This window comes from Nicotiana attenuata, unplaced genomic scaffold, assembly GCF_001879085.1.
Source record: "Nicotiana attenuata strain UT unplaced genomic scaffold, NIATTr2, whole genome shotgun sequence".
NCBI classification, from domain to species: Eukaryota; Viridiplantae; Streptophyta; class Magnoliopsida; order Solanales; family Solanaceae; genus Nicotiana; species Nicotiana attenuata.
This window is the reverse complement of record NW_017672700.1, coordinates 91,941-164,029: the sequence shown is the minus strand read 5'-3', so window position 1 is coordinate 164,029 and position 72,089 is coordinate 91,941. Positions and strand designations below refer to the sequence as shown.

Below are 72,089 nucleotides of genomic sequence, written 5' to 3'. Positions count from 1 at the left end.
AGCAGTTAAGTCTGATTGATGAGAAAAGACTGGCAGCAGTGTGTCATGGCCAGTTGTATCAAAAGAGAAAGGCAAGAGCATACAACAAGAAGGTGCATCCCCGAAAATTTGAAGTGGGCCAGCAAGTATTGAAACGCATCCTTCCACATCAGGCTGAAGCAAAGGGCAAGTTCGCCCCAAATTGGCAGGGGTCGTTCATTGTAACAAGAGTGTTGTCCAATGGTGCATTGTATTTAACAGATATAGAAGGCAAATGTGTAGACATGGCTATCAATTCTGATTCAGTCAAAAGATATTATGTATGATTTCTTTGGTTTAAATTGTGTTTGTTTGTACTTGGCGTGTTTTGAAGATTGGAATGACGAAGGAATTTTGTTCTGCTATCTAAACACTTTATCCTTTGTTACCCGTTTGAGCCTTATTTATTTCCTTTCATACCCTTTTTTTGGAATCAGTAGCGAAATTTAGCAAAGTAGTAAAGAAGAAAAGAGAAGAGAAAAGAAAAGGAAAGAATGGAAAAGAATGAAAAGAAAGAAAGAGAGAGAAAGAGAGACAAAAGAAGGAAAAGAAAGAAAAAAAAGAAGAAAAGAAAGAAAAAGGAAAAAGGGAAAGAAAAGAAAAAAAAAGAGAAGTAACAACCACAAAGCAATTCCTATGACATGAACTACGTTCGACCTGATTCCTTTTAAGGATACGTAGGCAGCCTCACGGTTCGGTCCCATTAAAATAAAAATCCAAAAGCCCCAAGCAAAGAAACTGGGGCAGAAGTTGTGGTTGTTGTAAGAGAACTGATTCCAAAGTTGTAATTTTGAACCCATTTGAGTTGTTTTGAGACTTTTGATATCCTTTCTTTTTAACCCTATCCAAAAGCCCACATTACGGTCCAAAGAAAGACCTTCCGATCAGTCTTCAAGAGATGCCAAGTCAAGCAAGTGAGGTGATTCATATCAGGGATAACACTCCGGTTTAAGCAGGAAAAATGAAAAATGAGAGAGTCTTATTGGTGAAAACCCTCACGGGCACCTAAGGCGACGGTGAGTTGAGAGATGAACAAATGAGAGAGGTCTGTTGGTGAAAACCCTTCAGGGCACCTCAGGCCGAACAAGGTCAGTGATTGGGCAAAGAAAAATTGGGTTATGGAGATCCTGGGGCACAAAGTATGACAACCGAAAGGTGATTGGTTGAATAGATTGGGCTGATTAATCCGAAATTCATGTCATGATCATCGGTACCAGCTGCTCCACTCAGATAAGTCTCTTTTCTTTTCTCCCTCAAACAGTCATCCAGTTTTGGGATTTTCTTCTTTATTCCTAACTCTCAAAGTCATTGCATTTCATTTCTTTTGGGTTTATTTCTCTAAGGCTTGTCCAATGTCAGCCTTGTCTAAGCAAGTAAGAAGGGATTTCAAAGCTTACTACCAACTTCCCAATTGCACGAAGCAAAGTGCGGCTAGAATGTACCAGAGATAGCATGATGTAAAGTGGGAAATAAGGTGTCAGTGAAAGTTCTATTGGTTGAATGGTTTGGTTTAGATAAAAGGGTTAGGAATGTAAAAACAACGGATTGGGCGTAGAACACTTGGGTCATTCAGGGTCCTGCGGTTGGGAGTCGGTTAGAAAGTCAAACAATTCTTGGCCAGTTCAAGGCAACTAGTCAAAGCAAAGCACAACAGCGGAAGGGCCGTCCCCAGCAAAGAATGCTGCAAGCTAACCATCACATTTTTAAACTGACAAGATTTTTCTTTGATTGAAACAGGGGCAGAAAATCTCGTTTGTTTCGGAGAAACCCTCCGTAAGGAAATCAAGTGCCAGACAGACGCGGTAGTAAGCTCCAGTACCCCCTTGGATAACAGGATTCAGTAAGTTTTGAGGCCCTCGCAAACGACAAGGTCTGACGAGAGGTCTACTTTTGGGAAATGTAATTTGGCATTTAAATTTTCACTTTCGAAATGGGGCTTGGTTTGAAATTTTCAGGATAAAGGAATTTAATTTAGAATTTGTTTTGATAACAAGAATTGATTAACACTCACAGATGTTCCCAATATCACACTGGGGCAGAAAATTTCTTTGTTTGTCTGTTCTGATGAAATCAGGCACCCACCTGAAGAACAAAGGGAGACAGTGCAAGGAAAAGCAGTTTCAAGTGGAAGAACAAAGGGAGAGCAGTTCAAGTTTTGGAAATCAGGCGTCCATCTGGAGAACAAAGGGAGAGCAGTTCAAGTTTTGGAAATCAGGCACCCACCTGGAGAACAGAGGGAGAGCAGTTCAAGTTTTGGAAATCAGGCGCCCACCTGGAGAACAAAGGGAAAGCAGTTCAAGTTTTGGAAATCAGGCGCCCACCTGGAGAATAAAGGGAAAGCAGTTCACGTCTTGGAAATCAGGCGCCCACCTGGAGAACAAAGGGAAAGCAACAATGTTCAAAAGAGTTCAGCAATCAGGAGCCCACCTGGAGAACAAAGGGAAGCAGTTCAAGTTTCAAGGAAAAGCAGTGCAAGTGTTGGAAATCAGGCGCCCACTTGGAAAACAAAAGGAAGGCAACAATGTTCAAAGGAAGACGATTCAAGTTTAGCGGTCAGGTGCCCGCCTGGAGAACAAAGGGAAAGCACCTCAGAATACAATTCTGTCAGCAACAAAGGAAGCTCACCTAGAGAGTACAAGTCAACAGAGCCACAAAAAACTGCAAGATCAAGTTTGAGGAAGTATAGATAGGATTCTTGTAATTCATAGATCATAGTTTAGTCTAGCTTCTTTTATTTTTGTCTTGGTGTAATAAGGAGTTCAGTAAGCAGTAGAAATAGCAGCAACAGTGAAATCGCAGCTTCCTGGTAGTCCCAGCTACCAAAACTCCCCGAACTACACTGACCTGATTCCTTTATAGCCAAGGATATGTAGGCAACCTCAGAAGCAGGGTGCGGTCAAATCTTTCAAAATGCTTCCCACGGAGTGTTCAAACGGGCAAAAATCGCTCGTATCCGCTCACTTTATCTTTGCACGAAAACTCTTCGTGTTTCCGAGCAAAGAGGGGCAGCTGTGAGCACGTGATTTTTGCCCTATATGAAATACTCCTACAGAATCCCAAGGAAATAGATTTTTTTAATTATTTGCCATTTTAGGAATTTTGTAAAATTTTCTTAATTATTTGCATTTTTTCTGTGCATGTTTAATTTTTATTTAAATATGAAAATACAAAAATACTCTGCATTTGCATTTAGGATTTATTAAAAAAATCACAAAATATGACTCACTTTGCATTTTTAACCTTTTAATTTTAAATTTTGTAATTCTTCTTTTAATTTAGGAGTTAATTAATTTTTGTAAATACTATGATAAGTAATTAGCTTAATTTGGTAAATTATTTTAATTTAAGAGTTAATTTGGTTTGGTAATTAATTTGAAAAGGAAAAAGATAAAAAAAGAAGAAAACAATTGAAATTGAAAAGAAAAAGAAAGAGGATCAAAAGGCTGTTGATTTTGGGCCATTTTTGTCGCAGCCCAAATAATTTCCCCCCAAACCCGTCCCAGATCCGGCCCAAACTCCACCCCATACCCGGTCCAGCCCCGGCTGAAGCCAAACGACCCCGTTTCTTTGGGTTTAATCACAACCGTTGGATTTCAATCATCCAACGGCTCGGAACTAGCCGGTCACTTACTATAAGACTATCCAAACGCCCCCATACCCCTGTCAACCCCCTCAGTCTTCTCCTCACACCCCTCGTCTCACAAAACCCTAGAGACCGCCGCCCTAACATTCCATCGTCGCCCCGCCACAAACTGCCCGCCGGAAATCGCCTCCGCCGGCGGCGATGCTCCAATCACCCCCATCTTCACACCACAGAATCCTCATGACCTCCCCTTTCCTAATCTCCGACTAGCTCCCCTCGAATCCCTTTAGATTTGCTCGAATCTTAGATCGAAAAATCCGGTCAAAACCCTAACTCCCCTAAATTACTCCAAAATCAAACCCCATCATCCTTGACCTTCCCTCATCATGATTTCATCGTCGATTTCCCAAATACCCCTGCCAAAAACCCTAAATTCTAAATCTACAAAAAGTCAGAAATCCCTAGCTTGTTTGGTTTCAAGTTTCGAACTAGCCGAAAATACAGGCTGATTAGTTGTTCTTGGCAAGAACGATTAATTAGCCTCAATTTCGGGTCATTTCGGGATAGTTTCGGCCCTTTTGCATCGATCCAATGGGATTCGAACCCTTTGATTTCTCTCAGGTAAATCTTTGCTCCTTTTACTGTTCTGAGAATCTTATTCCTCTCCCCTTCTTTAGGTTTTTCCCACATGTTTAGGGTTATTTTCATTTTTCAGAATCATGCTTTGTATAGTTCTAGGTCATTTCTGTTCTTCTCTTCTTTCCCTTAGTTAGTTGTTTTTATTTTTAGGTTTCAGTTTTGTTGGTTTTAATTACTGGTTTGTTGAGATTTCAATCAGTCGTCTCAATTAAATTAATCCGAGGTGTTTAGAACAGTTAAATCATGTTAGTTTAAGTTAAAGTTGGTTTTTCAATTGATTCTACTGTTAATTTGCTTATGCGTTGGTTTAATAAATTGTATTTTTGATTTCTTGCTAAGATTCTGTTCATGCGAATTTAGTTCATTTCTTGATCAAAGTTTATTTGCTCAATGACCTCTTCTTTAATCTTTCTGTGTATGCTGATTTTGACCTTAGGATGTTAGTCTTGATTTGTCCACAATTAGGAACCCTAGGGACCTAAGTGCACAAGGAAAAGTTTAGGCAAGGGCTGTAATAAACAGACTTTGGAAGGGTAATTTAGGGTTTGTCTATTTAGAAAAATATCATATTATTCTAGAACAAAGGCAGCTGGCCTCATTTGGTTAGCTGAAGTGCTGAAACCAATGAGAAATGGACAACTGTCCATTTTCTGTTAAGAAAAGATGCCCTGTGAGGGGTATTTTGGGGAAATCCCATTGCCTTGCCTTGGAAGGCACACAACAGATTTTTGCTGTATAAATAAGGTCTTCCCCTCACTCTTTACACACACTCACACCCTAAAAAGACTGAAAAATTCTCTGCATCAGTCTTGGTTAAAAACTGCTTGGAATTACACTTTGGGGTACACTATTAGAGTCATTTTAACACCTCAAAGACCTCTTGGTTGATCTGGGTTCGAAAAATGGTTTAAGGAAGTCGAATTTGCTGTTGTTGATTTGCTGATTTGCACTATTCTATTGCTGCTGACTTCTTCATCTTCTCTTGCTCTAACTTCTGCACCCAGGTACTTCTTGGACCCCATGAATGTGTGAAATGCAAGTTTGGAGCTATGTAATCGATTGGAGATTTCAAGATGAATATTAGTTTCCTTTCATTGAATGTTAGCTGTGTCTTTTAGAAGTTTCTATATTAGCTTAGTGCATTTATGGTTTATTATGTTCATTCATGTCATTAGAGTTATATCTCATCTTAGGGTTGGATTTTGGGTTCTAGTTTATCATTCTGGACTTGTTTGTGTCGAAAAACTTTTCTTGTTGAATGCATAGTTCCTACGCTGTCATGGACTAATTTTCTTACGTGTAAAGCTGCTGGGTATAATGGATGTCCCATATTTAGGATAGTATGAACTGAGAAAGTGCACTTGGTTGGATCACCTGGAATTTTGGTGGCTTTTGAAAAGGTTTCCTATGATTATGGCTAAGTAATTACCAGGATGATTTAATCATATTTCAACAAGTAAATACAGCTGAAGCTTTATTCCCTCCCCCTCAATTAGTTTGCTTTTGTGTTAGTTTGCCTTCTTGTGGCCTGTAAATGGCTCAGCTATTTCAGCTCGACATTCAGCACTGCCTTGCTCATGTCCAAGCAGCTCGAGCTTGTAAATGTTTTTGATTTGGTTTTTAGCTTAATTTTAGGCCTAAGAATTATCAGATTCAGTTTACTTTTTACATCTTGTTTCTTTGGAAATAATTAGAAACATGATTTTGTTCAAATGTGTTAGCCGAGTCAGATTTGGCATGGGCTGTGATGCTTGCTTTCTACTTCTGGGCTTATTCTTGAGCCCAGATTTCCTCATCAATGTTGTTGTTATTGGGCACGTTGCATGCTGCAGTCTACTGGCTTAATTGGGCCTGGACCTACAGTCCACTTGGAAGTGAGTGCTCTTTAGTTTATTTCTGGGCTCGAGTTAAGCCCAATTTTCCCCTTCGAATAATTTGTCGAAGGCTAGAACTAGTTATTTAATTAAACTTTCAGCATCTCCAATTTTATTATTAATTGTTAAGTCATTTGCAAATAAGGATAACCTTTAGGCCTAATTAAGTAGAGTGAGGTGAGCCATCCCAAATAAATCACTCGTGGCCCTCACCAATGCCATCATTAGTTGTTTAACAATGAATATTCGTAGAAAAGCCTTTAGGCGCGTTTAAAAGACAATTGTGATTGTGTACACGTTCGCGTGACACGATTACGATTCAAAAAAACCCAATTCGCAGTATGCGTTCGCGCAACTTCGATCAAACTTTCTTAATAATAAAATTGTTCTAATAGGCCACTATTTAAATCTAGTTCATATAGTCCGAGGTGTGACATCAACCCTTTAATCATACATGGCCCTCGTATTAATTTCATCACTTAGATATAAAAATGACAAATGTTCGTAGTTTGCTTTAGGCACGTCCAATGTAGTATCGTGGTCGTGGACACGTTCGCGTGACATGACTACGATTTCTAAAAATAAAAACGGAGTATGCATTCGCGCAACTTCGGCTAAACATTCTTAATAACAACAAAGCGTTATTAATTGTGGACACGTTCCCGTGACATAATTTTTGACGCGCCAAACAAATGGGTACATGTACGCGTGACCCGTTTCAAGATGATTTTCCTAATTAAAAGCGGTGAAAGGTAAATGCACACAGGTTCTAAAATCAATAATTATACAATTTAATAAGCCAAGTATGATCAGAGCGGCCGTGCTAGAACCACGAAACTCGGGAATGCCTACACCTTCTCCCGAGTTAACAGAATTCCTTACCCGAATTTCTGTGTTCGCAGACCGTAAATAGAGTCATCTTCCTCGATTCGGGATTTAAACTGGTAACTTGGGACACCATAAATTATCCCAAGTGGTGACTCTGATTTTTAAATAAAATAATCCCGTTTCGATTGTCACTTAAATTGGAAAAAACTCCCTTACACCCTTCCGGGAGGGGGGGGGGGTAGTAAAAAGGAGGTTTGACAATTTCTATGGCCCATTTGGCCAATCGTCCCGAGAGTTCGGGCTTATACATTATATTTCATAGTGGGTAAGTTGTTACAGCACATATAGGATGGCACTGAAAATATGGTTTCAGTTTCCTAGAAGCACTAGCAAAGAGAGAGCCAATTTTTCTAGGTGAAGGTATCTAGTTTCAGCCTCACCTATGATCCTGCTAACATAATAAATTGGAAATCGCGTACCTCATTCTTCTCGAACTAGGACTCTACTTACCGCTATCTCTGATACTGCCAGATACAAATACAGTGGTTCGTCCGCCTTCGGAGTGTGAAGCAGAGGCGTGCTCGATAGATAACGCTTAAGTCCTCCCAAGGCATGTTGGCATTCTGAGGTCCATGTGAAGCTGTTTTTCTTCTTCAGCAATGAGAAAAATTGATGGCTCTTATTGGAGGACCTCGAAATGAAACGTCCCAGGTCGGCAATGTTCCCGGTTAGCCTTTTTACGGCCTTCACGTTATCGACTATAGTGATGTCCTCGATAGCTTTGATCTTATCGGGGTTAATCTCGATTCCTCGCTTGGATACCATGAACTCGAGGAATTTACCTGACCCGACCCCGAAAGCACATTTTTTGGGGTTCAGCTTCATGTTATACTTCTTCAATATGCTAAAGGTTTCCTGCAAATGCTTTAAATGGTCCTCTTCTCCCAAGGACTTTACTAGCATATCATCAATGTAAACTTCCATAGTTTTTTCCTATTTTTCCTTCGAACATCCGATTTACTAAAAGTTGATAAGTAGCACCGGTGTTTTTTAATCTGAATGCCATTACATTATAGCAGTGCGTGTCATATTTAGTGATGAAAGAAGTTTTTCCCTGGTCCTCCGGGTTCATCTGTATTTGGTATACCCGGAATAGGCGTCGAGAAAACTAAGGATCTCGTGGCCGACCGTGGCATCGATCATGCGACCAATGTTGGGTAAAGGGAAAGAGTCTTTGGGACATGACTTATTTAAATCTTTATAATCTACACACATTTGCATTTTATTCCCATTTTTAGGGACTACCACTACGTTTGCTAACCATTCCGGGTATTTAACCTCCCGAATGGACCCTATTTTAAGGAGTTTAGATACGTCGTCCTTGATGAAAGCATGCTTTACTTCGGATTGGGGTCTCCTCTTCTGTTTGACCGGAGTGATTTTTGGATCCAGGCTTAGCTTGTGAGTGGTTATCTCCTATGGCATCCCTGCCATATCAAGATGGGACCAAGCAAAACAATCGATGTTTCCGTGCCCAGGTATACCTTTCGATCGGGCATATGTTCAATCAGTATAGCCTCTCCAGCTCTTCGACCATTGATTTGGTAGCATCAGAGTCATCTGGCGCTATAAAAGATCGAGGGACCCCATAATCCTCGCCCACGTAAGTCTTTTGCTTATCCGATTGGGTCGAGGCCGGTATCGGTGATTTCTATTTGGCCTCTGGGTCCGAGCTTGAACTTGGTTCCTTCGATGTTGTGAGTGTTGATATCGGAATCACTTCTTCGACGGCAAACATTTCTTTTGCTGCCGGTTGTTCTCCATAGATTGTCTTAATCCCTTCCGGGATCGGGAATTTTAGAACTTGGTGAAGAGTTGAGGGTACCGCCCTCATGTGGTGGATCCATGGCCTTCCGAGAAGGGCGTTGTACCTCATGTCTCCTTCGATCACATAAAACTTAGTCCTTCGTATGACTCATGCGGTATTAACTGGTAATGTGATCTCCCCTTTAGCGGTTTCACATGCCATGTTAAACCCATTTAGGACTCAGACTGCAGGCACGATCTTGTCTAGTAAATCGAGTTGTTCTACGACCCTCGACCGAATAATATTGGCCAAGCTACCTAGATCAATTAACACACGTTTAATTCTAGTTTTATTCACCACTACAGATATTACTAGTGCATCATTGTGAGGTTGTATGATCCCCTTTGCATCCTCGTTGCCGAAAGATAAGATTCCTTCGCGGTCTGTAATCTCGAGTTCGCTTCTCCCTAGTGATGGACATTTTGGTGCGTTTCAACATCGGTTCCTGTGAGATACCGACTCCACCAATGATCATATTAATGACATGTTGAGGTTCGGTATCTTCTTGTTCCATTTGCCTATTAGAATCCCTATTTCTAAAATGATTCTTGGCTCGGTCGCTCAAGAATTCTCGAAGATCCCATTATTGAATAGTCGGATTATTTCTTCTCTCAGTTGTCGACAATCTTCCGTTCTATGACTGTGAGTTCCATGATATTTGCACACCAGGCAGGGATCCCTTTGAGCTGGATAGGATTGTAGAGGTCGAGGCTATTTGGAATCCTTGATTTGCCCGATGGCCGATGCGATAGCGGCTGCATCGATACTAAAGTTGTACTCCGATAGCCTCGGAGCTTCTTTAGGCCCGATAGACCCGTCGATGCCGTTTTTGGTTATAAGCCCTCGACATTTTAGACCTCGATCATTTCTCCTTTCGTTTCTTACATGGTTTCGACTGGATCCGCTGCTCCTCCGATCTTCATTATATGGCCGATATCGGTCCCTATTTGATTCTAGCTCGCGATCAGAGTCTCTCTTGATTCTTTCAAGGGCCCTGGCAGGATAAATAGACTCCGAAGAGGTTCCGAGTTGACCATCTTCAACTTTGATTTTCGGTTGATACCGATTGTGTACATCGGCCCAGGTAGTGGCGGGGTATTCTATTAAATTTTGCTTCAACTGTCGTGAAGCAATAGAGCTTCAAATGTTGAGTCCCTGAGTGAAAGCCTGAACAGCCCAATAATCAGCGACTGGTGGCAGATCCATTCGTTTCATTTGAAAACGAGACACGAATTCCCTGAGCGTCTCGTTATCCTTCTGTTTAACTTTGAAAAGGTCCGATTTTCTGGTTTCGACCTTGATGGCACCTGCATGTGCTTTTACGAAAGAATCTGCAAGCACAACAAATGAGTCAACAGAATTAGGAGGTAAGTTGTGATACCATATCATGGCTCCCTTTGACAGGGTCTCCCCAAATTTTTTCAGTAGAACAGACTCGATCTCATCGTCTTCCAAGTCGTTTCCTTTGATGGAACATGTATAAGAGATTACATGCTCGTTTGGATCGGTCGTTCCGTTATACTTAGGTATTTTGGGCATATGAAACTTTTTGGGGATCGGTTTTTGGGGCCTCGCTTGGAGGAAAAGGTTTTTGCATGAACTTTTTGGCATCTAGTCCCTTCAATATCGGGGGTGCTCCCGGGATTTTATCTACCCTGTAGTTGTAGGTTTCGACCTACTTGTCGTTCGCTTCGATCTTCTTTTCCCCTGATTCTACCCGCTTTCTCAGCTCCTCGAGCATCTTTATTATTTCGGGGTTAGTGCTTGACTCTTGTTCATTCGACCTTACTACGGCCGGTTTCGTTCTGTGGGTGACTTCTCGAGGTGGATCGGGTTTGATCCTGCTTGGAGTCTGGCTTTGGCTTTGCAACTGAGCTATTGCCACCTGTTGAGCTTGCAGCATTTTGAAAATCATGCGTAGGTTGATCCCGTCTTCTTCAACATTTTATGTATTTTGAGCTGCCGATCGGGCTCCACCACGGACGCTGTTTTCAGGGTCGGTATGCAAGTTTGCGTCGATGGTCAATCTGATCTACGACCCGAATTCCAACGGCATCAGTGGGTGGCCCTACATTATCGGGCACCATGTTGTTATTCTCATCTTGATGACCGGACTCATTGTCGATACGTGGGGGGTGCTAATTGAGAGTTTGCCATTTTTAGCCTGAAATCAAAGATACTTCACAGAGCAAGCGTAAAGCAGTGTGTATTATGTATGCTTGTATCAAATAACCACTATTATCCTTAGCCCCACGGTGGGCGCCAAACTGTATAACCTTAAAATTGGATAACAATTGAGCGGTTCTAAGGATACATGATATGAATTGGTACAAGGACGAGAGATTTGATTAACGTAGAGATAAACAATAGAAAGATAGATACAACCTTTACAAATTAAGCAAACTTGAGCCTTATGAGATTGATTTCCCTTAGCCAATAATTATGAGAGACTGAGCAGAAATGAGCTATGATCAAGCCTGAAAAAAATAGTGTATTGCTTTTGATCTGTGTTACAATGTGTCCCCCTGAACAAATAAGTCCCCTCTATTTATTGAGGAGATCTACCTTTTTAGACATTAGTCTATAATAAACATAGGTCCTTGATTTTGAAGACCGTTGGCTCTCTTTTAGACTAATTCCGTGATTTACGCCATAATGATTAGCTAGTGGCGAGAATCATGGGGCCCTGTCTAAAGAGTTGGCAAGGCTTTTCCTCGAGGTCGTTAGGAGCGAGGTCGGTCATGTCTTCAATAAATACGAGGGCAAGTCTCATGATATCAGTGATGCATTCAAGTCCGATATCGCCATATACTGACTATGTTGGATATTAGATCAATCTCCGAACTTCGATATCGAACTCGGTTTTTTCTGTAACTTCGAATTCTATCCAATTACCGTTTCATATGCTCGGCCGAGCATCGAGCTCGGTTTTACCCGTATACACATAGCTAACACAACTTGTAAATCGTAGTGCTCCTTCATTTCAACCATTCAATTTAATTCTATTTTTTTCACGTTTTACTTCTTCTCAAACATTGAAGAAAAAGTTAAAAAGTGGATAACTAAATATTGCAAAATAAACATAGTTTCTGTCTTTTCTCATTAATCTTGGTGCTATGTTAAAACAAAGAATTATAGTTTTGTGCATCGTTAGCATAAATTTCTTTTATACCATCATGTAAGATTGAATTATTTTAATTTTTTTCTTGTTTACAAAATTCAAACGCTATTTTTCCCCCTCCCTCTCTCTCGTCTTCCTATTGGGTTCACAGTTTATTATATAAATCTTTTGGTGGATTTCTCATAGATATATAGAATCGAGCCAGAGCTACTGGTTCTAATGAACGCATAACGTATATTGTGCCTTTGTCACTGATTCAATGGTTGATTTACATAAAAGAAACAAATTTCCTATTAGCTTTTTAATTAGTTAAAGATAATTAAAGTCTTGCTCTCTCTTCCTTCCCCATTAAAGTACATATATGATAAGATTAAAAAGCTACCTCAAAAAAATGCTAAACCAAATGTTAATCAATTCATATATGCGGACTGTTTAGGTTGCATAACATTGTTCCTGTGTTCAAGCTATGTGTGTGGAAAAGAAATGGTGGTGGTCTCAAATGAAAAAAAAAGAAGATAGAGGCAAAAATTACCCATTTTATCCGTGTGTGTTTTATTATATATGCTTATTTTTGAAGAGGAGTCTTGTAGCAACGATCAAATAGTTTTTTGTGACCTATAGGTCATGGGTTCAAGCCGTGGAATCAGCCAGTGATGCTTGCATCAGGGTAGGCTGCATGCAGCCAGAGGTGGAGCCATGATTTGAAGGTTATGGGTTCGGAGTTTTAATCCTTTTAAATTACTGGGTTCTAAGTTAATAATTTTTTTTGGTAATTAAAGTATTTTATTTACCAAGTAACAATATTTACAGTTCGTACTTCCTATCACAAGAGCAAAACTCTAGCATACCTCCTACTGGACATAAAGCCCCATCTAGGAGATACCTATCTTTAGAACTTCTACTGCTTCTACAGCTTAAAAGCTACTTCATATTCTAATTTATTACAGGGTACCAATTCAAATTATTCATTGCTCTATCTAGATAAGGAAATTTGGCAGCCCTTATATGAACTTCCTGTATGATCAATCGTAATATGGCATTACTTCTTCTCCTCTTCTTCTGAAAAATCACACTATTTCTTTCTTGCCAAATATGGTAGACTGCAGCTGCTAGGATCATCCTACATACTGCTGCTCCTGCACTCTTTCCTTTGCTTACCTGTGTCATCCATGTCACTTCCTCCTGCCAAGCTTTCTTTGGTCTTTTTATACCTTGCCATTCCAGTAGTCGAAGTCATATCTTCCCTGTTATCTCACAGTCAAAAAATAGATGTTGCACTGTCTCATTTTCCTTGGTACACAATGAGCATGTTTGATCTTCAATTACACCCCATCTTGCTAGCCTTTCTTTAGTAGCAGTCTTTGCTGAATTGCCAGCCTTAGAATGAATGTCCACTTGGGCTGTCCCTGATTATTGCATACTAGTTTCCTCCATGTCACCTTAGGAAAATCTCCTTGCATGGTTTTGTATAGTTGCTTGACAGAACATTTCTCCATCTTCTAAACATCTTCTTCTGATAGCCCTGCAGTTGTAAAGTAGTTCCTTGCTTTGAAAATCTTTTGTATGGCCCATGATGCATTTTTGGTTCTGTATTCCAGACTGTGTTCCCCTTTATGTAGTAAGTATGCACCCATTGAATCCACTTCTTCTATTTCCTTATACAAATACTCCATAGTAACTTGCAAATGGCTGCCTTGTTCCATAGCTCCACATTGATGAAGTTCAATCCCCCAGCTACTTTTGGTGCATACAGTTTGTCCCAGGCTATCAAAGCCTTCTTTGTTGGTTCAGCATTTCCTGTCCATAGGAACCTTCTACAAATTGCTTCTATGAAATGGACAATTTTCTTGGGCAAGATGAAGATCTGAGCCCAGAAAGTTTGTATAGCAAATAGCACACTCTTGACTTGGACTGCTCTTCCAGCATATGACAGAAATTTTGTGGTCCAACTTTGAATTCTGCTTAGCATCCTCTTTATTAAGGGTTCACATTGAATGGCAAACAGTCTCTCTGTGCTCACAGGAACACCTAGATATCTGAATGGTAGCTCACCTTTAGTATAGCCTAGTATGTCCATAATTTGCTGTTGGATCATATTGTTCACACCACCAAAATAAATGCTGCTTTTGTTTGGATTAGCAATTAGACCTGAGGCTGCTAAGAACATTTGGAAGTGCTTGTGCAGCATCTGGACTGATTGAATATCACCTCTACAAAATAGGAGTAAGTCATCTGCAAATTCCAGTTGAACTAGGTTGAATTTGGCACACCTTGGATGGAACTTAAACTGCTTATTGCCCTTCAGTGTTTTCAAAGACCTGCTTAGATAATTGTGAAGCTGCCTTAAACCTTTTCTTGCTTCAAATGGTACAGATGGCTTACCATTGATAAACACAGAATAGGACACATTTGTGATGCAGGCCATTATCCACTTCACAAATATTTCAGGGAAGTTCAGTAACCTCATCACTTGTTCAATATACTCCCATTCCACAGAGTCGTATGCCTTTTGCATATCTATTTTGAGCATGCATCTAGGAATATTCTTCCTCCCATATCCCCTGACCAGTTCATGGCTCATAAGAATGTTGTCTGTAATCAATCTCCCAGGTACAAAGACACCTTGACAATTATCTATCAGTTCTTCTATCATATCCTGCATTCTTGTTGTGAGTACTTTTGAAATTATCTTGTAGAGAACAGTACAACATGAAATTGGTCCGAAATCCCTTATGTTTGTTGGATTCTGAATCTTTGGTATCAAGGTGATTGTTGTGCAGTTAATGGCTTTGCACATATATGCACTTTCAAAGAACTCTTTAACTGCTGCAGCCACTTCCTCCCCCAATATGTGCCATATTTTCTTAAAAAAGAAAGCATTGTACCCATCGTACCTTGGTGCCTTGTTGTCATCAATGTCCATTATAGCTTGTTTCACTTCTTCTCTGGTAATTGGTCTTATTAGCTGCAATTGTTGCCTCCTATTTAGTATATGGCCCTTCTGCATGATCTCAGGATTAACAACTGGCAGTTGTGCTGCTGCAGTACCAAGTAAACCTCTATAAAAGCTTAGGATTTCTTCCTCCACTTCAGCTAGACTTTGTAGGAGTTGCCCAGTTCTAGTGACTAATTTGTTAATGCTATTCCTTGCTTGCTTGTTCTTCATGCAAGCATGATAGTATGTTGTGTTAGAATCACCAAGATTAAGCCACTGTATCCTGGACTTTTGTTTTATAACACTTTCCTTAACCATCAGTCACTTCTCCAAATCTAACTTTGTAGCTTTTTCAAGGGCTACTGCCTCATCATCTTGACCTGGGGTGTTCAGTGGCTGTTGTATACTTTCTAATCTCCCCCTTGCTGCTTGTATTTTGCTTTCTATTCCACTGAACTCTTGCTTATTCAGTTGCTTTAGGGCCCCTTTTAGTGTTTTGAGTTTATTCCACACAGAAATCATGGCAGGTCCTTTTTTGATGTTCCTCCAGACTTGCCTTACTGTTCCATCAAACTCAGTTAAGCTTGCTAAACAGTTGAGAAATTTGAAGGGTCTCATGCCTGCTTGGTTGTTGATTTCAAATCCCACACTTAAAGGACAGTGATCTAAAAAACCTGGATTCATAATGATTCCCTCCATGTAAGGCCATTGTTGTATCCATTTTGCATTAACCAGGATTCTATCAATCCTACTATGGACATGGTTATTAGTCCATGTGTATTGCCTCCCCACAGTCTTTAATTCATCTAATCCTGCATCTACTAGGAACTCTTTGAAATCCCTTATATCACTCTCCTGCACAGGGTTTCCACTGATTTTATCCTCACTAGTTAGGGCAGTATTGAATCCACCTTTATGAGGCAAGGATTGTTCATACCCTGCATTGACACCTTCAATTCCTCCCATAAACTTTTCCTACCTTGAACTGTGTGTTTACCATAAACTGCACAGTAATTGAAACTGGTTCTGTGCTGCATCATAGTTACCTTGCCTATTAGAAATTACTCATGAGTTCCGATCATCAACCAATCCACCTGAGTTGGATCCCATGCTACCCATATTCTACCACCTGGAACTTCAGTATAATTGTCAGTCCACCTCCAGTTGTTAAAAGTCTTCTTTATTATTGAGTTTGCATTGCTTCTCTTCACTCTATGTTCTATAATAGCTACCAATACCACTTTATTTGTCCTACAAATTTTTTTTTAGTTCTTTTTGCTTATATATTTTATTCGAACCTCTCACATTCCATGCTATAATGTTCAACATGATATGGGTGTTTGTTGTGGATCACCTTCCCTAGCCTTCTTAGTCTGCTTCTCCCTCACACCTTGGGCTTCAAATAATTGAACTATCTTCTGAGCAGTATCAACTAATGCTTTGAAGGCATTACCAATGTCCACATCATTTTCCCTTACCACTTCTGCATTCTTCTTTGTAGCAGATTTCCCTCGAGCAACTTGCCACTGTGGATCAGCTTCCTGCTTACTTGATTGCACATTTTCTGCTTCCTCCAATTGATCAAGGAATCTTCCTTGAGCATCAATTTTATCTACAGAGGCTCAAGATTTCTGACTTTCTTCCACTCCTGCTTTTGCTTTATTTTCATACTCTTCTGTATCATTCCTTCCTGTTTCTGCTGCTTTTGATCTCAACAGGAATGACCTAGTTGGCAGCATGTTTGGCAGTAATGTTGTTTCCAATTATATTGAATCATCTGCTCCATCACCTTCCCTCTAGGATCATACAGTTTAATCCTCTCTGACAAAGGTCTTGTAACATCCATTTCAATTAGAACCCTGGCATATGAGACTCTTTCAGCTATTGTAGTATAAGCATCAGCATACACTGGCTTCCCCAATCCACTTCTAATTTTACTTAAGGCCTGCTTACTCCAGTAGTTGAGTGGCAATTTTGGGAGTTTCACCCATAAGAGAATGGTTTTCAGCACTTCTTCATTGAAATCAAAGTTCTCCGACCATGGCCTAATTATAATTGGCCTGCTATTCAGTGTATAAGGCCCATTCAGCATCACATCCTCTCTCTCTTCAGTGTTGCTTAACAGTATGATCAAGTACCCATCGTTGTGGTAGAGCACTTTAGGTTTCTGAACATTAGCCCATTGGTTAGCTATGAATCTCTCAATAGCTCCAATTGATGGAGTATTCCCCATCACATAGAATATAACTGCTCGATTCCACTTTAGGTTCTCCTCTTCGATATCCTCTTTATATTACTAAAAAAATTATAGATGAATGGTAACTATCAGTGTGACAGTAAAAGCTGTAACAGTACGTATTTTTGTATTGTGTTAGCGAACTTAGCTACAAGGTTGAGGAATATGTAGATTGCCATTTAAAAAAGACAAAAAACATCTTATAATGCAATTTACAAGTCCAATTTAGTAAATTTGACATATAAGTTGTAGTGAAATCGTGCTTTTAAAATAAACCGCCTTTCAAAAATATGATTTATAATCGGACAAAAAGCAACGTATATTTATTATAGATTTTGCCAAATGCAACTTATACATCGATCTATATAGTTTGGAGTTGGAAATGCGACTAATGAATTTGTCAATTATAAAATGCAGTCGTCAAATGCGACTTATCAATGATAAATCCCTTCGTCAAGGCATCTTATAAATCGCAAACACCAAATGCAACTAACAAGCTGTAATAATTAGAGAAACTTTAATAATTTTTTATTCATTTAATTGTAAATTAATGAAATCCCAATAACGACCTCATCACCGACTTTCAACCCCTCTCTCTCTCTTCGTCAAAATTTCTGAGCAAAGACACAGAGATTTGCTTTTGAATCTCCCAAAAACCCTATGCGGAGATAGGGTTATTGGAGTAAAAAGTGGATCAATATTTTTAATATGGCATTTTCATGGCGTTTAATCGGACTGTGCATTCTTCTTCTATCATCAATCGCTACCGGTGATGATGATATCTCACGCGCCGCCCCTGCAAATTCCTCAACCTCCTGCAACAATCCTTATCGATTGGTATAATTTTTTATTCTTTCCTATTATTCGGATTCGTTCCGCTCATAATTTATTCGCAAAAAGGAAATGGTGGCAGTGGTGGATAGACAGTATCTAATCAATTTTTACGTGAAAAATTACTAAAATTTAAATTTTGAGCTCATAGTTTCAAAAATGTAATAGGTTCTACAGTAATAAGCTGAAGGTTGAACTTATCAAATTTGAATCCGGAATTTGACTCTGCCTGGTGGTAATTATGTGGAAACGCAGTTGGGAAAGAGGTTTCTCTTGTATTTTTCGAGTTTTAGAAGGCATAGTTTATTTGAAACCAAATTATTAGGTATTGGATTGAAATGGGTCCAAATAGAACAGAATGAATATAAAGCAGTGCCAGTGCCAGAAATTCATACAAGGGGATTTAAAAAATTTCTAGAGTGTCACATTCAGGATTTGAACTTGTGATCTAGGCAATTCTGAACCCCTTTACCACTACACATTAGAATCTTTTTTACCGATGAAAGAGCTACACTAGAATCTTTCTTATGTCAAGGAGATTCAACATTTCATATATAACCAAAAAAATTTGTTGTACCCTATATGCGCAGTACATTTTTTTGTCGAAGGGGATTAAATTGAAATCCCTTATCTCCCTTTAGCTCCACCAATAATATAGAGTATTCATGTAGCAAACACTGACTAGTTCGAGACGAAGATCAAGAATTTCTAATAGAAAGTAAGATTGGTTGGTGGGCTGTTAAGCCTCTTATCACAGATAGCGGAGAAAGTGAGTTGTTGTTACTGTTGTCATTGTTTTGTCTTAAAACTACTCTATAGGGTATTGCAATGATCGTTCAAGGTTGCTGCTACCCTGATAATGAGAACTTGTAGCCAAATTTGACCTATCTTTTAATCAACATCTAATTCTGAGGTTTTAGTTTGGCGTATCATAAGGTTCACAAAGTTTAGTAGTATGAGTTATGCACAAGCAGAGTCTACTAATGAAATGGTTATGGAGATCTAACATGGAGGAAGATGCCTGCTGGAGAAAGATAATTAACTCTAAGCATGGAATACAAAATAATTGGTACAAAGTTTACTTCCTTACCTTCTGGAGTAGGCAGGCCCCTGGAGGTACATTTGCAAAATGGGGGAAGACTTCGAGGAGCATATATACTTTGAAGTAGGAGATGGAACGAAAATAAGATTTTGATTAGGCAAGGTGGGGAAATAATACATTAAAAGATGCATTTCCCAGCATATTTTCAAATGATCTACTCTTGTGGCAACTATTACGGATTGTAGAGATGATACTTGGTGCCATATCATTAAGAAGGAATTGTCAGGATTGGAAAGTCAGTTGCTTGGCAAGGCTAGTAGACAAACTGGAACTGGAAAATTTGTAAAGACAAAGCATGGATAGAATCTGATGGAATGGGAACAACAGAGGTATTTTTACAATCGAAGTTGCTACCAGGTCTTGACAAACACAGGAAATATTGTACAGTCTTGGGATCTTGACCATGGAAAGGGATATTGAGAATTAAAGCTCTAACCAAGGTGATTTATTATAGAGCTGGATAGTGATGTATGAAGCTTGGAAAAACAAGACAACTTGATGAAGAGAGGATTTAACCTTTCAATATGCTTTCTATGTAAAGAAAGCATTTTTCTTGCATTATCTGGTGGCCAAGGAAATTTGTAGCATGTTCCTAAACATGTTTTTAGTTCAACAGGTGATGCCAATTAGTCTTGAGGAGGCTTTTATATGCACTATGCCGGTGCCTAAGGGAAGTGGAGAAAGAAAGAAAAAGATATGGCAAGCAGTACCAAATTTTATATTTTGGACACCATGGAAAGAAAGGAATGCAAGATACTTTGAAGAGACCTCTACTATGCCTGGAACCCTGTACTACAAGCGGAATGCCTCTTGAACCTTTTTTTGGGTGTAAACATACGGATGTATCTGATGTAATATGTTTGTGGACTTCATTGGATCCTTGAGTTCTGCATAGGAGCTATTAATACTTTTGAAATTATGCTTCTTTTGGATGCCAGCGTTAATAAAAGTATCTTTACTTCATCAAAGAAAAACAAAAGAGCAGTACAGAGAAGTTCTATGTGCAACCAATCCAATGAGAAAAATGAAGATCTACGATTGGGAGATTCATACCATCACCGAGTTGTATGAATGTGAAAACGGGTGTCATTATTGGAGTTACATCTTCGAATTCGACATAAGGTAGCCTAACTAGTTTTAGATTAAGATGTAGTTGATCGATTATTTGATTGGTTATTTCTGTATCTGTTCCTTGGTGATTTGGGAGTGTGAGGGGTGCTTAAGAATTAGGAAGTTGGGTTCTAACCATTTCATGTCATGCCTTCTTTCAAAAGATGTAAATTTTAATGACTACGAGAAGATTGAGTCAGTCTGTTTTGTTGTTGTGACAAGGTATTCTTTGCTTTAACTCTGTTATGCACCTCTGTAAACATACTGAGTTATTTCTTCATACCAAGTTACTTCTTTCTTTTTGTACAGGTTCTGGTAAAGTTGTGGATTGATGGTGCTGAGCATGAACAAATAGGTGGCTTAAGTGCGGCATTTGGGTCTCTTTTACCTACTAATATTAAAAATACCCCCAGATTGCCTGCTACATATACAAAACCCTTGAATGGCTGTTCTAGTTCCTCTTCTAAGGTATTTATTCCAGATTCCTGACAATGCCTTTATTCTTAGGTAAATAGCCAGCATCTCAGAGGCTTTTCAATTCGTCATCTATAACTTTTGGTTGCAATTCTTACTTTGACATATGAAGAAGGTTTACTTTTGTTATACATTGCATAAAGCAGAGATTTTTGTTTACTTTGGTCTAGTTATCAGGATCTATTGCACTAGTTCTTCGCGGTCAATGTGATTTTCTAACGAAGGCTGCGGTTGCACAAGCAGGAGGTGCTGCAGGGATTGTGATGATAAATGATCAAGAAGGTTGTCATCCATGACTCATTGCCATTTCAGTTCTTATTTTCTTTTAGTTTTTGAGTTTTTACTTTTTTGGTGATTTTGTCTCCCCCATCTCTTCCAGAAATGACACTGCTTTTTCCTGCTATCCTTTAGATCTTTTGGAGATTACTTGTCCGGACAATTCTACGGTATCAAACATAACAATTCCTGTTGTGACCATTTCAAAAGCCGGAGGAGATGTCATTGACAAATATATCTCTGCGGGAAAGAAAGGTAAAGTCTTGGCTTCGTGTATATTAGCTCCGTTTTCTGTCAAGGGTTAACTTTCTGTTGATTCTAGTTCTGGTTTTCAAGGTATCTGGTATCTTAGGATATGATTTATACTTTTTTACAGTACATACATTGTTATTCACCAGTTTCAATTGTCCATGTAATATGTAGTGCGATTCTTGTGTCACTGTACAGAGTATGTCTTGCAAAATGCTGTTACACATGTCCTTTTTTGAGGATGTGATATGATCCATATTTATATGACATGCATGCTTTGCAGGGAAAATTTTCTATTTACGTGTGTGCCTTCAACACTAATGAAGTGCGAAATTAGTATGTTTGTTGTGCATGCCATTGTTACTTTGGTGCTATCTCCTTGTACTTGTGTCTACTAATCCATTTACCTGTTAGAAAGACCAATCGAGTAACATCAAGCTGGCTCAAATGATTTGAGACTATATGAGAAGTCTCATTTCACAAGGATGGCCGATAAATAGATTTTGGATGCTATATAAGCGATATAAGATGTTCAGTTTGAATGATTGTTCAGAGTGTTCTAGAGATCTCTGCTTTTCATCTCACTTCATCCTCATTTTTAATGCTCAGTCATCAGATGATGTGGTTCAGGAAGTTCTGAAAGGTAAAAGGCTTGTACTGCTTAATTGGTTAAGGTTTCAGGTCATCGAAAGGGATTTAGGAGTATACGACAAATGTAAAACTGGGAATAAACGGAGATTTAGAGGTTTTCAAAGTTGGTTTTTTGCTGCTGCAGAAAATCTTGGAGATCAGATGATGCTCATGACAGAAGGATCTGGTTTGGGCTCCAGGAGAATTGGGGTAGTTTGTAAAAGTTGAAGTGAGAAAGGAGATATGGAAATTTGAGAAGTTTAGGTTTTCGGCACAATGGGCTGAAGGATTTGAGTAATATGGTTTTTTTGGCAGGTGTTTCATTGAAAGAGGTATACAGCAGTAGAAAGACTACACAAAAGGTTGACTTTTTTCACAAAAGCATCTCATCATATATACAGGGTGTATTATTAAAAAAGATTCAAGACTAAGAATGTCTCTAGGACCTGTGAGAAAGGCTTCTCGATTCCTGGTAAAGCCCATGGTTACATTCACTTTGAACAGACAATACACATGAGTGCTGAAGCAGGACCTCCTGAGCAACCTCCAAAGCTCTGTTGGAAAATTTTGAGTATTAATTACCATTTCAAAGATAAAAAGACTGAGTATTCAGAAGCGGATCCAGGATTTCAAGATGATGGGTGCACTATTGGGAAAAGGTGGATCTAGAATTTACATTAGATGGGTTTAACTTTAGTTTCTTACCAGTTACCATGAACCCATTAAACTTTTGAAGTTCAAAATTATACTTCTTGAAATTTTAGTGATTTTCTCTCTCTCACACACACACACACACACACATATATATATATATATACACTCCGTGCAAAAAACAAGACCGCCCGAAGTCGGATTTGAACCGCCAATTTTGTAGAGGTGCACCCAATAATTATTATACCATAGGAGTCTTTAAGCATGGGAGCACGCACATATATTTAAGTAATTTCAAAGAAATATAACATTGTTATACATGGTTAAGGAAAGGAGTACGGGTTCACGTGAACATAAGATTTCTTGTAAAGATTAAAAAGTTGCCTGAGGTGGCTTTTTCATGGGAGAAAAAAGTTATCAGAGGGTCATCGATTAGAGTGGCTGGATTAGGCTTGAACTAATATGATGGATTAAGAATATCAGGGTGCATACTAATCACGGAGACTGGGAGTGAAAAGACATCCTCCATATGGTAAGTAATGGTATATAACTGGCTTTGATGATGGGATGACTTGGTTCTTAAACACTGACTGAGGATAGAATATCCGTGCTCACTAATGACAATGTGCATTTAAACTATATAGTAGTGGCTTCTCTTGCTACTCTGTCCATTGTGAATTTGTCATCATGCTTGTTTTAATTCTTGTTATCTCTTGTTGTTCCTCTGTTCTTGGATCATGGAAGAATTACAGCATGACGGGCATATTTTCTCTTAATGCAGTGGAGATTCTGTTGTATTCGCCAGATCGCCCCATTGTGGACTACTCAGCCATGTTCGTATGGCTGATGGCTGTTGGCACAATTTTTTGTGCATCCTTTTGGTCGGACCTTACTGCATCTAAGGAAAGCAATGACTATGAACAGGCACCAGAGGTTCCAAAAATATGCATCCTGATATATCTTTACATTTAATTTATACAGCCCCTTATGTTTTTACAGACTTAATTAGCAATGCTCTGCTCGTTTTAATCAACTTTTCATACTGTATCTTGAAGTTAATATCTTAGGTTTTAGGCTGCTGCATTGTGTTGGATTTTGGAATTATACACTTAGGAATAGCTGCAGCCTTTCAAAAGTTTATCTACCCACATCACCAAAATATCCAGGAAGGGACACACGTATATCCAAAGTTCACTCATAGTCAATACATAATATATTCTTTTATCAGTCAAGAGAATTTCATTGAGGTCTATTGGAAATCATTTCAGAGGATCTTCTTTATCAAAAATCGTTCCAGAGGATCTTTTGGAATGGTCAAGCATGTATTGCTTTGTTTCATTTGTATTATTACGAGATTGTACCCTCTTATAGCCCTTTTGTTGTTTGGATGAAGTAAGTAATTATTAATAAAAGGCATCCAGAAGATGAAAAATACAATGGTAGCAATAAAGTTAGCTCCAGAATAATGTCTATGCTAGAATCAGCGACCTAACAGAATCCAATGAGTTATCAACACATTTAGCCCTTTTGTTTTCTTTTTGACTTAATGTAGTTCAGAGCTTTTGAAGCAGGAAGATGCAGCGGGATTACTTATTTTTCTTTGTTTAAAAGTTAATGCTGATTGCTGATAGGGTAAGTTGGACACCAGTAGCACAGACAAGACACTTGTTTATTTACAAGTCCCGTGACATGTATTTTTGCATTTGGATTCTACTGGTAGGAAATTTGATTGCAACTTAGGTGAACCACTGGGAATTATTAGAGCATGAGAAGATGGGGAGGAAAAGATACCAAACAATTCTTTTAGGAAGAGAAAGTGAGATTCTATATGTTACCTAAGCCAAGGATGAATGAATATCTTGCATTATCGGTGAGTATGGTCCATTAAAGTGGAGAGGTATCAGGAGCAGAGTGGTGCTTAAGGCATTTTAGCTATGCATCCTGACATGACTGAAAGCTGTAAATTCTTCCCCGTTGAAGGAAAAGGAAAGAATGCAGATGATAGGTTCACGGCAATAAAAAACACTATCACTGGCGTAACATGTATTAGATTTGTTAAAATGTGCAATTCTTAAACAATGAACTGATGGCAATGGTACAAAATTCTCGGTCACTTGTCGTAATTTAATATATCTAGCTTGTTACAGTATATTGCTGTGTAGCAGGTGCTCCATCTTTTTTTAAGTTTGGAGGTGATGTATGTTTCTTATTTGTATACTATGTGTCCCTTTTTTCCCATTCTTTTTGCTTTGAGTAAAAGATTCAGACAAATCACTATTACTTTTGATGATTAATGGCTGTCAGACTAGTTTATATGTTCTTCCTTTCTCATTTTTAGGTACATGCTGGAGGCGCCAGGGAGGAAGATGACAAGGAAATTCTTAATATCACTACAAAGAGTGCTTTCATGTTTGTCATCTCAGCGTCTACGTTTCTGCTGCTACTTTACTTTTTCATGTCGGCTTGGTTTGTCTGGCTGCTGATAATACTTTTCTCTATTGGTGGAGTTGAGGTACTCAAATAATTCTCTACTTTGACTTGATCACGAAGCCAAGCTAACTTGTTTTGAACTTGGTTAAGATAAAACCATCTCACTTTGTAGCACTGCGTTTCTCTGCTCATGGTGCTAGTAGTTGACAGATTATTGGCCATCTATTTTGTACAAAAAGGGAGCACAATGATAAGCAAAGACGATGCCATCCACAAATTAACCACAAGCAAGCCTTTCAAAACAACCCGAAACCAGAAACTGCACTCAAACTGACCCAAGCAGTCAAATCAAACAGAAGCTGATTAATAAGCCAAAAATGAAACCAACTCCCACAAACCATACTAAACCTTCAATCACAATTTATGTTTCCAAAATGACCCACTAGTTATAGTGTCCTTTCAGCTGATTAACTTATTAGTTATGCTGTACATAGCATTACCAGTTATATTGTAATAAAGCTAGGCTTTTAAACCAAATTTAGTCAAGGGAATGCACCAACTGTTTCTTTTATATTCTTTTTGCCTGGTTGAATCAAAGACAAAAGTGATCTATTTTTCCACGTTTGCTCATAAGAAGATTTAATGAAATTTTGTGCTGAATGCATTTTCTCTAGGTTGCCTTACTCTTTAGAAGGGTTACCCTTCTCCAGCTCTAGAAAGATTAAAGTTTATGGATTCATATTGAGCATTTTTGCATTTTTATGCATCTTATTTGAATAGAACTTAGGTTTCTTTCAGTTTGGTTGATATTGTCTCTGCTTATTGACTTTTAATGGTTAATTGTTTCCTTCTCAGGGAATGCATAGCTGTATAATATCCCTGGTATCAAGGTATAATATTTCCAAGAATGATTGTCTGTCTGTCAGATTAACGTATGGAATAGATTTCTAATTAGCTCTTCTACTTTGTTTCCGACAATATTGTGAGTAGCAAATGTAAAGGTTGTGGAAGGAAGACGTTGAATTTGCCGCTTCTTGGGGAAATTTCTGTTCTGTCTCTTGTGGTCTTGATAATATGCGTGGCATTTGCCATCTTCTGGGCAGCAACTAGGAAAGCATCATACTCTTGGATTGGCCAAGATATTCTAGTAAGCTCATTAGTAAAATTTCATGCATTGGTTTGCATAATGGAACTGGAATTTTTTTTGGCACTTTGATCTGTATGTTGGTACTATGAACCGGATAATAATCTACTCAAGCCAGTTATCTTGTTCTCTGATAAATATGCATCATAGTCACTCTAACTTTCACTCTTCTAATATTTGCACTCTCAAATGCAATTAAAATTAAAGAACCCTTTTTTTGCCAGGGAATTTGTTTGATGATAACTGTTCTGCAGTTGGCTCAGTTGCCTAATATAAAGGTCTGTTGATAGCTTCCATATGTTTTTCGATGAGAGGAGTTGGTAGCTTATTTTGCTTCACCGTGATTACTATTTTGCTTTAGGTTGCTACAGTGCTTCTGTGTTGTGCATTTCTCTACGACATCTTCTGGGTTTTCCTTTCACCTGCTATATTCCATGACAGCGTAATGATTGCTGTAAGTTCTCTCTTTAGCTACATCTTTCTCTCTGTACCGTTCATGAGACTTTCTATGTTGTGGTGACTGGTGAGCTCCCAATTTTAACTGTTATGTAGGATGTGTCATATCATATATTCATATTTGTTTTGAGTAGTGTTTTTCCTACTTAATTCCTAAAAGTTTTATCGCATTTTTTTAACCTATATGAATATGGAAAATCTGTCAGTTAAACAAGACTTCTAGTGAACAATGGTCTTAGACTCTCATTTGTATACAGCTGATTCTGGGCTCAAGCATTTGTGCCTCATATGATATATTTACATGCAATGACATAGCACAAGTACAACTTATCACCTAGCAGAACCAAGCTGGCTTGTTTATATATTAGATTCCTTAGTCCACATGGCTGGGTTTGAAGGCTAGACCCTTGTGCTGGCAGAAATCATTGGGAGTGTTGTCATTTATCTCCTCCTGTTTGTTAGCGAGAAACTCAAATTCTGCATGTTGATTGGTTGAGTTCACTGTCTGTTTTGTAAAAGTCTTCGTTCTATGTTAGACTATGTTGCGTGGACTCTCCAAAATGTAGCCGCACCCGTGTCGGATCCTTCAAAAATGCACTACTTTTGGAGGATCCGACACGTATCCGGCCACATTTTCGGAGAGTCCGAGCAACATAGATGTTAGAGTGTTTAATTGTGTAGTAATGACTAATGATTCAATCGCTTTATCATTTATATTGGGTTTAACCTTTTTGGCTATCTATTAGGTTATATAAGGATTTACTGATATGATAATTTAAGCTTCAGTTTGAATTTTAGAACATGAGCATGCTCATATGTAACAATGATTGTTTTGATAAGGTATTTTATTCACAAAAGAACCAAGAACTTGCTAGGGCTGGTGAGAAACAGAAAATCGAGTATAGTTCTATTTAAGTGAACTTAATTGAATAAAGGAAGATAAATTGAGTATCAAAGAGAGTAACCCGAAACCTGCAAGGAATAAACTTGATCAGAAGATATACATCAAATTTTCTTGAATTCTAGGACCTGTGGATCTCAAGAACATAATATTAAATAATTAACCTGAAGACTCAATCAAAGTTTTCTATAATCGATGTGGATTGTAGACATCTCACTGAAATGAAACTAAAGCATTTGATGGTTTTACACATGAATGAACTCATGATTTTTGTGAAACTTCAGCAGAATAGTTAAGATCATATAGATGTATCTAGGGGCGAGCTTAAATTGTGCAACTATGTATACTTTATGTTTTATACTTTATGTTTTAATGGTTCAATAATTGCTTTGCATTTTCGCTATACGGCAGTAGCATTTTGGTTTGATTGTTTACTTCAATAAGCTGGAGTAATACACGAAATTGTGTCCTTCACTGTCACAGGAAGATTTTTTAGCTCTTAGAAGCTAACATCGAATTTTCTCACATTACATTTCTCGAGTTATTCCCTTCTCATAGGTTGCCCGTGGTGACAAAGCTGGCGGAGAATCCATCCCAATGCTTCTGAGAGTTCCTCGAGTTTCAGATCCTTACGGTGGCTATGATATGATTGGCTTTGGGGACATTCTCTTTCCTGGTTTGCTGGTTTGTTTTGCTTTTAGGTATCCCTTTGTCCTTCATCCATCTTGAAAGCAAAATTTGTTACCTCCCAAAAATGAAAAAGATCGAAGAACATTGTCTAGGTGAAACAAGAAGTATATTCCTCTGTGTATTAGTTTTCTATCTTTGTTCTTCGAGGATATTCAGATATTACATGTTTATAGATAGGTTGAATAAAAATGAACTGTCGTCACGAATCTTTTTGATAATTGCCTATCTCTGCTCTCATATAATTTCTTATTAGTTATCAAAATATCTCCAAGTATCCCGGTTATTGAAGAAAGAAAATGGTTCCTATGACAGTGAGTAAAATTAAGAAATTGATATGGGGGAAATGTGTTGGATGTAGAGCTGAAAGATGCTCTCAATGCTATGGTTGCTCACTTTAATGAGTCGACTACCTTTTCCCTTGTACAGAATTAAAGTTATTTAATATCCTTTCATCTGATGAATTCACTTCCTTTCTAGAAAAGGCAAGGAACCTCCTGTTAATCCTCTTTTCTATCATTTTTGCAGATTTGACAAAGCTAGAAGGAAGGGTGTACTAAATGGATACTACCTCTGGATGATAGTTGGTTATGGAATTGGTGGGTACTTTGCTTAAGTATTATTTCTATCTGTTTTTAGCTACTTTGCTAATTTTGTTCTCCGACCCTTTTTTTAAATGATGTTACTCAGTTGCTTGAAACCATTAACACTTGGTAACACGCGTAGAAATGCCTAAAAAGTGTGTGAAATATAAATATGTTTAAAGCACATTTTTAACGAAATCAAAACCGATGTTGACAAGTAGATCTTGAAACCTGTTATTCTTTTCCTTTTATCACTTGTTTAAAATTTCCTCCCTTACTCATTCGGTATCCTATTCCAAATCAACTTGGAATTCTTGCAGGTCTTTTATTCACATACTTAGGTTTGTATCTAATGAATGGATATGGTCAACCTGCTCTTCTATATCTCGTGCCCTGCACGCTAGGTATGTCAGTTTTATGGCCTCTTGAACCAAAATTTGTGTTTGGTCGTTATATATCTTTTTTTTCCGTCGTTTTTGACCTTTAATCTTTAGGAACTTATGTGGTGCTGGGATTGGTGAGGGGCGAACTTAAAGACCTATGGAACTACGACAGTGAATCAACAAAAGTTGCAGACTCACTATTGGAAGACGCTTGATAGATGAGAGAATTAAACATTAAATCTACAGACACTGATAGTCGGGAGAAGAAATATTAAATCTACAAGCACAAGCCGTTGGTGTATTCTTTCCATGCTATTTGTATAAGCTGTTCATAAAATTCAAACTTTATTCAGGAAATTCTTGGCTGTGTTTTATATGTATATTCCGTTCACGACAATGTTTTTTCTTTCACCTTTAGTTTCCACTGCAGCTGTTCTTGATTAGTATGTAACAACATCACAGCAATCATACAAAAGAAAAGTTATAATGTAACAGATTTAGTAGTCAAAATTTTCCCTATTGTTACTGCTAGCTCTCTGCTTTCCATTTGGAGACAAGTCTTCGAAAAACCTACAACAGATGAAGTCATGCTTTAATGCATATACTCATTATATATGTCCAAAAATGAGATTGCTCACAGAAATACACAAATGATTAAGTCATGCTCTGAAAGTTATCTACAAATTTGATAATTATAAACGAACGAAGGATGTCGCTTAGTGGTCAATGAACTGAGTGCAAACTTTAGAGAATAGGACTAAAGTTCAAGTGGAGACAAAAACCACTAGGTGTATTCTCATATGTGTAAGCCCTGATGGTCCCATTTACCCGATACCTTTACCAGTGGGAGGTAGTAGGAAGCAGAGCTATGATTTGAAGTTCGTGGGTTCGGGATTCTACTCCTTTTAAGTTACTGGATTCTAAATTAATAATTTGTACATATTCAATTAATTCCTTAAGACATATATATTTTGAACCAAAATTATCGAGTTCTGCCGATTCATAACTCAAAGGCTAGCTCCGCCCCTGAGTAGGTGCCCGGTGGATAGTCGATGTGCGCGCACACTGACCGAGACACCACCACTATAAAAAAATTGAAAATCATAAATGAGGATGGACCAAAAGAATGATTTCAGAAAATTAATTTCCGTGGTAATAAGAAATTTTGATGAACTTACATTTCCATAATTCTCTTTCTCTTATCACTGCAAATGTAGGAGTTAAGCTGTTCAACCCCCATATTGGCAAAAGTCTGGTCTAGATCACGATTGAACAAATTACATGCATCTAATTTTGCAGAGGACTCAGCTGTATCAGGTGTACTAGAGAGATCTTTAAGTTTCTCAATCAAAATGAAACCTGCCAAATAGACATTATGAGAAAATAATAAAGGTGTTTACCCTGGAATCCGGATAACAATTGAATTTATATGGGGTTTTAAGGATCCGTGAACTAAAAGATACAAAAGGTTTGGATTGAGGAAAATAAAAGATAAAGACTCAACAATTGCTGCTAAAGTAAATAATCGCAGAATATAATATTGCTTAGAACAATTGTGCTTGATAGCGTACAAGAATTGAGAGAGATGATACCCTAGTGTAATGGTTTCCGATCCCCTCTTTATGGGGTCTTCTCCCCTTTTATACATTCTGATTAAGGGTAAAAATAAGGTAGGTAAATTAATTACATCGTGGATCCCTGTAATTACGCCTTAATGGCCTGAAGTGGTTGAGAAAATCACGTTTGGGCGAGATATCCGGCGACGCTTGGTTATCCGTTACGAGTCCGGCTTCCGACCTTGTGTGTTTCTCCATCCGGTGGTGACTCATATCGAGCTCTGCAACGGTCTCGAAATGACTCGACCTCGGTTGCTGACGTGGCCGTCGTTCTACCTTGCATCCAGGTCGGGTTCGATGGCCCCGACTTGCCCCGGACCGGACCCAACCCGGTCGGGCTCAAGCAAAAAGGGTATCACCCAATACAGATAGTCCCCTCGTTTATTAGAGAGTAATGATAATAAACGATATGATCGGTGACGTTCCCCGAAGAATTCGAGGATGGCTCTGATTGACTCCGGGAATAGGCTATGCTTTGTTTTGTTTTCCCCTCTTATGTAATTGCTCCGGTAGCGAGCTTTTTTATGAAACATTGCCCTTTGCCATCTATTGCTCCTTTTTCAATCTTGTTATTACTTTGCCTTTTATCTTTTTGGAACGATGGTAGTCCTTTATGTTTTTCGAAGTAGTCTCCGAGTGAATGTATTCGAACTCAGGTGAACTTCGACCTTTGGGTTTTCTCAAGGCAGTCCCCGAGTGAGTTGATTCGAGCTCGGGTAAAAAATCAAACCTTACGTTTTTCAATATAGTCCTCGAACGAGTTTATTCGAGCCCGGGTGAAGTCTAACCCTTAGGTTTTTTCGAAGCAGTCCCCGAGTGAGTTTGGTCGAGCTCGGGTGTAGTTCAAACCTTAGTCCCCGAGTGAGTGTATTCGAACTCGGGCAAAATTCAAACCTTAGATTTTCACAAGATAATCCCCGAGTGAGTGGAATCGAACTCGGGCAGAAAATCCAAACCTTAGGTTTTTACAAGATAGTCCCCGAGTGAGTGGAATCGAACTCGGGCAGAAATCCAAACCTCAGGGTTTTACAAGACAGTCCCCGAGTGAGTGCATTTGAACTCGGGGAAGATTCAACCCTTAGGTCTTTTCAAGGTAGTCCCCGAGTGAGTGTATTCGAACTCGGGGAAGATTCAAACCTTAGGTTTTTACAAGATAGTCCCCGAGTGAGTGGATTCGAACTCGGGCACAATTTGACCTTTAGGTTTTGTATCGATTTTACGCCTTTTTCTTAAGGTCTTACAAATTCGAGTATACTTCGCCATTAGTGAAGTCGATGATGAGGCCGGTATTACCTCTTTTGAGATTTTATGAATTTGGACCCGCCTTCTCGAGGACTTATGGTTAAAATAATGCCTTATCGAGGCCTTACGAATTTCGAACTCACCTTTGAGGTCTTACAGTTTTATGTGTCGCCTTATTAAGGTCTTATGAGCTTGGACTTGCCTTCTTGAGGTCTTATAGTTTAAGTGTTGCCTCATTGAGGTCTTATGAGTCCGAGTATGCCTCAATGAGGTCTTATGTGCCTAAAGGAGGTCTTATGTGATCGAATATGCCTCGAGGAGGATTTATGAGATCGAATATGCCTCGAGGAGGTCTTATGAGATCGAATATGAGATCGAATATGCCTCGAGGAGGTCTTATGTTCGAATGTGCCTCGAGGAGGTCTTATGAGATCGAATATTCCTCGAGGAGGACTTATGAGATCGAATATGCCTCGAGGAGGTCTTATGAGATCGAATATGCCTCGAGGAGGTCTTATGAGATCGAATATGNGTAAACCAAAGAGAAAGGAGTGGCACCGGTACTAGTCCTTTCGGTTGTCCGGTAGGCCCATAGGATTTCGGGCAGCATTTCTCTCCATTTTCCTTTTGCGTCTTGTAACCTTTTCTTTAGGTTCTGAACGATGGTCTTGTTGGTCGACTCAGCCTGCCCGTTTCCGGTGGGATGGTACGGGGTTGACAATACCCTCTTGATCTTGTTATCCTCGAAGAATTTTGATACCTTGCTCCCAACGAACTGTTTCCCATTGTCACATACTATTTCGGAAGGCATCCCGAACCGACACACGACGTGGTCCCAAAGGAAGTCGATTACTTCTTTCTCTCGAACCTTTTCGTAAGCCTGCGCTTCAACCCATTTGGAGAAATAGTCAGTAACCAAAAGAATAAATTGAGCCTTACCTGGAGCTCGAGGAAGCGGGCCCACTATGTCCATTCCCCATTTCATGAAAGGCCATGGGGAGATGACCGAATGCAGCAGCTCAGCAGGCTGATGGATGAATGGCGCATGCCTTTGACACCTGTCGCATCTTCGTACAAATTCCCTTGCATCCTGTTCCATGTTGACCCAGTAGTATCCAGCTCGAATTATTTTTCGGACCAACGCATCCGCGCCCGAATGGTTGCCACATGACCCTTCGTGGATTTCCCTTAATACGTACTCTGTGTCTCCGGGGCCAAGGCATATGGCGAGTGGTCCTCCGAAGGTTCTTTTATATAAGACTCCGTCCTCGGCCAAACAAAAACGGGCCGCTTTTGTTCTCAATGCCCTTGATTCTTTGGGGTCCTGTGGGAGTTTTCCTGTTTTTAGATAGTCCACATACCTGTTTCTCCAGTCCCAAGTAAGGCTAGTTGAGTTGACCTCGGCGTGCCCTTCTTCTACGACCGACCTCATTAGCTGTACCACCTTTTCGGACTCGAGCTCGTCGTCCTCGACTGTCGAGCCCAGATTGGCGAGGGCATCGGCCTCGCTGTTTTGATCTCGGGGTACGTGTTGGAGAGTCCATTCTTTGAATTTGTGCAAGGTGTTTTGGAGTTTGTCGACATACCTTTGCATCCGGCTCTCCCTGGCCTCGAACGTTTTGTTCGTCTGATTTACCACAAGAAGAGAATCGCACTTGGCTTCGATCACTTCGGCGCCGAGGCTCCTGGCTAATTCTAAACCTGCAACCATAGCCTCATACTCGGCTTCATTGTTAGTCAACCTCCTCGTCCGTATAGACTGCCTAATGACGTCCCCGGTAGGAGGTTTTAGTATGATCCCCAATCCCGACCCCTTTACGTTCGAAGCTCCGTCCGTGAACAATGTCCATACTCCGGACGGAGTCCCCGAGCTCAGCAGGAGCTCTTTTTCGACCAGGGGAATAAGGGTCGGTGTGAAGTCGGCGATAAAATCAGCCAATACTTGCGACTTAATCGAGGTTCGAGGTCGATATTGGATATCGTACTCGCTAACCTCTATGGCCCACTTGGCCAGCCGGCCGGACAATTCGGGCTTATGCATGACATTTCTTAATGGGTATGTAGTTACAACATGTATGGGGTGACTTTGGAAGTATGGCTTCAATTTTCTTGAGGCACTAATTAGGGCTAATGCCAATTTTTCTAGGTGAGGATACTTCGTTTCCGCTTCCCCTAGTGTCCTACTTACGTAGTAGATGGGGAACTGGGTGCCCTGTTCTTCCCTAACTAGGACCCCACTGACGGCTACTTCCGATACGGCCAAGTATAGGTATAGAGGCTCTCCGATTTTCGGAGTATGCAACAAAGGTGGATTAGAAAGGTACCTTTTGAGTTCCTCTAGGGCGTGCTGGCATTCTGGTCCCCACGTGAAATCATTCTTCTTCTTTAGAAGATTGAAAAATCGATGGCTCCTCTCCGAGGTTGGCCTTCGGTAACGGTCTTCTGTTCCTCTCATAGCCGCGGTCGTTCCTCGTAAATTTAGGCCTCCTATCATCCTGATACGGCCGATATCTTTCCTTGTTCGGTCTCGAATCTTTGTAGTTTTCCCTACGAGGTCGATCGAAATTCCTATGTGTGGATGGTGAATCCGAACTTGCTCCGCTGTGGTCGTCCTCTACCCTTATCTTCGATTGGTACCGGTTATGGATGTCTGCCCACGTAACTGCTGGAAACTCGATCAGACTTTGCTTTAATTGCCTGGATGCGGCTGAGCTGTTGGCGTTCAATCCTTGAGTGAAGGCTTGTACTGCCCAGTCATCCGTGACTGGGGGAAGATCCATCCTTTCCATTTGAAATCGAGACACAAATTCCCGGAGTGTCTCGTTTATGCGCTGTCGGACCTTGAATAGGTCGGATTTCCTTGTTTCTACCCTGATCGCCCCGGCGTGAGCTTTCACGAAGGCATCGGCTAACATGGCGAACGAATCGATGGAATTTGGCGGTAAGTTATGATACCACGTCATTGCCCCCTTGGACAAGGTTTCTCCAAACTTTTTCAACAAAACTGACTCGATTTCATCATCTTCGAGGTCGTTTCCCTTAATCGCGCATGTGTATGCTGTCACATGCTCGTTTGGGTCCGAGGTCCCATTATACTTCGGGATATCGGGCATTCTAAATTTCTTAGGGATAGGTTTTGGGGCGGCACTGGATGGGAACGGTTTTTGTACAAACTTTTTAGCGTCAAGGCCTTTCAGGACCGGAGGTGCACCTGGTATTTGGTCGACCCTGGAGTTGTATGTTTCCACTTTTTTATCGTTGGCCTCGATCTTTTCCTCCCCCTTTTCGATTCGTTCGGTCAATTCTTCTAGCCTCCTAAGAACCGCAGAATCAGCATCCGGCCCACCCCGTTCCGGCTGTACTGGGGTCGGATTGATGATTGCAGCTGCACGGGGAGCCTCCTCGGACCTGACAGGCTCCTGGACCCGGCTCTGGAGCTGAGCTATAGCCGATTGCTGGGCTTGCAGCATGTCAAAAATCATTTTAAGGTTGATAGTCTCTTCGCCGACTGCCTGGGCCCTCGAATCGTCCTCTCCCCGGACGCTATGTGATGATCCGGAGGCCTGATCAGTGTTGAGCGCCATCCGGGAATCGGCATCTATCGGGTTTTCGAGCCCGGGCATTTCATTGTTTCCTGTCTGCTGTTCAAGTTCGTTGTTGATTGATTGTGCCATTCTATGAGTTGGTAATTTGAATGTAAGATGGACTCTTTTGCAAAGAACCAGTGTACTGTGATGCGTCAAGAAAGAGTATCAAAGAGCTCACTAATATCCTTAGCCCCACGGTGGGCGCCAAACTGTTTACCCTGGAATCCGGATAACAATTGAATTTATATGGGGTTTTAAGGATCCGTGAACTAAAAGATACAAAAGGTTTGGATTGAGGAAAATAAAAGATAAAGACTCAACAATTGCTGCTAAAGTAAATAATCGTAGAATATAATATTGCTTAGAACAATTGTGCTTGATAGCGTACAAGAATTGAGAGAGATGGTACCCTAGTGTAATGGTTTCCGATCCCCTCTTTATGGGGTCTTCTCCCCTTTTATACATTCTGATTAAGGGTAAAAATAAGGTAGGTAAATTAATTACATCGTGGATCCCTGTAATTACGCCTTAATGGCCTGAAGTGGTTGAGAAAATCACGTTTGGGCGAGATATCCGGCGACGCTTGGTTATCCGTTACGAGTCCGGCTTCCGATCTTGTGTGTTTCTCCATCCGGTGGTGACTCATATCGAGCTCTGCAACGGTCTCGAAATGACTCGACCTCGGTTGCTGACGTGGCCGTCGTTCTACCTTGCATCCAGGTCGGGTTCGATGGCCCCGACTTGCCCCGGACCGGACCCAACCCGGTCGGGCTCAAGCAAAAAGGGTATCACCCAATACAAAAGGGATTAAAACTTCACTTGAACCAATGCATTTTTTTATAATAAAAAAAATCTCCGAGCGTCAGTAGCGCACGGTAAATTATAAAAATGCCCTTTTATCCTACTTCACTTAAATATCGGATTTTTGTCTGCACTGCAGAATGAAACAGTTACACATTGCGCTCTTACCACTAGATTCACACATTACACATTGCGCTCTTACCATTAGATACTAGGGGCTTTCACTTAAAACGATGTAAAATTTATGTCATTTAAGATAAGAATTACTTTACAAAATATTCGGAGCTGACCCGAGTGTTGCACATAAATTTTTCTTTTAAAGTAACACTTAATCTGGGACAAAATTAGATAAATAATTCAACAATTTATACAGCAAACAGCAAATATTTCACCAATTATTCACTAGTGCAAGCTTCAATTTAACCAAAAATTTTGTTACAAATTCTGGAGAATAAGAAAAAACTTATGAGTGCTCGGATGGTCTTCAAATCAACGTTGTTAGCTAAAGAGTCATGACCAATTTTTTGGGCACGTTGTTGTATCAACACTTTCAAAAAACTAAAGGGAAAAAGTCAAAAATGATGATTAAAATAGACCTGGAAAAAGCCTTCGATAAAATTGAATGGTCTTTTGTTAGGTTTTCCCTAAACTCCCTAAACTTCCCTCCTGACCTCGTTGATCTCATAATGTCCTGCATCTCTACCACCACCACGGCTATTCTTATCAATGGATCAATAACGGATTTCTTTGAACCATCTAGGGGTATTAGACAGGGGGACCCCCTATCCCCATATATTTTCATCATTTGCATGGAAATGCTCTCTAGGTTAATCGACCACGAAATCGACTGTTGTAGATGGACCCCAGTCAAAATAACTCCCAAAAGCCCGGAGCTTTCCCACCTTTTCTTTGCTGATGATCTTATCCTCCTAGCAGAAGCCAACCAAAAGAGCTATAACTCTATCATAGACACTATCAACAAATTCTGCAATGCTTCTGAGCAATCTATTAATTTTGAAAAATCAAAAATTGTGTTCTCAAGGAATACCCCTGCGGATCAAAAAGATCACATTAGCAGCTGCTTTTCAATGAGATTTACGAATAACTTCGGAAAGTACCTAGGCTTCCCTATGCCCAATACCAATCCTACAAAAAAAGACTTCCAGTTTGTCCTAGACAAGCTGAACAATAGACTAACAGGCTGGAAAACTAAATTCCTTAATATGGCAGGTAGGACAATTCTCATAAAAGCTACCCTAGCCGCAATCCCGAACCACGTCATGCAGATTTATGATCTCCCCAAAGCAATTCTCAATAAGATAGATTCTATTCAAAGGAACTTCCTATGGGGTAGCACGGAGGAAAAAAAGAAATGACATCTTGTAAAATGGAGCATAGTCACGATGCCTAAAAAACAAGGGGGCCTAGGTATTCCTAACACCCATTGGAAAAACTCCTCTTTCAATGCAGCGTTAGCTTGGAGATATAGAAAAGAGAAAGATGACCTATGGGCCAAAACTATTCATAGTAAAATAACCATAGGAAAAGCAAGAATATAGGTTCCCACACTTGGAAAGTAATTAAAAAGGGTGCTGAAATATGCAACGTCAACACCAAATGGCTAGTAGGTGATGGAACAGCCATTAATCTATGGCATGATAAATGGATAAATCAACTAGGAACGCTTAGAGATTCCATCCAAGGCCCCATCCCAGCTTGAGAGCTTGACCAAAATCTCTCCTGTTTATTAAAAATGGAATGTTCGACCTTAGATACTTATCCTTTGAACTTCCCCCGGACATTGTTTCTAAGATAAACTGCACCTACATAAAACAAACCGGAACCATTACGGACTCATACACTTGGAACTCTAAGGATCAAACTATTTCTCTGTTAAAGCTGCTTATGAAGCTGTCTCAGAACCCATAGGCAACGGGGAAAACTTAGCCTGGCTCTGGAAATCAACTCCTTAAACAAATTAAAATATTTCCTGTGGATAATCTTTTGGGATAGGCTACCCACTAAAGATATGCTAAAAAAAAGAGGGATTTGCCAAGAAGACTCTTGTAACATTTGTAACAGGGAAACTGAAAACATAGAACATATATTCTTCCGTTGCAATACTCTAGACAAATCTGAGATCAAATCAATACAAAACACCCGTTCTCTCAGAACCCCGTAGGAAAAGATACCCTTAATAAATGGCTTAAAAATCAACTCTTCTCCAGGGTCCCTTTTAATAATTACTTACGCTGGGCAGATTTTCTCCCATTTCTCCTATGGCATATATGGAACTTCAGAAATGGGATCCTCTTTAGAGGAATTAAAACACCCATCACCAAAAATTAACCCATCAGTAAAGCCATGGAGTTCCTCTACATGGCAAAAAATAGTTGCTTAAACCAACCAAGAAAACTATCTTTGTAAAATGGGAACCACCCAACCCCAGCTTTTATAAACTGAATATCGATGGCTCTTGTGTAGGAAACCCAGGAGTGGGAGGAATAGGAGGGGTGTTTAGAGACGAAAGGGGTCGATGGATTTTAGGATTCAATATGGGATTCGACCATGCTACTAACATATATATGGAAATCCTAGCCCTCCTCCATGGAGTCAAACTAGCACTAACAAAAAAACTCTTCCCACTAGTAATAGAGACGGACTGTTTGGAACTATTTAACCTCCTAAAATCTAATAACTGTCTCTACCAAAATTTGATTGATGACTGCAGGCACCTATTACGGAAGGCGAATGATCCATAGCTGAAGCACGTCTTTAGAGAGGCTAACGGAGTAGCGGACCTGTTAGCTAAGAATGGTTGCAGCCTGGACACTTTTTGTACTTTGCAAACTTTTGCTGTTCCGCCTGTCTTTGTTATCCATGTACTAAAAAGAGACAGTCTAGGCACTATGTTACCTAGACCGAGCTCTAGTTGTAATAACTCTTAGTTGCTGTTGTTTGAATAAATGTTTATTACCAAAAAAAAAAAAAACACTTTCAAACCTATTAATAAATCCTAAACAATTCAACCAAATAAAACCCAAAAATAAAAAATAAAACACACACACACACACGAGGAGAGACAACTTACGAGTTCAGACTCGGTTAAAGAACAAACAACAAAGCCATCGAACATCTTCAATCCTATTATTCCCTAAAATAGCCCTTTCTTCTTTCATCTTAATTGAAAAATTGGGCCGAATTTAGGGACAAAAAGAAAAAGCAATTAGCAGAAGAAAAGTGTTAAAATATCATGGTATAGCCAGTTTTCACACTGGTCAATGAAAAATAGCCAGCGCTTATCAAGTAAATGAAAAATAGTCACTATTTTGCTGCAACAGGGACCGGTCCAGTATAATATACGGGAGTTCTGGTGCATTTGGGTACGAACTCCAGCATATTATGCTGGACCGGTATACTTTGCTAACTCCTGTAAAATTTGCGGGAGACTGGAGCACCAGTGCTCCAAACTCCAGTATATTATACTGGACAATTATACTTGCTGGAACTCCCGTAAAATTTGCGGGAGTTCCAGCATAATTATGCTTGAACTCCCGTAAATTTGCGGAGTTCCAGCATAGTATCCTGGAACTCCCGTAAATTTACGGGAGTTCAAGCATACTTATGCTGGAACTCCCGTAAAATTTGCGGGCGTATTTTTCCGGATTTTGAACAGTGTTTTCGCTCAGATTTAAAGTGGCTGAATTTCGATGACTTTTGAAACTTGGCTATTTTTCAACGACCAGTGGTAAATCTGGCTATTTTTGAATTTCTCCCAAGAAAAGTTTAACGTGACCAGCGGCTGCTACTTGAATTAAGAGGGGGAGAAGTGCAGTAATAGTCACTTTTAAGCCCGCTATTTAAAATATATCTATAATTGACAATGTATTTAACGATTAGCCAATTCACTCAAACTTAAGGATTAAATATCCTCAATTTGGAAATTTAGGATTGACTTACTGTCTTCAATTTTTGAGCTGCTAATTTGAAATTCAGGACATAAGATTCGAACTTCTGGACACAATTTTCGATCTTTAGGGCATGATGTCCTGAAGTTTGAACTTTGAGGTTAACTCTGGGACGTCGTGTACTGAAATTTGAGCAAAATTAGCTAATCTTTAAGTACATTGTAAATTGTGAATATATTAAACAACATGCTTAAAAGTGGCTACCTAGTGTCATTTTCACAATAAGAGGCGAAGAGGTTACACCTCTTAAAGATTTGCATTGTTAACCTACCACTCTTGTTTGGATTTCCATGTAACAATTATTTTAACTTAGAGCCCGTTTGGATTAGCTAATTTGAAGTAGCTGATAAGCATTAGGTGTTGAAAAGTACTTTTAAGTGCTGAAACTGATTTAATAAATAAGCAATTACGTGTTTGGGTACAAGTGCTAAAATTGATAATAAGTTGCTGCAGTATTTGATAAAAAAGTGCCGATAAACTCTTTTTCTGTTAAAATGACTTAAATAACCGTAGAAATATTTACACTTATAAGGGCTTAATTTCTTCAAAATTTTAGATTCCAGATCGATTCAAATACAAAATATTCTATTTGTCATTTTGTTTTAAATACAACTGTGCTTATATAAGATAATTTTTATGATAAATATAATTTATTTTATGATAAGCATATAATCATAAGTTATAATAATTAATAAATTGACAAAAGTTTCTCAGTAAAAAAGAAACCTAAATAGGATAAATTATTTGAAGAGAAACAAACATTGTCTTCATCATCACAACATTTAGAAAGCAATACACCAAAAATTTGATATGTCCTCATTATTACATACAGTTCAAAGATTAATACACAATCACATAGATATAAGTATGCAAAGGAATAGAGAATTTGCTTATCTTAAATAGTCAATGAGAATTGCAGACTTGAAGAGGTGGGGGAAGGGGGGAGGGGAGGGGGGTTAGGTTGAATACTTGAGGCAGTGAGTTTCAACGTAGGAGTTTTGTTCTAAAAAATGAATATTTAAGGATAAAATTGTAAAAATTTTAGTCAAACTTAAAGTGCTTATAAGCTAAAAATTCATAAGTTGGGGTGACCAGCTTATGGCTTTTGGCTTATTTTTGACTTATAAGCACTTGGCTTATAAGCACTTTTAACATTACCAAACACGTAGATAAGCCGAAAAGTGCTTATAAGCTAGTTTGACCAGCTTATAAGCTTAGCCAAACACCCTCTTATTTATTCGGGTTTATTAATGTAAAACTAATTACGAGCTGACTAATTGTCTTTTCTATATCTTTCATAAAATTAATTAACTAATCACAGAAGTGCAATATTAGAAAGGATTAATGATAAACAAATTAAGAAAAACGTTATTAGTGTTCATTTTAAACTTTAATTTTGAGTCGGTATTGGAATAAAAGTGGCAAGGTGCACGCAAACTGACCCTGACACCACACTTCACCTCATAGTCCAAAGAACCACAATGTACAAATGGATATGATATCATAATCAGACTAACCACTCGAAACATACAGAGTTGGCAACTCATTCAAGCCTCTCTCCAATAGTTCTTGAATGAATGGAACAACCAAAGAACTTGAAGCAAATTGAATTTTCATGCAGCAACGGTCGTTGATTCCTTCTCCACTTTTTCCTTCTCAATCTCTACTCTTCTCTGCTCAGCATGCTGAGCAACATCATCTGCCAGCGCTTGATAATGGAAGTCTAAATTTTGGGTGAGGCTCTGGTACCTCAATTGATCAGATGCTTGCATTGCTGGATTCAGACGTCGAGGGAGGGGTAGAAATCAAGTCAGTACATTGCCTAATACCAACCTAAAAGCAATCCTGATATCAGTTAAGCAGCGGAGAAGCAGCATCATACCTTTGATAGTTTCCACAAAGAGAATGAAGGGATCCTCGTCACTAGCACGAAAAGCCTTTTTCTGCAAAGCATGTCAAGTGCAGAAGAGGTGATAACCCTAACAGGATAACGTTTTTATCGCAGTTCAGGTATTCAGGACACCGACATGAAATTAAATTTCCTAAAGATTATTGAATTCCTCTCCACGCTCTAAGGCAAAAGCTGTACTTTTATGCAACTCTAATCACTGATGATGAAGGAACATTGGATAGTCCTTCAACATTGGAAAGTTGCATTTAATTCATGTAAATAGAAATACTGTGTACATGCAAGGACTCAATATTAACTGGCCATGAAAAGCACAGCAGTAGTACTCACACCTTTAAAGGATTGCAAAAGTACAGGTCTACTATTATTCTTTGTTCAACATAAACAAGACAGTCAAGTCATAGCCGACTACAAGTCCAAATGAAAAAATAGATACTCTATTTTTTTTATTTTTTATAAATAGATACTTTAAATAGAGGACAAAGATACCTATACTTGTTTAAGAGCACCATTTTAAAGGTATTCACCTGCGCAGCCAATTTTATAATCCTACTGTTGTCAGCTTCATCTCCTTCCTCAGTTTGCAATCCTCCATCCATATCATCATCATCTTCAGCTTCCTCTTCCTCTTCCTTAGCAGCTTCCGAAAACAATCATAAACTAATTAGATGAATGTGGACCACAAGATTCAATGATATTATGTGGAAGGTGGGAGGTAAGAGAGGTTTAACCTGCTACTTGATCCTTATAGGCAACAAGCAGATCAAGAATCGCTTTGAAAATACACTCTAAGGTTTCCTCTGGCAGTTGATCTGCAGGAAGAGAGAGCAAAGATAGCAAGCCCAAGCAGCACACCTTCTTGTCATGTTCCCTGTAAAACCAATATAACAGGTGTTAGAAGTCCTGTTCTCCACCATTTTGGCAATGTCTCTCCTTTCCATCCAAACAGAAAGCAACAAGGCTTACCTTTTGAAGTTAACCCGCACTCCACTTTTTTTAGTTTGTCCCAACATCTCAAACCAAAGATTAAAAGTCTCTGTAGCAACACCATGCTTTTGAAGTATGTTGAGTGTCATGGACCCATTGTAATAAAGAGTAACAGCGATCTGCCAAAGGAAAATCATCAAATAATGGAACATTAGCTATCTGTGAAAAGTGAAAACAAATAGTAACAACAATTAAACTTAAGTGATCTACTACACACGGTTCTTGTTTTGAACTTGGCCATAAACCGTTGCTGCCTATACTTGAATACTTCACCTCTTATTATATACAATCAGAAGCAGAGTGCAGTCAAGTGCAAAAGAAGTGATAACTCCAATATACATCTTTACACTTCCCAATATTTAAATAAGTAAAAACTTATCTATTACCTGCCTTCGGCTCAGTTAATATAGACTCATATATGCACCCGAAGAAATCATCCAAAGTCTTATCATTTTTATCTTAAGTTCATCTAGAAGTTAACAAGTTAGTGCAGGGCCTCATTTGGAAATTCCTCGGTTTAGATGAATTGTATTACCACTTGGATCAAGAGGCACTTCAGATATGGTTTCTCAGCTCGATGAAGACACTCGATTGTTATTCTGATATATGGCTCAACCCAATGATCTACCTGTCCCTTGCTGTTCTGGAATAGAACTTGGATAAGCTTCGGTGCTGGCTCAATGATCCCATCCTCCAAACTCTCATCTCCCATGACCTGTTCAAAAATTTAAAGCAGTATTACATATTTTAATCCGCCTCACTCGAGCAGGGCCAAACGTCAGTGTCAATATTCCACTTACAGATGAAATCATATTCCAAAGACTTTGTTGGTAGTCTGGATCTTTACATGTTAGAAAGTGTGTAGTGCTCTTGGATATATAGTTGTCTAAGAAAACCAGAATATCTGCAAAAATATAAATCCAAACTAACAGTCAAGGGAACTAGATCAGGTAATGGAAGAACTATACTATTCAGTTGCATATAAATGATAAAGCAAATACTATCCAGTGAAAAGACAAAGAACATGCCGCATTCTGCAGCACCAAGCAGCTCTAACAGAAGAATTCACCAAAATATATTAAGCACCACAGTATCAGTAGAGCAGCAATACAAGAATATAACCACAAAAGCCTTTGGGGAAATCTCAGTTAGCAGCCGAGCCAGATATGTTGTTTTTGTAAAGTGACAAGCAGCTCTGACTGTTGTTTCATGTGAAAAAGTCAAAGTTGGAAAGTGTGTGGAATTTAGAAAAGCAAAATGCTTGACCTAACATATATAAATTACACATTCTCAAAGGATAATATAGCAATAATTGGGTTTTCATTCTCGGTAAAAACCATAAAGGCTGATGAGCAAAGCAAGGGTCTCATCTGCTTTATAATTCTTATGACTCAAACCATTTAAAAGAATGACATTGATTTTGAAACGGAAAAGCTCAAGAAGTATCTGCCTTAGGATATAAATTTAGCCTCGAGTGGTCTAGTGCAATATTTTTAAAAGCGAGAAGTGCAAAAAAACCACAAGATCCATGGAACTTGAAGCAAAAAGCATGCTTTTTGAAGTGAAGCGCGTAATTTACGAAAAATTAAAAATTACCAGACATGAATTTAGTACTATAATCTTACGTTACCTATCAAAAAGAAGTACTATAATAATCAAATTGTAATTAAATTAACTAGTTTCGGCATTCAACATATATAATGCCGATATTAATCCAACTCTTCAAAGTTGGGATGCAAAGTACGATCACTTCTAGTTTGGATCACTTTTCGCATCATTGTTTGAACTTTGAAGTGCACACTTCTCTAGAGTTCATGGTTTCACGCATGAACTGGTGGCCGCTATCTTCACATCACTCTATCGTTTTGATCGACGGAGAGACAACCTTTAATAATACTGGTCTAACAGTTGATGAATCTTCAACGGAGATCATGGGAGTCGGTTTTTTCGGTCGGAAAAAAGCATTTTTTAGTAGTGATGAAAGCTATCCAAATTGACAGTGCTTACCAGCAACTAAGAAACCAAAGACAAAAAGCTTCTCATCCATGAAACTCCAATCTTTCACATGCTACCCATTGATATAGATGAGAATTCTTTCTCTAAATTTTAAAGGGCAAAGGATCAAAATTGCCCCTCTACTATTGTTTATTGGTTGCTTGTGCCACCCGTTATACTTTTCGGCCATTCTCGTCCCTACCGTTAACAAAGTTTGCAAAATTACCCCTAACCCTAACGTCCCTCCACAGTGGCAGCTGACCCCTCTAATATTTTGTCCATGTCAGCAGCCAAGTCAACTGCCATCTCATCGACCCCACCAAATTAAAACCCTAACATAAACGACCCCTCACTCCTCACCTCTCCACCCTTTCTCTCATATTTTCTCCCTCACCTCATACCAAAATCGCCGGAAACCATGGCATTTCGCCGGAAAATTTTCAGCGGGCAGAACTAACCTCCACGGACAACAACCTGTTCTCCGGCAAGAAATTCAAATAAACTCACACAGACAAAAATTGCCTATAAGATTAAAAGCCATCAAAGTATTACTACCGTAGCATTACTCAATGCAGCCATGTCAGATCTTGTTGGCAAACACCCATTTTTTGGCATAAAAAATATTTCTTCTCTTCATATCTTGCTTGATTGCTCTCATGGCACCATTGAAGAATTTGTAAAGAAAGCTTGAGAATACACGGTGGGGGGTTTGTAAATGTTTCTTCTCTTCATATCTTTGTAAAGAATTTGGTTCTTCATTGTTTTACTGTGGATGAGAATGTGAAAAAAATAGAGGAGATACGGTGGGGGGTTTATGTGAAGAAGGTGGGTCTGTCAATTAATGGTGGTGTTAATGGTGGCTAGTTAGTACCGATTTGGGAGATGTATTTGAAAGGAGACTAAAATCACCATACAAAGGATTTGGAAAAGCTTGAAGAATACCTAATGGGTCTGTCATGTTCTTCAGAAGTTGTTGAAGTTCATTTTATGTTACTTGAATATAATGTTGAGGCTGAAAATTATTGATTAAATTCTGGTTTTGAAGCTATTTTGTGGTGAAATATTGAGGCTTTTGGGTGGTGAAGCTGCCGATGGAAGAAGAAATCGAAGGGGAAGAGAGGTATTGGAGGTGGAGGTGCTGACATGGCATTTTCTTTGTGGGACCTGCTGACTTGGCTGCTGACAGGGACAATATTAGAGAGGTCAACTGCTACGGTGGAGGGACGTTAGGGTTAGGGGTAATTTTGCAAACTTTGTTAACGGTAGGGACGAGAATGGCCGAAAAGTATAACGGGTGGCACAAGCAACCAATAAACAATAGTAGAGGGACAATTTTGACCCTTTTCCCAATTTTAAATAATCATCATGTGACTTAATAGATCATAAAATGACTTCAGAAAACCTATTGAAGCTCTAAGATTAGCTAGTATCTCATAACAAATATGCTACCACCAATAAAGGGAAGAGAAACATCATCAAAACTACCAATCAACAAAATAGAAAATATCCCCCTACCCTACCCACAGTGGTGGAGGCAGGATCTCCATGAAGGGGGTTCAAAAAAAATTCTTTGTAACTAGTGGGAATTGAACCTATGACCTTATGAAGGTTTTGAACCCCCTTGACCACTAAACTACACTTTTAGGTTGTGTTAAGGGGGTTCAAAACTTAATATATAGAGGTAGACAACAGATTTTGCCTTATATATACAGTGTAATTTTTCGGCGAAGGGGGTTCGGGTGAACCCCCTTGCGCCCCCTAAATCCGCCCCTGCCTACCCAACAACAAAGTACAAGTGATATGTTTGGGACATACTTGGAAAGAAGTCAATAGCCCTAGAAGTGCTTCCATCATTAATGGCCAAAGACTCCACATTTCCATGGATATTGTTGGCGGGAACAATGTCATATATGAAACAATTTCCGTAACTTCTTTGAAGATCTCTGCAGGAACATGAATCAGTGAGAAGGGAGACATACTTTTTCCCTAGAGGTTTACAAAGGTATCTAATTTGTTTCGAGATGAGGACTCACAGTTCGAACTACGTTTTGCAAACATATATGACATAGGATACGCTCAGCCCAGATTTGTCACATTTTTACTAAACTTTCGCCGAACAAATAACAAAGCAGAGAAAGATTGGTTCACCATGTTCTCCTAAGCAGATATAGTGGGAATGAAGGAATGCTCCCTTTTGTTTTAATCAAGAAGGAATGCTCGCTTATACCTTGGTTAAACTAAACTTTAGTTATTTTCTTAATTGGAACAGCTTTTAGCTTTCACATTGTATCCTTAAAAAAAAATAACTTTTGGCATGATTGTTGCAGTCATTCCAGAGATTAACATTTAAAAAAATGTAATTTTAAACACATAAAAAGTCAACAGAACTTTTCCACTTTCCCTTCATTTTACATAAAGTGTAAAGAAAAAAGAGAGCAAAATCACTTTCCTCTTGACCCACTGATCTCTTAAGAAATAGGACAGAGAAAGCATATTGTATCTTCATATCCTCTTTGCTTTCTCTCAAACCAAAACAAAGGAAAGAAAATGCACTTCTTAAATTTGTCTTCCATTTTCCTTCTATTTGCCTTCGCCCTAACAAATAACGAAGTTTGGCTGATGACATCAGCTAATGTCAGAGCACGACTTCAAGGACAATGGATTTTGTCCATTATACTATGTAGGACATATTGCTGAAATCTAATGTACAGAATTCGAAAACTTTAACTTCAACTAAATGCTTTTGTCCTACTAAATAGCAAAAAGTTAAACAAGCTCAACAAAGACTAAAGCACCTTGCCCATCAGTACTCAGCATCCTACGCATTATTGGGACAAGTGTCGGCTCAATGTGAACAAAGAGGTGTGGCAGATGGCTAATTGACTCAATGATTGTGCCTATGGCTCGCAAACATCCAAATGGAACCGGAGAACCAGGATCATCACCATCTTCATCATCTTCACCCGTGTTAATATATTTCCAAAATGCAGCAGCCTAAAAAGAACGACTTCTATTAGATTCCACTGAGCAAGATATCATTTTCATTCAAATCCCTCTAATAACATATACTCTCACCAGATTATGGCATAACCCATGAGCATAAGGAGCCATCTCCACACCAAACTTGTACACAATAGTCTCAAGAGTAAATACAACATCTTCATTCTCAACTTCATTCATTAGTTTGTAAATTTCTGAATGTGCTTGTTGTGAAAAGATTGTTTAACGAAATCCATCAAGAGATGCTTAAATTTTTTATTTTTTAAGAAATGAAATAAAAATCTAGCACATACCATCTAGTAGTTGAGGAAGAATGGGCCGGATTTCATTCAAATCTGCGAGGATAAACACATGACCAAGTCTAAACAGGGCTCAGTGGGATAAATATAAGAGATGATAATGTCAACTAAATGTTACCTCTAAACGCATCAACAAAAGTACGTAAAGCACAAACAGAATCAACACGAACTGGGAGGTCAGGGTCATGCACTCCAGCCACCACAAAGTGTAACGCTTTCCGGAAGTTATTTGGATCTGAGAAATTTAAATGGGCATATTCTCCAGCAACCCATGCTGCCTAATATGGTAGAAAGATTAAATAGCTTAATGCAGTGACGCTACATCCAAATCAGTTTCAAAATTTAGAAGGAAAAAGTAGGAAATGGCATACACCTATCTGAGATAAGAAATTGTTCAAAGATGAGGAATAAGTCAAGCATCAACCTTCCTTCATAAATTGAAAAAGGAGCAGCGGCACCATGGGTTTAACATTACAAAAGGAAGCAGCTACCAATATTTAAATGAGTTAATTAGTTTACATTGGTTCCTTGAGCTATCGAGGCTTTGTAAATATTTTACAATCAGACAAACAAAGAACAATGGAGTCAACATTGCTTGAAATAGATATCAAGATAGTTAAGCGGTATAAAAGGACGGCATTGAACACAGATCACATGCTATTCATTTCACCATAAAACTTATCACATCTGATTCGAGGATCGGTGAAGATAAGAAAGTACTCCCTCTGTTCCAGTTTATGTGAACCTATTTCCTTTTTGGTCCGTTCCAAAAAGAATGACCCCTTTCTAAATTTGGAAATAATTTAACTTAAACTTACAATTCTACCCTTAATGAGAAGCTTTTACAACCACACAAATACTCTGGGCCCTTTTTTGACTTGTTTAGGACCACAGATTCCAAAAGTCTTCATTTTTTCTTAAATTCCGTGCCCAGTCAAATAGGTTCACATAAATTGGAACGGAGGGAGTATATGTTATCGTTCAGTATATGCCTCTCAATTAACTAAGGGAATCAGAAAGTGACAGAATGAACAACTTATCAAGGAGGATACAAAGTGCATGTTAATCAAGAAATAGGCAACATATCCTACACACCTTGGCTCGAAGATGTCCCACGGGACTGCTGAACTCCGGGAAAACATGTTGTACAAGCATAAGCTCAAGATCAGACTTGTATGGTTCAGTATGTTTTAGTTTGTAACATAGAGTTCCAATTGCAAAAAGGGCTCCATCTTTCTGCCTATAGGGCTTGTATTCTGGAGCTGCCTCCTCATATCTAAATTATGAAATTGTCAAAGGACAAATGCAAAGGTCTGTTATCATGAAACTTAGTATAAATGAAGGAATGTTGAAATATACATGTAAAGTATGAAATTGTCAAAATACATAAGGTTTGTTATCATCACATGTTGAACTGAGTTAAATAAAAATATTGAAACATACCTCTTAAAAATTTCCACAATGAACACCATAAATTTTTGAAGGTTCTTTATACCACGCTTTCTCACTAACTCGGTTACAAAATCCCTAGCAGCAGCTCTAGGACTATATGAATCCTCAATTATATCTGCAGAATTGTAGTGAGGAAAATCATTGTATAATGACAAAACTCAGTCATGTTCTGCTGAGATAGTGGTAGTATATATCAGAAAAAAATCAATTACCATAACTCTTCCTCACATATTCATGAGGATCTTCCTCCCAAAGCTTTTGATCATTATCATTGAAGCACATAAGTGGAAATATGATCTCAAATAGAACAATATCAAGTCGTGGTTGCAACAAGATGTACATGTTACTCTTTGAGATGCTGCCAGTACAAAGCAGAATGAAATAAGAATGCAAAGGAATGTAAAAGCAATAGTCTCCTATCAGATACCAAAACTACAAAGCAGAAAAAATATCCAGAAACTTAGACAGGCGAAAAAGATAGTGCCAGAGAAACAAAAAATGAAGTGACAGAACAGCGGCAGTAGCATGTCCCTAAAACTGAAAACTAAAACCAAGGCCTCATTTCAATGATAAGTTACCTATTAGAAACCTAAACCCATAGAGATAATTTACAAAACTGAAGAAGTGACAAATTTGGCATATGGTGGTAAAAGAGCAAAAACATAATTTTCCAAAAATACTAGGTCTTAAATTTTCCAAAGAACCATGATGTACTTCCAAGCACAAAATCATATTAAACAATGCCTCTAACATATAGGGTGTCCTGAAATTATTTTCCAGTTTATGAACCACAAGCTAGTTTTCTCAGAATCCAATACATTACAAAGTGACTAACGGACTTAGAGAGTTGTATATTCTTGTCAAGAACTCACCTATCAAAGACCTCCCCATCCATAAATTTGGGATTGATGTAGTTTGACTAAAAACAAAGTTGAAATAAAGTAATATGCCTTTTGCGCTGCATCAATGAATGTGCAAAAACACATTAATTAATGTCCAGTAAATTAGCTTTTTTATTTATTTATTATAAAGAAAGGAAACAAAGTTGACTAACGTCCGGTAGGTTAGTCTGATAGGAAGAACATCACTTGACTGTCTAGCGGAAGATAAGTAAGTGTAGTGAGACCAAATATCTCATTATCCTTTATTAGTTTAAATGCATTTAAATGCTTGATAGAAATGAAAATGTATAAATTAATTTGTGGATGTATGTTAATCATTTTAAGATGTCCCAAAACGTAAACTAGTGAAGGCGTATCTGATCTCTCAGTACTAGTGTTACAATCCTGGAGATTTCCTTGGTAGAAACCTTGGGTAGAGAAACCCTTTTTAGACTAATTTGTATCCTTTTTTCTTGATAAAGAAACTAATTTGTGTCCCTTTGTACTACATTCTCATTGACTAGGGTCTCTCTCTAAATCACAACTGAAGAATCTCAAAGAAGTAGCTTTACTCAATCAAATGAGTTCTTTGTCATTTCTTAAGACCTACACCTGATCACCACATCTTATATTTTTCTTCCTGAAAAATTAACACCAGAGCACTCAATTTTAAACATTGACTAGTATAAGTATAAAGAAATGGATATTTACTTTACTTTTTCTGTAAGGTAAATAAATGAATATTTCCTTACTATACTTGAAACCTACAATAGACAACATGGTGTGGCTCACAGCAAAGGTAGATGTAAAAGCTAGAAATCCAATCATGTTACGAGCATTTGATGCCATTGTCTCCTTTCCTCAGTAAAAAGACTATCTTTTTTTATAACAGTGGTGTCCGGGCCAGCTTGCGCGCACCTCGACTAATTCCACGGGATACATGCTACCTCCCATCTGTTGACCAGCAACAGGTACCAGGTAACTCTAGTAACGAAGATTTGGACATATGGGAAAAAATCACCTAGTATTTTTTGCCCTGAGATCTCATGGTTCTAAATCCACTTCATTGACCACTAGGCCATACGTAAAAAGACTATCTTATCAAGGGGAATAATCAAGGAGGGGTTTTCAGATGGGCATGTGTTATATAGTTAACTGTTGTTCATAAAGCAAGAAGCAGTTGCACAAACCTATTGCTTAGATATTGCAAAACGAGGTGGGTCACTCTATCAGGCAAATAACAACCGCCACGTAAAACATTCAACAAATTAAGGTGACATTCAAAAAATTTCCCAGCATAATTCTCCTGAAACGTTTCAGCTTCGTTGTCTGGGGTTTGAAGTTTCACATCTCCAAACCTGGTATATACAGAGAAAAAAATTGGAAGAGTTAGGAAACAAAAGGTGTGAAATAATATTAGCAGCAAGCCATAAATTGCAGTGTCAAGTAAGTGTCATTCTACCACAAGGAAAGTCGATTTAATATGCGAACAATCCACTTTTTCACCTTCCACCATCCCCATAATTTCCTTATCTCGGGATCAGTTGGTTGGCCTTCCAAAGGAACAGGCCTCTCCAATATATCCAGAAAAAGAACCATCCAAGCATTGAATACATTTGGATCAAACAACTTCTTTGGAATCTCCAACTGAGAACGGTTCAAGATGGAAAAGAAAGAATTCCCGGGAGCCAATTTAGCTATCTCATCAGCACTGAAATCAATAACCAAAACTCACATTGTTTATGCAAGCCAGGTTAATTCTGTCTATTATTAGCCAGATCAAAAATATATCATAAAAAACTGCCTTAAGAAGTGGAATAAATTGCAAATTGAAACAAACGTCCTACAACGATCACATGCTTCTTCAGTCAGGACATCACAAAACAGCAAGAAACATCAACCATAGTGTCCTTGTATCAGAACTGAAACACATCCAACTTGATGGATTAAAAAATTGAATAGAAGGAAGACCTACCCGCTTCTCTACAAATATATTCAGTAAAGTTGATACAATTAGCACTGCAGAAAACCGTGAACTAATAGGAATGATGAGCTTAAAACATTTTAACCCAAACATACATATATAGATGACCAGAATATTTTGCAGATGAGCTTGATCAAGTCCGCTACTTCAATTGACCGATTCGCTATCTGAACAAGCCTGTTAAATATATTATGAAGATGTGGAAATGTTTCCTCAACAATGTGATAAATGGGTGTCCTTTCCTCATCTAATCTGCATCTGGTAAATAGAGACAAAACATGAGAACAGCAGAAGAGACAACATACTTTCACCAACTCAATAAAGGAGGGTTAAGAAAAACGTTTCACAGAATTTGCTTTGCTTGAACAGCCACACAACAGAACCCACTAAATAGTCCCCCCCACCCCCACCCCCACCCCCCACAAAAGCCAAACACAAAGATCTCATATATATATATATATGTGTGTGTGTGTGTGTGTTTCAATATTGTATATAAAATATGGACGGACATGCAAATCTTATGGTTTCTAACACCAGTGCCTGCAGAAATAAAACATAGGTGCTTACGCAGTAAGAACTGCATACCCAGTGTATCCGTGAGCTACCTCGAAGATTTGATATATTTCTTTCCCTCCATTCCTCCCTCCCTCCCTCCCTCTCGTAGGACGAAGTGTAGCCGATAATACAAATTAAGAAGTTGTTTGACCAAACATAAAACATTGTAAAGGGCGAGCAACCACCAACCTCATATTTAGGGTTTACCTAGTCGATTTTATGGAGAGGGAAAAAACATTACAGCTTATATATAAACTCCAGGAACTTGTGAATGGCATAAATTTCTCATCGAACTTGTTGCCAATTCCGAAAAGGTATGTGTTTTATATTGGAAATACTCTATGAGGGAAACAGTTCACTTTCATCACTTCACAACAAGGTATTTGGTTTTTCCACATTCCTACAGCTACAAATTTTTCCCTCCCCTTGAGCCGAAATTGAGATACACATGTTCGAATATTAAAAAGGGCAGCCAGGTGCACAAAGCATCCCGCATTCACGCAAGTTCCGGAGAAGGGCCGCACCCCAAGGGGTGTGAGGTAGACAGTCTACCTTAATTCAAACATTAGTGGCAGCTTCCACGGCTCGAACCCATGACCTATACACATGTTCGAACATTCTAATTTATAAATAACTACGACAAAAGGCAAAAAAGATTTCATCACAGAATTGAAATGACAATGGAAGACTTTGGAACAAAGAAATCAACTCAAAATTCAAATACAACAAACCATCAACAACCCCCCACCCAACCCAAAAAAGAAAAGAAAAAAAGAAGATAAAAAACATATGAACCTATACCATGTTTTGTTATTGTCCAGTTCAATGGATTGTTAAAAGATGTAACTACTAACTACTGAGTAGCCGATCACATCCAAGAAATTAAAGAGTTACTTTTATAGGTTCACTACCTGCAACCTAAACTCTATATATTTTTACTACAGTGCAAAGGTAATTGCCACTATAAGGAATGTGCTTTGCAGCCTATGTTCTAGCTTCCATTTTGTTTTGCAGAACTTAATAATATGAAATGTTCCACCAAAAATGTAGGACTAATTTTACTATTCTTGCAGAGAACTGCAAATTGCATATTTTGTTGGGCTTTTGTAGAGAGAAATAGTAACATGCATATGTACCTATATACATGAAATAGTAACATGCATATGTACCTTTTATGCACGAACATTATTCCATGAAGACTTGAGAATACAAAGGAAGAGAGATTCAAAAACATGAAAACCATTTCCTGAAGCACAGACTTCACCGGGTTTCGAATCAGCAGAAAAGTGCAGTTTGCATTAATAGCTTTTACACTGGCAAAAAGAAAGATAACAGAGATTGTAAAGAAAGTGAACTCATTTGTATCACAGACTCACTCGTATTTCCTAGAAAGAATTCTCAGGACAAACAAGATGCCATAAACTTGCTGGTCCAGTAAATTATGCTTCACCCAACGCAAAAGCGTAGGCCACTGCTCTGGATAGTCTGCATATATCATTATCTTTAGGGATTCTCCCAACTGTACTCTGGGCACAATAATGAACATATCCGAATGTCAGTAACAAAAGATTCACGCTTAGTATCATCATATAGGAACTGTATGCCACACAATAATTGCAGTTAAAATACTTGGAGCAGACAATCCCACATGCATATAGACGCATCAGATGTCACATTATCAAATTAACAACTCATAGGCTATATCATTAGAGTGCTAGAATAAGAACATACAAAAAGAAAATATACAGAACAATACATAAATGAGCCAACATACCTCAGCAATGAGGGAACTTGTGCAACAGAAATGAGAACATTTTGCCTCACCATTTCTTTATCACCTGGCAGAATTTTTGATTGCTCACCTGCATTGACACAATTTCCTAGTAAGTATGAGTTAAGCTGCCACTTAAATGTAGCTTGACAAATGCCAGAAAATTCGAAATTGCATGTAAAATCGAAACATCTTCACATGTAGACAAGAGATTCCTATTCAAAGGTTTTAGAATAGATCCATTACCAGTATCATGAGGCGACCAATTCTTCGCGATGAAGTTCTTAAAATGAATGCTAGCCACCTCCCGGACAGCGATGTCACTAGACCCATCTACTATGATTTGCAGCAATCTCACCAAATGTTGGGGAGTGTATTGGAACTGCAAATAGAAGAGCATTCATCAATAGATACATATTACCTTCCGATGTCTGTCTAATTACTACAGATTTAAATAACACGATCATAACGTCCTATTACTCAAAGCTCTAAGATTGTGAAACACTGATCAATTCAACCTCAAAAAGAAATAAATGAAGAATAGTTTAAATTAAGCATTAAACCGCAATTTTCCAACTTAATTAGCTGAAATAATTGTTGAAATGAACTCTTTGACAAAAGGTTAATGGAATCAGTGGCAGATGGAGCGTACAATCAACAAGTTCAACTAAACCCAACATTTTCAACATGGAGGGAGTACAGATATATATGTGAAAAGATCACCAAAGCATCAAAAAATATTAAATTTGAGCCCATAATTTTAAAAGTGTAATTGGTTCAATGGTAAGAATCTAACTGTTGAACCTGTTAAATTTAAATCTTGGATCCGCCTTGAACAGGATGTGCAAGCTTGAAGTGGGAATCCAATTACATGGCTCACTCTCAGCAAATTCTAAACACCGAGCTTCTCTTTTTTAAAGTAATCAAAATGTGCGATTTTCAACAAAAGACACAATCAAGAAAACTGATAAACTCGTTAACAAAGCAAATATAAGTTCACAAAACACTCAATTCACAATTTTTTCGAAACTACAACTTGGAACTTTGATCCTATATTTGATATGAAAATGGCCCACACCCATGATCATGATTGCCAACTATTTGCATCCCTTCTCAATTTAGAAACTATCATTTCATAATTAGAATGCATTTTATGACTATGTGAGCTTCCTATTGATACGACCTGAATTACTAGAGCCTTTACAAGTAGCTGGAAAAGAAGTGATCCGTCGTGTACGCAAGCTAATTAACTTGAATGTCCATTCAGCACACAAGTTCTTACGCTCAAGTTAGCATTGGCAGTAACGACTTATGTTAAAGGAGCATACCCCTTAGTAAAGTTATAAGTCATTGCCTATCCTTTTAAGTAATGAAATCGTCATAGTTTTTTAGCTTAGCTCTTAGTCTCTATCTGTTTTCCCTTCTCAATTGTGTTAGCTAGAGGAGAATCTATATTGCCTGGACTCTCCGAAAATGTCGGCGGGTGCGTGTCGGATCCTCCAAAAGTAGTGTATTTTTGGAGGATCAGACACAGGTGCGGTAGCATTTTGGAGAGTCCGCGCAACATAGAGGAGAATAGTCCACTTAAATCACTAGCAGGATTTGAACTTTATGAGTTCGAGTTCGAAATTCTACAACAACTTGTTTGATTTACTGGGTTCGAAATTTATTATTTGTACTTATTTAGTGGACTTTTAACACATGCAGAGTGTGAGTCAAAGCTAGTGGGTTCGAATGAATCGATTTGCCCCTGACTTAATTTGGCCTCGAATAAAGCAATACATAAAGAAATTACATCACCAACTCCAATTATCTAGCAATTGAGGCGTAGTCGATTGGTTGATTTAGTTATAGCACGACATATCCAATTTTATTGAATACAGATTATATCAAGAAACTCGAAGCTCAATTTACACCTTAATAGATTAAACAGGCAAGAAGCAATAAAGCCCAAATTTTGAAAAGAAAAAAAAATAGATAAACATTACACCGGATTAAGACTCTCTTCAGCAGCTTTACGTTCATCGCTGTTGGGACTAAGTGCTCCGCGAAGAATTATGACCAAACTCTGAATATCCATAATTCTAAAGAAAAAATGAAAATATGAGAAAAAAATCGTTAAGACTTGAGAGAGACGAAAGTGCTGTGTGTGTCAGTTAAGTCATCGGCATTTAGGTGGCGGGAAGTGATAGTAGGACAAGAGAAGTGTAGTTTAATTGGCTGGTTTTTGTTTTGAAAAAGATACCTATGACTTTTACCAAACACCCAAAAAACATTAAAAGCTAAATAGACCTTTTTTTTTTGGTCAAAGGAAAATTATATATATTAAGAGCTACATTACACAGTAGTGGTTAGATGAGAGTACTGTAATCCCCTAAAACGGACATGTTTTGTTCCAGTATATCAATATTACATGCCAAAAAATGTCTAGTTACTTCGGTTCCTAGGATGTCTGTCCAAAATACATCATTTGCAAACATCGGAGAAACTGCTAGCATGGTAGTTCTTCCCAAAAATTTTGATTTTGCTGCTTCCGTTGCCAGTGCATCGGTCACTCTATTCTGTTCCATGTAACTGTGTCGCACCACCACACTGTCCATCCTTTGGATCAACAACCTGCCTTCACAAATAATATGATCATAAGTTATATTGCCTGTGAGTAGCATTCTTATTACCTCTGCTGAGTCTGTAGCTATTTCTAGAGGTATCCATCCATTTTGTTCAGCAATTTGGAGGCCCTTTATCAAAGCTTTTAATTATGTCATTGTGTTGTTGGTGTGTGGCATGTTTTCCATATACCCCAGGATCCAGTCCTAAATACCCCACCAATTCCCCAAATCCCTGGATTGCTCTTAGCTGCTCCATCAGTGTTGAGTTTATAGTGCCCCTCATGGGGGCTCCCATTTAACTCTAGTAGGAAAGAGCTTAGTCACACCTTTTTGGGCTAATGTGTAGTACTCAATAGATTTGGCAATGGTGTTGTTAACAGAGATGGTATCTTTCTTTTTATTAAAAAGATTGTGGTTTCTAGCTAGCCAAATGTGCTAGAAGAAAAAAGGGAGGATGATATCCCAAGAGACAATGTTGTTAAAGGACAGTTTCCTTAACTTGTTCCAAATAATTGGCCAAAGTTGGGCTGTGAAGATAGGATTCTATTGATCGCTTTCAGTAGTTCCTTGGCCATTAGGCCATGCCAGAATTGGGTTGTATTGGGGCATTCAAAGAAGATGTGGTCACTAGTTTCATGATTGTTTGAGCAAAAACAGCATGCAGGGTTGCAATTGACTCCAATTATGTGCAGAAAAGCTCCAGTAGGGAGCACGTCTTGTGCAAGCAGCCATATGAAGGTTTTAACTTTGTTTGGGACTTTAGCTTTCATATCCAACTGAAGTTACCCTCTACCTCATTCATCAGAATCTTATTAGTGCTGTTAAGGAAGGTATATGCTGCTTTGGTGGTAAAGGACTCATTTGGAGTCAGTGCCCAGATTAGCTTGCCTTCCTTGGCAGAGTTAGTAGGTATGAAGGTTGATTTGATTAGATCATTAATATCCTTAGGAAGGTTCATGGAGATGGCTGAGGTATCCCAGTTTCCTGCACTATAGATAGTGTCCACTTTGGTAGCAATGTTGTTTGAGGTGAGTGGACTCTCAATCATCTCCCTAAGCTGGGTGATTTGGAATCCAGGCATCATTGATGAAGCTCACCATGTTCCCTTTGTGGACAACATATCTACTAGCCTTATTACAAGTATCCTAACCTTTGAGGATACATTGCCAGATTGGGGATTTGGGCTTCTTGGGGGTATGGTTCCAGTTACAGTGTTTAGAGATTAGGGCTCTAGCCCACAGACTAGAAGTGTTATGGTAAATCCTCTAGGCCAGCCCAACATGTGAGGCTTTATTCTTGCATTCTGCTTTTTGTAGACCCAGTCCACCATGAGATTTCTGCCTAGTAACTTTGTCCCAGCTAACCAGATGCATTTTCTTCTTATTTGGTGTAGTACCCAAGATGAAATTCCTTTGAATTCTATCAATTTAGTGGGTAGTCCTGCTGGGCAATTTGATGTATTGCATGACATGGCTTGGGATACTGCTAAGAGAGGCTTTGGCCAGAATGATTCTTCCAGTCATATTTAGGCAATTTGTTTTCCAACCAGATAGCGTGGATTGCATATTGTCTAGTATGAACTGGAAGTCACTATTGAAGGGTCTCTTATGGAACATTGGGAACCCAGGGTACCTACCAAAAGATGTAGTAGCTTGAATGGAAAGGGTATTTGTAAGGTTCTCCATTGTGTCAGGCTTTGTGTTATAGGAGAAGAGCACCCTAGACTTAGTAAGATTAATTTTTTTACCAGAGGCTTCATTGAAAGACTACATGATAGAGTAGATTGTGTTGTAGTTTTTGATGCTTGCCTTTGCAAATAGTGCATGGTCATCAGCAAAGAAGAGGTGGGAAATCTTTGGACCAGACCTACTAATACTAATTGGAAGCCATTGCTTATCCTGAACAACCCTATCAATGAGCCTGGAGAGCCTCTCCATACACATAATGAACAGGTAGGGGGACATGGGGTCTCCTTGCCTAACTTCCTTAGAAGGTATCAGTCTTAACCCCATTAACTAGGATTGAGATGTTTGATGAGCTAGTGCAGGATAGGATTAATTTAGTTAGCCCAGGTGGGAAGTTGAAGGCCTGTAGAATGTCTCTAATGAAGGACCACTTCAGCCTGTCAAAGGCTTTTTCTAAGTCAATTTTGATGATCATGTGAGCACGACTCCCTTTTATTTTTGTAAAGTGGGTGATGTTCTCTTGGACAATGAATGCATTGTATGAGGCCCTTCTGTTGGATAAGAAATTTTCCTGGCTGGGGACAATTATGCCGGGGAGGAAAGGCTTAATTTTGTTAACAATGACCTTTGTGATAGTCTTGTAGATGGTATTACAGAGCCCTATAGGTCTAAAGTTTTTGAGCATGGTAGCTTGGGGACACTTGGGGATGAGGTAGAGTAGAGTTTGGTTCATGGTTTCATTCATGGAGTTTGTGTCAAAACAGGACCTATAAAAGTCTATCACTGACTTCCCCACAATGCTCAAGTATCTTTGTATAAGAAGGGGTGAAACCCATCTGGACCAAAAGCCTTAAAATGTTTAAAAGAGAAAATAGATAGTTTGATTTCACTATCCTCAAGGGAGCTATCCAAGCTATCTCTTTGGCAATTTGAGAGGGTGTGGGCCATGTCCAGGTAACCGGTAGTGAGAATGGGGGCTTGTGTGTGGGAGGAGGTGTAAAGGCTTCTGAAGAAGTGCATAATGGAGATCTTAATATCTCCTTGGTCATAGAGCCAGTTCCCGCTGTCATCTTTGAGGGACATGATTCTGTTCCTCCTTCTCCTATTGAGGGTGGAGATATGGAAAAACCTGGTGTTGGCATCCCTTCAGTTAGCCAACTGACCCTTAACTTGAGTTTTCAGAAGTCTTCCTCATTCTTGAGGATGGAGTCTAGCACTCTAGTCAGGCTACTTTCCAGATTCAGCAAGAAGTTGCTAAACTGGTAGTTGGGAGATTTTTGGATTCCAGCAATCCCGACCAGGATCATCCTCTTTTTGTGTAAGATACTACCAAAAGTATGCCTGTTCCACTGGGTTACAAGGTTTTTGAAGTTGTTGGTTGATTGTATTAAAGGGGAGTTTGGGGTGAAGGCCTCATTGATGATACTAGAAAGGATGGGTGGTTAGTCCACATTGATTCAAACCTAAAAGGCCTATTAGTGTTATTGGTAGTATCCCCCCTTTAGTATTATTTGCAGAGGGCAGTGGTTTGAGTGGGTCCTAGGGAGATGGTTTACACTAGCCTCAGGGTACTGAGAAATCCAGTAGTCACTAGCAAAACATCTATCTATCCTTTCTATAATTAGGCTACTCCTATTTTTGTATCTTTTTTTAGTCCAAGTTTATTTATTGCCCTTGTATCCTAAGTCAACTAACTTGCATTCATTAAGGAGTTCCAAAAAAGGTTGATGCGGTTTGGGTTAATGGGGTTACCCCCAAACTTATCCTAGCCTTTAAGACTTCATAGAAGTCTCCACCTACAAACCAATTTCCAGTATTGCTTCTAGATATAGTAACTAAATTATCCCATAACAATTTTCTATCAGCTAATATGGTGCTAGCATAAATGGCTGAAAATAACCAGGGAGTATGGGATGGAAGTACCTTCACCATGGCATGGATGCCTTGAGGGGTAGTGGACACCTCATCTTGCACATAATACGTTTTCCGTATCATAACAATCCCGCCTGACAACCCCACTGCCAAAGACTGGATGAGAATGTCAAAATGCAAATTCTCAGTCAGCTTCTTATGGTCAGCCATTTTTATTTCTAGCAGTACCAGCATTGCTGATTTGTGGAGCAGGACCATGTCAAGGCAGTGTCTCCTGAACTCCGCATTGTTTCCACCCCTAACATTCCATATGATGTAATTCATTAGGGATGTTTGGCAGGTAGGGGACTGGTTTCTTTGGGCCTTCTCCATCCCCTAGGGAGGCGTCATTAGTTTTTTTTGGTTCCTGCTTCCCGTGCTCAGAACTAGGGTTAGATTTAGAAGTGGTTTTATCCTTGACTGTGATGGGAGACCAGAATTATCCATACTTGGTCAGATTCCTGGGACATAGGAGCACTAGAATCTCGATGTTCTCTGCTAATCTCTATCGCCCTAACAGAGTCCAGTATGAGGGAGTCTGTGCGTAGGGGTCCATGACCTACTCCCTCATTTTCAAAGGATTGTTCCCTTTCAGGAGGTCCAGGGCTCTGTTGATCTCCCTTGTAATGTTCCCTAATGGCGGCGATCGGCTCTTCTCAACTGGATCAGAAGACGATAGAGTTTGTTGGGATTGAGGTTTCATAGTCACAAAGATTGGAGACGTTGTTGGGTTCTCCGCTACTGGGTTTGGGAAGAAGGGGATTGATCGGAAAGCTTGTGAGATGAAGTATTGATCAGCGTTGGGTCTAGATTGGGTTGCATGTTGCCGTTGAGAGTCATTACCTCCCACGCGCTTGGACCAAAGGCTGGCAAAGCCCTGTTTAAAGCCTCCACCATTACCCTCGCCATATGCGTTGGGTTTTGCAATATTAGGGTGACTGGTTGGTTCCCTGGGGTGAAATTGTAGGCTAGCCCTTAGCCCTGTAACGCCACCTCCAGCCACGATGCTGGTGAGTGTTCCAACTGCAGTGGAGAGATGTCATTATGATGGGTGAATGTTGGGTTTTTTCTAATGTGTTTTTTTGCTTTTCCTCTTTGGGTAAAGATGGGGGTTACGTTTGTGGGCAGGTTCATAATGGCGTTGTTTGGTGTCAAATCTTGATCAGTAGAAAGATCATCGGTAATTGCATTTGGGAACTTAGATTTGGAATTAATGGAGTATCTGTTGGAGTGGACGAAGAGTGTCATGTCACCTAAGTTTGGGTAATTTCTCAGGTAAGCCACTTGAGTCCATAGATTGTGGTAGGTGTTCAAAACCGAACCGAAATCGAAAACCGAACCGAAATTGAAGCTTAATGGCTTATTGGTATCGGGTTAACGGTTTAACGAACGGGGAACAGATTGAATTTTTTTTATTAACGGCTTATCGATTTGGGGGCGGATTATTCAATTTTCTTAACGGTAATTCGTTAACCCGTTAAGATTATATATATATATATATATATATATATANTATATATATTAAATAATCAAAAATCCTTTTTCCACTTCCAGTACTCTATCTCTAACGCCTAAATAATCAGAAACCCTAACGCCTAAATTTCAACCAGCAGCCACCAACACTCTATCTCGTCGACTTCCACTTTCCAGCACTCTATCTCGTCGACTCGCCGTCTCCCTCTCGTCGTCTCGCCGTCTCCCTCTCGTAGTCTCGCCGACTCGCCTCTCCATCTCGCTGTCTCGCCTCTCCCTCTCGCTATAGCCAGAGCAGCAGATGGTAAGTTTTTTTTTCTTGTTGATGTCTTTAAAATCAAAGAGCTTCTCAATTCTCAAAGTATTCAGATGCTTGCTTCAGTATACATAAACAGGAACTCATTTGTTTTGAAACATAAACACAAGTTTTGTGAAGAATCAGAAACTTCTCACTTTAAAAGCATACAAAATTTAGGATGTTTGACTCCGTTCTCAGTATACAATATTTAAAAGCAACAGTAATCAGCAGGATGTTTTAAAGTTCACAAAACTCATCTGTTTTGAGATCGATTTTGAAAGTACCTGTATAAATATCTGTTAAGCAACTTGTTATTCTCATTCCTTTTCTTTTCTTGTTGCAGTGACTCATACATGGCTGAAAATATATAAAGTGATAAAGTGATGATGGGTGAAAGTGAGGCTTCTAATAGTGAATGGAATATGCATGAGAGAATAATTTTTTTGCCCTATTGTTAGTCATAAAGGCGAATATATGGCAAATGGTGTAGGTGCTTACGTGAGTGGGGGATAAATAAGATCTTCACTGTCACAGTTGATAATGCAAGCTCAAATGATGTGACAGTAAAAGAATTGTCTAAGCAATTAACAAAAATAGAAACTAATTTGATGAATGGTACTCACCTTCACGTGAAATGTATGGCTCACATCATGAATCTTGTGGTCCGGGATGGTTTAAAAGAATCTTTAGTGTCTATTGAACGTGCTAGGCATACAGTGAGATATGTCAGGCAGTCTCCTGCGAGGTTGAAGAGGTTTCAAGAATGTTTTGATGATGAACAACTCAATTGCAAAAAAACTTTATGCTTAGATGTTCCAACTAGGTGGAATTCCACCTGCTTGATGTTGCGCAGGGCTGTTGAACTTGAAAGTGCATTTTCACATTATGATTCTAGTAAAATTGGCTTGAGACATTATCTTGAGCATTCTTATATTGAAATTGAATTCCTACAGGTGAACTTTTGAGTATTGATTGGGAGAATGTAAAAAGAATTACAAAGTTTCTTGAAATCTTATATCTTCTTACTTTGAAGATATCTGGATCACGTTATGTTACATCGAATATTTATTTTCTTGAAATTTGCGCAGTTGCTGTTTACTTGAAGCAATTGATAGCAAATGAAGATACAGTTTTAAGTGAAATGGCAAAGAATATGAAAGAAAAGTTTGATAAGTATTGGGGTGATCCAGGGGAAATGAACAAGATAATTTTTATCTCATGTATTTTGGATCCACGTTACAAGCTCGAATCAGTTGGCTATGCACTTGTAAAGATGTTAGGTGTCGATCCGGGGGAACTATACAAGCAGAAGTGACGAAGTACATGACTTCATTATTTAGTGAGTATGTAAAGTACAGCTCAAAAGGTGTCATGCTTGCTTCATCAGTTCATCTTCAGATTGTTCTTCATTGGACACTTCGACTTTCGGGCTTTCTGGCAGTCAAGCAAGCACCCAAAATATAGGACTTTTAGAATCACTCATGCAAGATATAAAAAAATATAAAAGTGGGAGTGGAGGTGTTGATACTAGAACAGAGTTAGATAAATATTTAGGTGAAGAAACTGAGGATGACACTAAAGAATTCGATGTTCTTCTTTGGTGGAAATTGAACTCAGCTAGATTTCCTATTCTTGCGGAGATGGCTCGTGATGTATTAGCTACTCCGGTTTCAAGTGTGGCATCCGAATGTGCGTTTAGTACGGGATGACGTCTTCTTGATTCATTTAGGAGCTCATTAACTCCTAAATTGGTGCAAGCTCTAGTGTGTCTTCAAGATTGGGTTCGAAATAAAAAATTAAACAACCCGTTAGTGTTGAGGAAGATCTTGATAAAATCAAGCAGCTTGAACAAGGTAATAATATTGTTACTATATTTGTTGTATATAAGTATTGTTGATATGCTTATATTTATCGCACGACTCATTATTTTAATTTTTTTCTTCAGATTTAGCCAGCAATGGAAAAGACTCTTCCGTTATTGACGTGTAGTATTAATATATCTGGTAAGAATTCAAATTTAACCCATCAAGTCTTCAAGTATTGAATCTGTGCTTGCAACTGCTATGATTAGTCAGCATCAGTAGTTATCAGTAGACATCCTATCTTCTATTATCATTAATAAGTAGTTGATAATTTCTTTATGATATTGAAGAGTGTTGTTTGTGTGGCAAGAACAACAACATACTTGTGCATATACCAAAAGTTATCTTTTGATATTCCAGTTCTAAGTGGGAATACATGTGATGATGGTTGTGTATGTGACATCTCGACAATTTTGTGGTTAGATGTGAATTTCTTGGATAATGTCTCAGATCTTGTCATCTGGAAAGATGCTAGGATGAAGCAGTATCCAATTTTTAAGTTGATAATGTATGTGGATATATTTCTCAAATGCCATAACATCCAGTGATATAGGGGATGAGAAAATTGATGTCAAGCTAGAGATCTTTCCTTACAACAATGAAGTAAAACTTCTTAGCAATTTGATGGGGTTTGAAACTTATCATTATAAATTGGTAGTGAGTCTGTTTTGTTGGTTCCAGGAGCAAGAGAGAAGAAACATAGACTGGACATGTAAAGAGATCTTCTGCATCTCTTGACGACGTCTATTATTGTCAACCTTGAATTTTGATTTTGTTGTACAATGCATGCTGAGTAGTTCTTTTACAGTTTACTTTTGGATTGATTGCTTAGAGTTACACCGATAACTTGTCAAGTTTCCAGGTCTTGATTTAATGGCAATTTTCTGCATTTAGTTGAGGCAATGAAGCTTAATTAGACGCAGAGGGTTTGACCGGACTCACTGCGTCTATGCTAGATGGCCCACTGTTTGTGGATTCAACCTGTTTGACTGGCAGCAAAGTTGTGGTTGCAGGAAAGGATGCTTCCTTGTTTGATGTATTTTATAAGCCTAATCATGCATGTTGTACATTGCATGCTTCCTTGTGTTAACTTTATCAGCCTAATCATGTAGTAGTTGTACATTTGCATGTTCCTAGTTCTCTCTATGCATATGTAGTTTTAGTGCTCAACGTCATTGCTTGTGCATATACCAAAAGCTTTTGGGTAACTGTTGTGTGCATCTTCAACTCTTCTTATTGCCTCAAGACAATAGTATTTATCAGTCTCTACTTCATTGTCTAATGCTGAAATTTGGTGTATGCATATTTTTACTGGGACCTGCTCACTTATGGATTAAGCTGTTGTTTGAACTTTGAAGCTGCAGAAATTCAAGCATTGTTAGGCGTTAGCTACGGGCCAAAATTTTCTGTGTAGTCTGCTCACTTATGGATTAATCATTTTGAAATATGTATTTTGGACTCACTTTGAATATAGACTGGAATTTTATCATTTCAGAATTTGTATTCTAGGCGTTAACAAACATATGTATTCTGGACTCATCTGTAATGTAGTCTGATTTGGGATGTAATGGACTCAACTATTTTATTCCATAGACTGGAATGTAGTCTGCTGAGCGTAGGAATTTTATTTTGAGTCACAACGGTCAGCAAACAATTAATGCACGCAATATAGATTGAATTAGGCCAATAAATCGTCCGATAACAGCCCAATAAGAGCTAAACCGATACTAATATGCCCGATATCTTATCGGGTGGCTAGCGGATTAATACATTTAAAAGCCGATAACCGATAAGCCAAACCATTAAGAGTAAATAACCACCCAATCCACCCGATAAGCAGCCCTAGATTGTGGTGAGTTTTCCCTTTTAAAGCATTCCGCTAGAAGGGGAGTAGGGGGCACGTAGGTATTGGGGGCTTGGGGGATCCGATTGCGTGTGGACCCTATTGACTGATTTGTTTGAGGGGTGGTGGCCCAAATTTTCATCGCTAGCCGGGTGTAGGTCTGAGGTCGGGCTACTGATGGGAGCCTCTTTTGAGGATGCTTGAGAGGGCCCAGCATATCTGTCCATATCAGTTTCAACGAGCCCCGTCCCCGCCTATCTTTTGGAATTGTACTTGGGCTGGGGCCGTGTGGGCTGGGCTACTGGGAATGGGGGGTGGGCATATGTTTATTTATTGGGCCACTAGGCCTATTGTAATTATTTGTTTGCGCATTATTAGATTTTGAATTATATTTTAAGGTTTGGTTTCCATGAACTTACCAGAATTTGCATCGAATATCTTTACCTGGATTTTTTGTGCTTTTTGTGCATGATATTGTTCATTTTCCTTTCCTACTCCACTATTCCTTCCCTTCGTAGGTTGGTGGCTGGATTTCTTTCGTCTAGGAAAGGTTATTGTCTTCCATCCATCCTCCTCCTCCTTTTTTATGTGCATTTCTAAACTTTCAGGGACTTATTGTGATGGTGTTGGTACAAGGCCAATCCTTCCACACATTGTACACAAAGTTCCTTCTCCTTCATAGATCATTGTTTGCTTGTGATCACCTATGATGACTGATGTTTCCACCGATATTTCAAGCGGGACTTGGTTACAAATGTGTTCATACTTTCCTCTTAGTGTGGAAGATGTTCATGAGTCAATTTTTGATAATTTGCCAAACTTTCTCCCAACATTTTCCAATATTTCGTTATCATAGAATTCAGTTGGTAGTTGTAGTAGACGAATCTAAATGATCGTGGAAGATAGTGTAGCTTCTTGTGGGGCGAATTTTGGTTCCCATTTGCATACTGATAAGAAATTTCCATAAATGAACCATGTGCCTAGGTGTAGTGCCTTAGTCATATTTTCCTCTAGACCGAATTTGATAATGAAGAAATCTCATCCTAGGTCAATCAAGATTAACTGTTCGGGTGGTTTCTATAGGTCAATCAGTTTAGATCGAAGATAATGGTGGGGCATTTTACGATTAAGACCTTTATGATTACTGAAAAGCGCCATGGTTGGTATATGCATTTCTTGTCTTCTTGTGAGAGGGAAATTGAGCCTTCAATACCTTTTCCTTTATCATCTTTGATGATTGGGGAGTGTTCCTTATCGTAATACTCTATTTTGCTCACTGTCTGTTTGTCGAGTAACATTTCCTTATAGGATGGTGTTGGTGCTTCTTCCACATCAATTTGATTATTTTGTCCGGTAGTTTCAGTGGGATAATTGGTGGTGTAGTGGTTGTATCCATGTAGGTAATCTAGAGGGAGGGGAACAACTTTTGAACTAATCCAAACAACTCCTTAATTGTTTGCGTTATTTAAGGGAAAAAAATATAAATAAGGGAGAGGAAGGGAAGATAGAGTTACAAGGTGAAGAATCTAACTCGCACCGACAGTGTAAAAATTAATTTATTTTTTTTGTATGCTACTCCTTTTTTTTCCGTTTATGTGAATCTATTTTCTATTTAGACCACTTCAGAAAAAATGAATCCTTTCTAAATTTGAAAAAAAAAATTTAACTTAAACTTGCAATTATACCCTTAATGAGGGGCCTTTAGAGCCACGTAAATGCAATGGCATGTTTAAGACCATGCAATTCAAATGAATTATATCCACACAAATGTTATAGATATTTAAGATCACATATTTCAAAAGTATTCACTTCTTTCTTAAGCTCCGTGTCCAGTTAAATAAGTTCACATAAATTGGAACGAAGGGAGTATTTTTCTAGGGATCTATTTTGTTTCTAAAAGTTAAACGTAAAGCATGGATTTGATTGCTTGTCTCCATAATAAATAAGTATAATATAACAATTTGCAAGAAAAAAAATATACTGGAGTAAAAGCGAGCCCCTTGATTATGAATTAAAGAATTCAGAATCAATCAAATCTCCCCAAGTAGGATTCGAACCTACGACCAATTGATTAACAGCCGACCGCTCTACCACTGAGCTACTGAGGAACAACAGGAGATTCTATCTCATAGAGTTAATTCACGACCCATGACCAATATGAGCTCGAAGCTTCCTTCGTAACTCCCGAAACTTCTTCATAGTGGCTCCCTTACATCCCTCATTTCAGATGACACACTCCATTTGATACCATGTTTTCATGTAGAATAGTGATATATGTTGAGAGAGCTTACTGCCTAGTACATTTTTATTTCTTCATTAAATTTCAACTCTTTCTTATTTTTAACTAAATTGTTAATGAATAAAGTATTTGCAGCTTAGTGTCCATGACAATATTAAAAAAAAAAAAAGAAGTAATTTTCTGATGTTGGATTTCATTTTCAGCTATTAATTTTTCTTTTGAAAAGAAAAATGACACAAACAAAGAAAAGAAAGGTGTACCTGCCCGCAATGATGAATTCACCAAAATATCGCTCATCCAACTATTTAAACAAAAAATAGTTGAGGAATATATATAAAAATAAAACTCATGTGTAAAATATTATATAACCAGTATATAATCTGGTTGGCTATTTGTGTAAAAGATTTCTATTATTACCCGTAAAATAGTTAAATTAAGGGAAATAAGCACCTCGCATCTTGTTTGTACTTAATTTAAAAAGGAAAATATTTTAAGTACATGTAAATATTCTCTACAAAGATCGACAATCAACGTGGAATTTTCTTAATTATTGTGTATTAGAAATATTAATCGGCAGAGGTTGGTTCTGTTTAACTAAAAAAGTGTTGAACCCTTTTGTTAAACTAATTATCAGAGATATGGAAGGTAAATCTTAGCCAAACATAATTAACTCTAGATCCAGATACATTAAATGCAAACATCGAAGAAGAATAAGAATGTATAATATTTCTTAAGACAATCTTTGTACATCAAACGCGAATGATAGGCTTACATCTGTAGCGAGAATGTATCGTAACCGTAGAAGCAAAGAAGGGGAAGAGATGGAACTGTTGATGACCGAGAGATTCCTCTTGATGATTCCATAATGATGACTATCGTAGAGTCTCCCTCCTTTCCTAGGCTCTACCCCCTCTATATATATATATTAACAGTTTTCCCTTTTATCCAATGGTCTTTGACCTACGTACTTTCTAATGATTGTATACTTCATCGCTCACCCAAACACTACGCTCGTTCTGCGATATAAGCTTTTCGATGGTTTGACCTTGGCAATGGCCGAGGTGTTCTTTTGCTATCGCGTCTCGCGGGCGTGATTACGGCTTGGTCGACCCCTTGTCGTCCCTTTTAAGAACAACCATCCTATGGTCAGATTTTGGCCCATACAGTTAGTCCCTCCGTCTATCGGGTTCGCCTCTTGTCGAGCTCAATGGGCGGATTCTGTTTATTTGAAAGTTAGGAGAAATATGAACGTTACGCGTTGGACGAGGTCCTTAAGTCGAGGGGGCGACGTGACGCTTCAGTGGTATCGTCGAACTGTTACGTCGGTTTGGAGCTAAATCGTGGCATCGATTCGAGACATCATGGGTACTTTTATGAATCATCATGGCGCACGTTTCCCAGACATCGTATCGTTTCCTGTGACCTTTCGACTTTTCTATTGGCGGCTCTTGGGTTTCCCGCTTGGGACATTCATGTTCCTATAAATAAGGGGAATCCATTATTTGATTGTTACATTTTGATTCTCCTGATGATTGCGAACGTCCACCTTCTTCAATATTTTATACTTCTGATTTCGCACTTCTGTTTTTGTTAGAATTTGACCCTACCATCCTCTCTTTTCCTTCATCATTCCCGTTTATTTCGATCAAACTTAGACAAATGGCAGGTACTTCTTCCCATATTGACAGACTCATCGAAAATCCGGTGCCGGAAAGTGGCGCGCTTCCTCTTGGAGAGGGAGTAGGGTTCATGGAGGGCGAGGGGGTTCCGACGGTGGCTGAGATACTACCTCGTCCGGGAAAGCTATGGACTGATTTTAATAGCCCTGCCGGAGAAGACCCGGAACCTGTCTCTTCTACCATGGATGAGGCGGCGATTGCGGCGGTCAAAACCAAATGGGGAATTTCGGACCATGTTGAAATGGTGCCGGCGACGGGGACGGACATTGTGCACTTACAACGCGTATCCTTTTGTTGTCAGGTATACGCTTCCTCTCCCCTCTCTAGTGGTGGACTTCTGCCGCTTCTACAAAGTGTGCCCGGCTCAACTCTCACCGTACGCGTACAAGCTTTTCCTCATGCTCCTCAAATACGCGGATATCGCCGATCGTGGGATTACTTTGGGGCACATGCTTCATATTTTTGCCCCTCAATCCATTCCGGGAACGATGATCCACATGCGCCATCGAGGGACCAAGAGTTTGGTGGTGAAGATGGACGACAAGGCTAATTCGCTTCTGGGAAAGTTACTTTTATGTTCGGACGGAGCACTTGGTGGCGGACCCGGCAGGGTTCCCTAAGATGTGGAACTTTGCTCGTAAGTTCGTTATTTTGTGATTCCTCTTAAGGCGGTCGTCGATAGTTCTTCTCTAAGTGATATTGCTGATTCGTTTTTGTTTTTGCAACCGAGAGATTACCTCCCCCGCCAGTTGATTGATATTACCGAGCGGGTGAACGCAATTCTCCCCCACACAAGGGGCAATCGCAAGTGGACGTCCTTCCACGAGAAATATGGGCACAAGCCTCTCACTAGTGAGTCAGCTCGCTTTCTTTGCCTTATGATTCGACCTTGTCTTTATATGACCATTTTTCCTTGTTGGCAGGGAGAACGCGAAGGGCGAGGGCTCCTCCACTTGCATTCCGTCAATCGGCGCCCCCTGCTCGGCATGCACCTAGGGTCATTACCAAATCTACACCTGCGTCCGTGGCCGCACGTGCGGGGGCTATTCCTCATGCTGAGACTCCGATTTCAGCGCCCGCTCAATGGGCGAGTCTTCCCGTGCTGGTAGTGGAGAGGCTCCACCGAAGGAGACGACGGGTGACCCCGGAAGTGGCGCCTCAAAACGAAACATCGTCGGGAGGTGGCCTTTCCTTGACGATGCCCGAAACTAGTGGTGATATCAACCTGGTCGTAGAGGCTACACCTATCACAGGAGATCGACATGCCGATGTGGTGGAGAGACTGAATCCCGAGGCCCCACTATTGTCTCGAGCGGCCCTTCGACATCCCGACTGAATCGCAATTCTTCTTCGGCTGAAGAGAGGGGAAAAGGCATCATGGTCAATGATTACGAGTCTGAATCTGACCTTGATCCTGATGATGTGAGGATGTCC

At 39.0% G+C, this 72,089-nt stretch overlaps 1 protein-coding gene and 1 pseudogene across 1 annotated transcript; one reads left to right on the top strand and one right to left on the bottom strand.

Annotated features, from left to right (window-relative positions):
* The first annotated feature begins 17,600 nt into the window (after window positions 1–17,600).
* On the top strand, window positions 17,601–29,540 carry LOC109214173 (signal peptide peptidase-like 3). The gene is made up of 14 exons (XM_019378064.1): window positions 17,601–17,938; window positions 20,454–20,612; window positions 20,789–20,900; window positions 21,030–21,149; window positions 23,206–23,357; window positions 24,763–24,936; window positions 25,710–25,744; window positions 25,845–26,001; window positions 26,223–26,276; window positions 26,360–26,452; window positions 27,914–28,056; window positions 28,571–28,641; window positions 28,947–29,030; window positions 29,121–29,540. Exons 1-14 carry the CDS (start codon window positions 17,810–17,812, stop codon window positions 29,222–29,224), a joined length of 1,587 nt encoding a protein of 528 aa, XP_019233609.1. The 5' UTR covers window positions 17,601–17,809; the 3' UTR covers window positions 29,225–29,540.
* Window positions 29,541–41,585: 12,045 nt separating this feature from the next.
* LOC109214169 lies at window positions 41,586–57,960 on the bottom strand (annotated as a pseudogene).
* Between the last annotated feature and the right edge of the window lie 14,129 nt (window positions 57,961–72,089).

What these genes read in the sequence shown, in the direction of transcription:
- LOC109214173 (XM_019378064.1), top strand. Translation starts at nt 17,810, where the DNA reads ATGGCATTTTCATGGCGTTTAATCGGACTGTGCATTCTTCTTCTATCA. An exon ending in GCAACAATCCTTATCGATTG is followed by an intron (nt 17,939 to 20,453) that starts GTATAATTTTTT and finishes CTTTTTGTACAG; the next exon opens with GTTCTGGTAAAGTTGTGGAT. An exon ending in ACTATGAACAGGCACCAGAG is followed by an intron (nt 23,358 to 24,762) that starts GTTCCAAAAATA and finishes TCTCATTTTTAG; the next exon opens with GTACATGCTGGAGGCGCCAG.